Source organism: Ornithodoros turicata, chromosome 3 (assembly GCF_037126465.1).
Source record: "Ornithodoros turicata isolate Travis chromosome 3, ASM3712646v1, whole genome shotgun sequence".
Lineage (NCBI taxonomy): Eukaryota > Metazoa > Arthropoda > Arachnida > Ixodida > Argasidae > Ornithodoros > Ornithodoros turicata.
Genome location: NC_088203.1, coordinates 33,143,043 through 33,215,131, shown reverse-complemented (window position 1 = coordinate 33,215,131; position 72,089 = coordinate 33,143,043). Strand labels below are relative to the sequence as shown.

The 72,089-nt window shown below is 44.8% G+C and overlaps 2 protein-coding genes across 2 annotated transcripts; both read right to left on the bottom strand.

The window, feature by feature from the left end:
- Positions 1–17,400: 17,400 nt before the first annotated feature.
- On the bottom strand, positions 17,401–19,657 carry LOC135389276 (uncharacterized). The gene is made up of 4 exons (XM_064619339.1): positions 19,593–19,657; positions 18,680–18,845; positions 18,360–18,608; positions 17,401–18,249 (listed from the first exon to the last, which is right to left on the bottom strand). The coding sequence occupies exons 1-4, from the start codon at positions 19,655–19,657 to the stop codon at positions 17,401–17,403; spliced, it is 1,329 nt and encodes a 442-aa protein (XP_064475409.1).
- A 13,883-nt stretch (positions 19,658–33,540) lies between these two features.
- Positions 33,541–65,756, bottom strand: LOC135388395 (peroxisomal acyl-coenzyme A oxidase 1-like). The gene is made up of 14 exons (XM_064617955.1): positions 65,616–65,756; positions 56,174–56,318; positions 53,845–54,014; positions 53,616–53,723; positions 52,202–52,321; positions 49,446–49,561; positions 48,165–48,334; positions 47,397–47,559; positions 45,464–45,654; positions 45,215–45,379; positions 43,884–43,989; positions 40,597–40,743; positions 36,970–37,173; positions 33,541–34,966 (listed from the first exon to the last, which is right to left on the bottom strand). The coding sequence occupies exons 1-14, from the start codon at positions 65,737–65,739 to the stop codon at positions 34,913–34,915; spliced, it is 1,983 nt and encodes a 660-aa protein (XP_064474025.1). The 5' UTR covers positions 65,740–65,756; the 3' UTR covers positions 33,541–34,912.
- Positions 65,757–72,089: the final 6,333 nt, after the last annotated feature.

Sequence of the window (72,089 nt, the reverse complement as noted above, 5' to 3'; positions counted from 1 at the left end):
CGGGTGCACGTCGTTCCGCATGCGCCAAGAGAGCATAGCGGCTGGTGTCGCTTTCTACGCCAAGCTATAGGGGAAAGTGCGGTCCCTCCATGGGGCAGGGATGGGCAGTAATACTCATTTTCCGTATTATAATACTAATACATAATACTTCCTAGAAATTGGTATTATAATACAAATACATAATACATTGATTCTGAGGTATTATAATACATACAGGGTGTCCCAGAAAACGTGTCATTGAATTATAATAAAAAACTACACCACCTAGAGTCATGCGGTCAATGGCATTTGTTCTTACTGGGTTTTTGCCACCTCCTGATGTGAATGTAATGTAACGTAAGTTTAATTATGCAAATTTTTGCGAGCTTAAGTCGGACATTTGCCTAGTAAAGGTCACTTTTTTACCCCACCAATGTGAAGAGCGTGTCTAATTTACTCAAATTAATGATAATTGACAGGGATATTCAGGAGCTATCCCATCGGAAAAAATAGCCGAACATCATGCTCTACGGAGCTCAAACAGAATAGCGCACGATGATTTAATTTTTCAGCGCAGTCTTTGTCAGTCCGACGAAAGGAGGTTGGAAACCTAGCCCACCCCGCCGTCGCAGGAAGAGATAACACAGGCACGGCTTATCACGTCCGACTTTCGCCGCTACTTACGACTTTCGACTTTTCTACTATCACTCCGTGGGCTGGCTTTGGAACCTCCTTTCGTCGGACGGAGAGCGATTGCGCTCAAAAAGGCATCGCGCGTTATGGTCCGGTGCTCCGAAAAGCACGATATTCGGCTATTTTTTCCGATGGGATAGCTCGTGAATATCACTGTCAATTATCATGAATTTGAGTTAATTCGGCACGCTCTTCATATTGGTGGGGTAAAAAAGTGACCTTTACTTGGCAAATTTCAGAGTTCAGTTCGCAAATATTTACATAATTAAACTTGGGGTACATGACATTCACATCAGGAGATTGCAAAAACCTAATATGAACAAATGCCGTTGACCGCATGATTCTAGGTAGCGTAGTTTTTTTATTAGAATTCAATGACACGTTTTCTGCGACACCCTGTATAATACTAATACTTGTTTGTATTACACGAGTAATACTAGTAATACATTGATACCCAACTTGGGGGAAAAAAGGAAAAGAGAAGCAGAAATACGAGGGGTGTTCAAGTCAAACCGGGACTTTCTAATAATAATAATGGTACCGTGATGTCACACGTAAGGTTTGTCTACGCAGTGTGGCGACATGTTGCACGTGCCGCAGGGTAGGACTCTCGGGTAATTTGGACCACCCGGAGTTGTTTTGACGCGCGCCTGAAATCTCCGACACACGGTGCTGGTCCGCCACAGGCCTCCGCGTTCACCACGTGGTGGTCCAAAATTTGTCCAAAACAGAAGACACGTGCTGGACAAGATGGCCGACAACGCGGTGAGCGCGCACATCGAACAGCGAATTGTCATGAAGTTTCTCGTGAATGAAGGCGTAAAGTCATCTGAAATTCACAGAAGACTTGGGGCTCAGTATGGTCACGATACACTTAGCTGCAGCAAAGCGTTTGAGTGGTGCAAACGGTTCCGAGACGGCCGTACATCAGTGCAGGACGATCCCGGCCAGGGCGGCTCAGAGCCCAGTGTCAGAGTTCCTGAGAAACATCCAACTTGTGTAGCGCCTGATCCTCAAGGACCGACGGACAACACGTCTCGAACTGGCTCGAAAGATGGACCTTTCTGTGGGAACGTTGAACAATATCATTCATAAACGCCTCCAGTTTCGGTAAGCCGTGCATCATCACCAAAGGAGTCCTCCTCCTACAGGACAACGCACGCCCGCATACCGCACATCTCACAACACGCACCTTACAGGAACTTGGCTGGGAGTTGCTGCCACATCCCCCTTACAGTCCAGACCTCGCCCCCCAGCCATTTCCACCTCTTCGGGCTAGAGCCCTGCACCATCCGCGGATGGAAGCGGATATCCGCAAGATACTTGGGATTCGGATGAAAATTTAGCACTTGCTGCGGTGTGCGGTCGGATGCGGATGGCGCAAGGTCGGATGCGGTCGGATGCGGATAGGAAGGCAGCGGATCGGCAGCGGATCGGATGCGGATATACCGCGTGCTGTCATTTTTCCACCAGCAATTTATTTGTATTGCGCGCCGACAGCCGACAGCGAGCGCATGCTCGGGTTCACCTTTGACCATGCACGGCGGCAAGACGGGAGAGGAGGCATTCTGGCGTCTCGAACCGCGCGAGCATCGACGAGACGAGGTAGCGTTCCACGCGTTCCAGAAGTCTCTCTATATCGCGTTTGTTGAAAGGTTTACCTTTGCTTGTCGTCATGACTGAGTCCTTCCGTGACAGCATGGAGGCATCCGAAATTATACCAACATGCTTCCGGCGGTCTTTACGCGTCCTTCGAAGCGTGCGGATTTTGCGGATCGGATGCGGATGGTGCGTTTTGCTCAGTGGATCGGATGTAAACTGTTGTGTATGATGCGGATGCGGATCGGATAACGTGTGCGCGGATGCGGGTCGGATGCGGATGCCAAAAATCTCATCCGCGCAGGGCTCTACTTCGGGCCACTGAAGGCGTTCTTTGGGTGCCGCCACTTCAGCTGCGACGACGAGGTCAAGAAGGCGGTCTGATCATGGCTGCTACGCGCCGGTAAGGATTTCTACGCTGCTGGCATTCAAGCATTCGTGAAACGCTGGAACAAGTGCATTAGTGTAGCTGGAGATTACGTTGAAAAATAAAACTAATATCTCGCCTGCAAGTTCATTTTACTTTTGCGAAAAATGAAAAGCCCCGGTTTGACTTGAACACCCCTCGTATATAGAATTTGTGCATTACTTATCGAGACAGCCATTTTCTACTCACATTTTGTTTCAGGAGCTTCCATTTTTAGCATGTTGTCAAGGGAGTAGTCCTCTATAGCGCTGATCAACTCGACTACACTGAACAGCTTCCTCTCAGGGTGGCAGAGTCTTGATTTCGTTCAGACTGGACTATAAAATGTGGGCTGTCCAAAAGTGTGACTATCCATAGTGCAACCACGTACAGAGGTGACTGGACTAGACGTACCCTTTCATATATACGACAAAGGCCTTGCAATGGCATGACTCATCCCTACGGATGCAAAACTGGAAGGAATGTGGGGAAGCCTCCAGCAACCTCTTGCCTCGAGATCACTCCCTTTGGGATAATTTGGGCCAGGGGAATAACAGGGGCCTTATTCGTACCCTAATGGTTGTGGGGCACGAAAAAAACAACAAAAAAAAAACGAAGTACTACGGTGGCTACGTGGACTGCATATCCCACTACTCATTATCCACAAACCCGTTATCTGCATCGAAGAGGAATCGTCCGAGTGATCGTGTACGGTGGCCCCTTCAGGTTCATGGCCTTAGGAATGAATACAGAGTTTTAGCTAGAGATCGGACGAATCCAGAATTTTCCAACTCGGAATCCGAATCCAAGGAAGCTTCTGCTAATCCACGAATCTCGAGTCTTTCGAATCCTTTATTAAAAGAGGGTTTGAAAAGCCAGGGGAAAAACACTTCTACCGAAAAGTGTTTTGAAGCTGAATTTGATATCCTTGTTTAATGAAAAATAAATTGATAGTTCACTTTCAGGAGAAAGCATACCCATATTTTTGTTCTTAAATGTAACTTACTATTTAACATGTTGTTCATCAACTATAGGAAACACACCACCAACAACAACAACAACTTTATTTTAAGATGATGAATGGGGAGTTTCGTCGCCAGAGACGATACTCTAGCCCATTGCTGGTGGTGATGCGGGGAATGAAATAATGAGCCCCTTCACGATATGGATCGAAGTCCGATTGTGCCCAGGAAGGTCAAAAGAGCTTTGAGTGCAGAGCACTGCTGGGCTGGATTCGGCCAGGGACCAAGCAATTTTGATAGGGAGAAGGGGGCAAGAGTCCAGCTGACTAAGTGAGGTGGGAAGGTTGGTAGTGCGGGCAATGAAGAAGAATGTGCTCCAGATTACTTAACAATTTTATAGGAAGAAAACAGGGTGTTAAATAATGACTTCTGTGCTACGTTAACGCATCCGTGACTACGGGTGCGGATGAGCCTCGTATGCCAGAATTTTCAATAGCTTGCAGAGCAGAGTTTTGAGTCAGTGAAGACTGCCCATTCCCGCGGGATAAAGTCAACTATGTGCTACAGAAAGAAAATGATGGCAGCAATTTTGGCAGAGTTCCGCAGCTGTTGATGAGGTTGAATACGCGAAAGGCGTCGTCCTTGCACTACGCTTTCGGATGGGATGATGAAGGCAGAGGCGGGCTTGCCGTTTCTGGATGCGCCATCTGTGTATGCTGCTGGTGCTGTTGTAGACGTAGAAAACTTCTCGTCTACCACAGCATAAAAATGGGCTCGAAGGACTTGAGGGCGAACGTGATATCACGTGGTGGGTTCGAATCCTACCACCGGCTGTGCTACCAGGTGCTGTGCTGTATATGTCAGCGACATCCTGAGACAACGACTCGACACGACACGACAGCTTTCGACTTCTTGTGTTCTGTCGCACCAGTGAGACAGGGCCCACATTACTACTTTAAAAGTAAGACGGTTTTGCCTTTGACTGTTTTTTAGCTTTATGGAAACACTCGCGAGTTTTTGTATTCCCCTTTGTATTCAATACACTTTGGACCCTGTTTGCTCGAAGACTTCGTCGCTGCCTCGGAGTTCCAAGAATGACTGAAACACGGAAAGCCCTGGCTGAAGCTGGTGAACTCCCGGTTGAGGTTCTAACGTGAACGTGAAACGGCTCGGCACTTCCTACGTTTGCGTGCGCACGTTCCCCGTCACCCGATCCTCAGGAAAATTCGATACAGACTTCGACTTCTATCGAGTTGCGGTAAAAATATCGGTAAAATATCGGTATCCACGTCGATTTGAATTTCGATCTTACATCGCTATAGATATCGATATTACATCGATGCGGAATTGCGGATATCGATATACATGCTGATAGAAATATTAGGCTGAACTACAGGCGGCTTCGGCGCAGGGACAGGGTCAGGGACGGGGACGGTGAAAAAAGGAGCGGGTCAACGAGTTTATTAACCAAACTTGAAGGCTTTTTTCCCGTCTCTCCTTCTTAATTTGGTTTTGCGACATAATGCTGATATTTCCTGTAAAAATGTGATGTACGTTAGGGGCTTTCTCGGTTTCTAAAAGTCCGTGGGTTGTCTTGGTCTGCATTTCCTGCTGAACGACGCATAGAAATGTGCGGAACGGGTTCACCGAGCGCGCAACGTACACGGCAGTCGAAAGGGATGTCGCGAACCTTTTTCGAATACCGAAGTTCGATGTCGAACCTGGGGGTTCGAATGGTTCGACGAACCTTCGAACTTTTCAACAGGTTCGCGGAGGTTCGCAACGTCCGACTTCTTTTTTATGTTCTTTTTAAAAACAAGGCATTGGCTTTTTTGTGCTTCCTTACATGTATTTAAAATTTTCAATGCGTGTAAGGCTTCGGAAACAGTTGTATCTTCCAGACGGCTCGCCATTCCATAGCTATCACTAGCTCCCCGGAGATGAGCAGTTCGCACAAACTCTGAGGAGGGTATAAGAAAAGGGCACTACACGAAACGGAATAAAAAGTATTCTGTATGCGAGCTACAGGGGCAAAATACAGAGCTGACATGGCACGGGCCACAGAAGAAACACAAACGGCAAGCAACAAGCAGCCGTATGCTATAGGGAGGAGATGGTGCCACAACGATGGCGTTCACGTACATACAGGGTGTCCAAGCAAAGTGTGAACATATTTTTTAAATATACGAGGGGCGTTCACGTCAAACCGGGACTTTTCATTTTTCGCAAAAGTAAAATGAGCTTACAGGCGAGAAATTTGTTTTATTTTTCGACGTAATCTCCAGCTGCACTAATGCACTTGTCCCAGCGTTTCACGAGGGCTTGGATGCCAGCAGCGTAGAAATCCTTACCGGCGCGTAGCAGCCATCGGACCGCATTCTTGACCTCGTCGTCGCAGCTGAAGTGGCGGCCCCCAAGGAACGCCTTCAGTGGACCGAAGAGGTGGAAATGGCTGGGGGGCGATGTCTGGACTGTAAGGGGGATGTGGCAGCAACTCCCAGCCAAGTTCCTGTAAGGTGCGTGTCGTGAGATGTGCAGTATGCGGGCGTGCATTGTCCTGTAGGAGAACTCCTTTGGTGATGAGGCACGGCTTTCTGAAACTGGACATGCCCAAGAATTAGGGACAAAACGTAAAGCAGGCTTCACCTAAAACGGATTCCATAGAGCCTGTGTATTTTGGAACGAAAAGCGCGTGCTACATATTCTGCTGGCAGCGCTTTGCATTCGTTCTCTAATGGGATGTTGCCTCTGCCAAGACGAAACTTTTGAGCAATTTTTTGGCCATGAAGAGTGGCATCTTCAAGGTTCCATTCGGGTTCCAAATTTTGAATCTGTAAAGGGGCCTTCCATCGCCACACGAACGCGCTGCGGCGAAGCCTACGTTCAAGGCCACGCGCAACCACAGGTTTGGGAAATGGCTCGCCGCAGAAGAGACTACAACGGATAAAGAAGACAAACAAGAAATAACAATACGAGGAGCAAAGATTTGTGTGTTACCTCACGTGGTAAGGGTATAGGATATAAAAAACTAAAAACTTGACAGCAGTTTGGAGAACTAACGCCGTTGAGGTTGTAATAAAGAGCAAACGTGTATACATTATGGCTGTTACTAAGTCTGTTGGTATCATCTGCTAAACTGTGAGCAATCAAACAAAACATAAAATAAAGGTGTGGTCGGAGTGAACGGCACAACAAAGACAACAATAATGACGATGATGAAATGGGGTGTTTCACCGCGGAGGTGCGTACCCTGCGCACATGGAACATTATGTGAAGATGATGAAGGAAGGATGAAAACACAAGAAAGAACTAAAATGAACAGCAAAAAATGAACCAACGACAGCTTAAGACGACATGTACTACTTTGCACAGGAAAATGTGATATCTGAGGTTCTACGATGTGCTAGGGTTGTCAAACCAAGTTTATCGAGGATAGGTTCATAATTATAGACACCAATGTGTCGGTCATAGAGAATGTCAATGACTCCAAGGGATTCAATGTTGTCATTCGGTCAATCTCTTATCTTTGAAAATTAGTGAAGCTAATTAAGTATACCATTCTAGTTAGCCATCGAACACTGATGAGACCGGAAATAGGAAAGATATCCGAGAGGCCAGGTATGTTAGCCGCCCAAACGGCACGTCCGGGGCTCTCATAAATTTTTAATAACGACTGTGGCACCTAATAAAGGACAACCTGTATATCCTCATGTGTTTCCATACTGACTCCCGGAAGAATTCGAGGCTCGTTCGAGTAGACCGAATGTACAATCGTATTTATGAAATAGCGCACACAAAAAAAGGAAACTAAAAAAATGACATGGTTGCAAAATTTGAGACATACACAAATAAAAGATTTGACTGAAATTGGCGGGCTAAAGTGTGCCTAACGAACCAACATTCAGTTTGATTGTAGAAACAAGGTATTTTGAGGCACGATAGATCTATAAGTTGAGTGAATGTTGGCTTGGATATGTCACGGTGGCGTAGATGGTGTCGTCTAGACGAAAAAAATGCTGAAGGCTGAAGGCTCGGCAGTGCAGAGAACCTACGGATACGCATGTAAGATGAGGGAAGTAGGACAACCATGCACACACGCGCATGACGCTGAACTATAAAACCGATCTGTATATTCCGAAACTCCGAGTGGATGAACACACCGTTTGTATAGACTGCCGGTTTCGTTTATTCTTTCTCGCTCTCTCCTTTTCCTTTTTCTTTTCTTTTTTTTTTGGAGGGGGAAGAGGGGGCTTATTAATACCTGAAGACAATTTATGATACTGCTATAGGATGTGAGGCTTCCTCGCGAACGCAGGAGCCTCTCTAGCGCGGAAAACGCAAAGGCGGTCACGTGGTCGGTTTGTATTACAACACATTACTCTGCTCTCTTTCGACCACATGCTGCATGCGGACATAATGCTCGTTGCCTTGTCAATGTCATCTGCATTTTTTAGACACTGTAGATATGTCGTTCAGCTTGAAAAAACAAAAAAAGTTACAAAGAAATCACGACTTTCTGCTCTTTTTGTTTGATTTGCGATTATCTGGCGACTTTCTGTTGTCGTCATCTCTCAAAATCTCTCAAAATAAGCACAATTTCAGACAACGAAAAAAATAGAAAAGTAAAGAAAATATATCGTTCTGCTTTCCTGTCTTTTATTTTCCATACTTAATACAGCTAAAGCCGTAGTGGCTCAAATCGATCCCTACTGCAGCCTAATGCCGCGTGCTTGTCGACAGCCGTACTCCTGGCTTTTCTTTTCGTCAGTGGAGAGGGTTCTAGCAGGTGTGCTGTCTTATCAGCGTAGTTCTTCTGAAGATTTACAATCTTGATCCAGACGTACTACATGCTCGCGCTTTCAGCAGACTGCTTGGGACTGTGTTGTTCGCTATCGCGTCTTTTTTCATTCGATCATCTTTGTTTCTGTAGGTGTGAAGAAAAGTTTATTGACCGGTTGATAAGCCACTGCGTGCACCACGTAAAAGTCAGTTGTGTAGCATCGATTGCTAATACGTATGAGTTGAATAAATACGAATGAAGCACGATGAACATTTGATTTACACATAAGAGTTAGTGACGTCTTCATGTTGGGGAAAACTTCGCATGGCTGCATATGCGATCACAATGTCCTCCTTTTAACGTTGAAGCCAAAATAATCGGGGGCACTTCAAACCACGTTACTCAAGCTGTGACGCAACATTTGCCTCAGCTTGCCGTCGTCTGGATCTTTGGACGTCGTTCCCGATTTCCGTTCTTAGCTCACCTCGCGTCATAGAGTCCACATCTAACATGCGTGACACGCGCTGGTTGAGTTCGACACTTATACGTGGCCTCTTTCCTCTTGGATGCCATCTTCTTCCCAGTACATGACGTCACGTTTCTGATATCTCCTAGCCTGTAGCGCAGATGAATTTTCTTCTATCCTTTAACATATTTTAGCCCATCCCATGCTGTGTCGCAGTTGTTTGTTCGCCGATGATGTAGGTTCTCTAAGACACAATTTTTCTTTTTTAGTCCTTGGCTAGAAGGCCATCCTAGTCAGCGCTGCTGCATGTGGCTCATCGCGGCGTAATGCGAAAAAACATGCATCTACGGGGTCACGCTCTACTGTCCGTACCCCTTGCATTTGTTTCCCAGATCTAGAAACATAGTTAGGACGTTTAACGTCTCCTGCTCCTGACGCAGATCTTTCCCTGCAGTATCTTGCTCAAATTCTTTTACCACACGTCTAAAAAGATCCCACAAGTGTACTAGTTCATCTCTGGTGTCTGAGGAAAGGTAGATTATCAAGAAGTAAATCGACATCCTTTCCTGTTAATGATGTGAATTTAGCGACTTCCGTTTTGCTGTCAGTGAGCAGTCTGACGTTCGCGCCAGTTTCCTTTATAATGTCCACCAGTTTTCTCACGGACGTGTCTTTTCCTTTTGGATCGCGCACTCTATTAGCAGTGTCTACCTCCTGCATTTCCAGAGCAGGTTTTCAAGAAGCTGCTCGACTATTCGTATCTTCATGTGCAAAACATCAGGGACAATGAAGCGGGGTTCTATAGAGAACAATGGGGGGTGCCGCACGGAGTTGTTCATGTTGCCGTACATCTGCGTCTGCTTTCCACTGGCCGAATAATAACTTGTGAGTGTTTGTTTCACAAATTTGTCATAATAATACCTAAGAAGATCGTTAATTCAAGAGCTTATATGCATTCCGTTACCGATGCCAAACAATTTAAGAAATGCTTATGCGACCATTGCGGGCGGAGGGGTGACGTGGAAATTGGAGCGATCTGCATGCCTACACTGGCGGCACTTTGCTGGGGGAAGGGATGAAGAGGGGGAGATGAAGGAGGAAGGCTCACGCGTCTGGCCGGTATGACCATTGCGCTGCATTGCCGTTTTTCAATTTCCACTTTGTACGTGTTGTCATTCTTTGCTCCAGTTGACCAAAATGTTTAATGTACTTGTTTATTTACCTCCACGTACCTGCACATTTTTTTCATGTGGTTGTATGCTGCTATGGTAACATTATGCTACGAAATGCTAACCTCCCTTTTGTATTGCCTCCATGGCCAACAGGGGAAATAAATACATGAGTCAGTAGGTCTCACAGCTGAACAACCGTCCACCTTTCGCGTTCATGCTTTGAGAGCGATAAGAGATAAAAGCGATAATCAGCTTCTTTTGCGGGACTCGCCGATGCCACTCGACTACTGAAGTTTCTCTCTCTCTCTTTGTTTTTTTTTTTTTTTCTTACAGCGGTTGCAGACCGGCCACTACTGCACGGCTCATGATGTACTCGTACCGGGGCATCAAGCGCGGAATCATTATTTTATCTGTATCTTGTTGAGTTGCCCGCTTCATCACGACTTCTGCATTAACCACACGACAGACAGAGAGGCGAGGGCGATTACAGCAGCTATCAATGAAACCCGTGCACAAGAGTAACGACCGACTTATTGTTTTCTTCGATTTTAGTTACTTTTTTTCCCTTCCATACTTCACCTAATGAAATCATTCCTTGTTCATCAAGATATCTACTGGACCTGATAGCACTGCGGTCTTGTCTTGAGTAGGAAGTATGCTAGGACGTTGCCAAAGCTTATTCGCTCTGCGCGCGTTCTTGCTATTGTTCCTGTATGCAAGAGCTTTTGTGCCCCTATTTTCTGCGTCTGAGAATTCTGGGAATCTGCGACGGGAGTACGAACAGATGGGCCTTCCAATATGTCTTCAGACTGCCTGTACGCCATAGAACGAATAATTGCTAAAAGGGTATTCGATAATCTGTATGGGAATATACAGGGAATATATTACACGTCCGTGAGAAAGCTGGCAGAGATTATAAAGGGTTCTGGTGCGAACGTCAGACTGCTCACTGACAGCAAAACGGAAGTTGCTAAATTCACATCATTAACAGGGAAGAATGACGATTTACTTCTTGAGAGTCTACCACGCCTTGCGACCCCAGCCCTCTCCTCGGACACCAGAGATGAACTAGCACAGTTATGTGGTCTTTTCAGAGGTGTGGTAAAAGAATTGAGAATTGAGAATACTGCAGGGAAAGATCTGCGTCAGGAGACGTTAAACGTCTTAACTATGTTTCTAGGTCTGGGAAACAAATGCAAGATGTACGGACAGTAGAGCGTGACCCCGTATATACATGTTTTTTCGCATTACGCCGCGATGAGCCACATGCAGCAGCGCTGACTAGGATGGCCTTCTAGCCAAGGACTAAAAAAGAAAAATTGTGTCTTAGAGAACCTACATCACCGGCGAACAAACAAATGGGACGCAGCATGGGATGGGCTAAAATATGTTAAAGTTGGAAGAAAATTCTGCGCTACAGGCTAGGAGATATCAGAAACGTGACGTCACGTACTGGGAAGAAGGTGGCACCCAAGAGGAAAGGGGCCAGTTTTAAGTGTCGAACTCAATCAGCGCGTGTCACGCATGTTAGATGTGGACTGTATGATGCGAGGTGAGCTAAGAACGGAAATCGGGAACGACGTCCAAAGATCCAGACGACGGCAAGCTGAGGCAAATGTTGCGTCACAGCTTGAGTAACGTGGTTTGAAGTGCCCCCGATTATTTTGGCTTCAACGTTAAAAAGAGGACATTGTGATCGCATATGCAACCATGCGAAGTTTTTCCCAACATGAAGACGTCACTAACTCTTATGTGTAAATCAAATGTTCATTGTGCTTCATTCATATTTATTCAACTCATACGTACTAGCAATCGATGCTACACAACTGACTTTTACGTGGTGCACGCAGTTGCTTATCAACTAGTCAATAAATTTTTCTTCACACCTACAGAAACAAAGATGATCGAATGAAAAAAGACGCGACAGCGAACAACACAGTCCCAAGCAGTCTGCTGAAAGCGCGAGCATGTACGACGGCTGGATCAAGATAGTAAATCTTCAGAAGAAATACGCTGATGATACAGCACACCTGCTAGAACCCTCTCCACTGACGAAAAGAAAAGCCAGGAGTATGGCTGTCGAAAAGCACGCGGCATTAGGGATAGATTTGAGCCATTACAGCGTTAGCTGTATTAAGTATGGATAATAAAAGACAGGAACGCAGCACGATACGTTTTTTTTTTTTTTCCGTTGTCTGAAATTGTGCTTATTTTGGTAGACTTTGATAGATAGAACAGAAAGTCACCACAAAATCGCAAATGAAACTCAAACAACAGAAGTCGTGACTTCTTAACTTTTTTTTTGCAGTTTCGAGGTGAACGAGGACATCTACAGTATCTAAAAAATGCAGATGACATTGACAAGACAACGAGCATTATTGTGATCAAAAGAGAACAGAGTAATGTGTTATAATACAAACGGAACACGTGACCGCCTTTTACAATTGCGCTTTCCTCCCTCGAGAGAGAGGCTCCTGCGTTCGCGAGGAAGCCTCACATCCTATAGCTGTATCATAAATTGTCTTCAGGTATTAATAAGCCCCCTCCCCCCACCCCCACCCCCCCCAAAAAAAAGAAAAGAAAAAGGAAAAGGAGAGAGCGAGAAAGAATAAACGAAACCGGCAGTCTATACAAACGGTGTGTTCAGCCACTCGGAGTTTCGGAATATACAGATCGGTTTTATAGTTCAGCGTCATGCGTGTGCGTGCATGGTTGTCCTACTTCCCTCATCTTACATGCGTATCCGTAGGTTCTCTGCACTGCCGAGCCTTCAAGCCCCCAGCATTTTCTTTCGTCTAGACGACACCATCTACGTCACCGCAACATATCCACGCCAACATTCACTCAACTTATAGACCTATCGTGCCTCAGAATACCTTGTTTCTATAAGCTAACTGAATGTTGGTTCGTTAGGCACACTTTAGCCCGCCAATTTCAGTCAAATCTTTTATTTTTGTATGTCTCAAATTTTGCAACCATGTCCAATTTTTTTGCGCTATTTCATAAACACGATTGTACATTCGGTCTACTCGAACGCGCCTCGAATTCTTCCGGGAATCAGTATGGAAACACATGAGGATATACAGGTTGTCCTTTGTTAGGTGCCACAGTTGTTATTAAAAATTTATGAGAGCCCCGGACGTGCTATTTGGGCGCCTAACATACCTGGCCTCTCGGATATCTTTCCTAGCCGGTCGCATCAGTGTTCGATGGCTAACTGAAATGGTATACTTAATTAGCTTCACTAATTTTCAAAGATAAGAGATTGACCGAATGACAGCATCGAATCCCTTGGAGTCATTGTACATTCTCTATGACCGACGCATTGGTGTTTATAATTATGAACCTATCCTCGATAAACTTGGTTTGACAACCCTAGCACATCGTAGGACTTCAGATATCACATTTTTCTGTGCAAAGTAGTACATGTCGTCTTAAGCTGTCGTTGGTCCATTTTCTGCTGTTCATTTTAGTTCTTTCTTGTGTTTTCATCCTTCCTTCATCATCTTCACATAACGTTCCACGTGCAGTGGGGTAGGGTACGCACCTCCGCGGTGAAACACCCCATCTCATCGTCATCATTTATTGTTGTCTTTGTTGTGCCGTTCACTCCGACCACACCTTTATTTTATGTTTTGTTTGATTGCTCACAGTTTAGCAGATACCAACAGACTTCGTAACAGCCATAATGTACACACGTTTGCTCAACGATGTCAGTTCTCCTAACAGCTGTCAAGTTTTTAGCTTTTTATATCCTATACCCTTACCACGTGAAGTAACACACAAATCTTTGCTCCTCGTATTGTTATTTCTTGTTTGTCTTCTTTATCCGTTGTAGTCTCTTCTGCGGCGAGCCATTTCCCAAACCTGTGGTTGCGCGTGGCCTTGAACGTAGGCTTCGCCGCTACGCGTCCGTGCGGCGATTGAAGGCTCCTTTACACGTTCAAAATTTGGAACCCGAATGGAACCTTGAAGATGCCACTATTCATGCCCCAAAAAATGCTCAAAAGTTTCGTCTTGGCAAAGGCAACATCCCATTAGAGAACGAATGCAAAGCGCTGCCAGCAGAATATGTAGCACGCGCTTTTCGTTCCAAAATACACAGGCTCTATGGGATTCATTTTAGGTGAAGCCTGCTTTACGTTTTGTCCCTAATTCTTGGGCATGGGAGGTGTTCATGAATGATAGTGTTCAACGTTCCCACAGAAAGGTCCGTCTTTCGAGCCAGTTCGAGACATGTTATCCGTCGGTCCTTGAGGATCAGGCGCTCCACAAGTTGGATGTTTCTCAGGAACTCTGACACTGGGCTCTGAGCCGCCCCGGCCGGGATCGTCCTGCACTGATGTACGGCCGTCTCGGAACCGTTTGCACCACTCTGTCACGGGTTCGGGTCTGAATGAGTGGAATAAACCCACACCCGTGATCAATGTATAGATTCGGACCCGGCTAGTGGAGGGACTGTGGCCAGTGCGATAATGAATGAACCCAGACTCATTTTCAACAAACAATGAAACTTGCACTTTTACTGAATACTTCACGACAAACACAGAAATGAAGGTATATCACACGCTAAAACATTCCACCTCTGCGATCCTACAACTTTCCCGACGATACTCTCTGCTCAACGATCCTAAAATCACACTCGTAACCCAGGCGCCAACCAAAATGCACAAAATGTATCCCGGCTTCTTACATTCACAATCAAAACGACTACTCAGACTACTTGACAAAATGCACTACGCCAGACTCATAGAAATCACTTAGCTGTATAGGGGTGGGGAAGTCCGAAGAAACTTCGAAGAGCCTGAGACGTCTTCTTGTTGTGGCGGCGTGTCTTCTGCGTTTCCCTCGACGTCACACCGTGCCCCACACTCTTGCACACTTCACATCAATCAACCACTTTCTATGCAGCAACCTGCATTCTATACTACAAACCGATCGTCGACACCGTTACTTGAAACAGAACTTAGTGTCGCCGCCACTCTTCCCAAACTTCCCGGCGGGAAAACCGCTACTACCCCGTTCGCGTTGTCTTGCTTCTCCTTCCCAAATCAACTACCGGACTCCCCTAATTTAAGGGAGCGAGGAGGGTCCAGACGGCGCTGCTGCGCCCCCTGCGTTCAGCGCCCTCAGCGGCGGTTTCGTCACTCCTGTCGGGAGACTTGTGGTGGGAGTATTCGGTTTCGACTCCCTGTATTATATGCAAGTTCCCCCAATGACACAGTGTCAGATACAGGCTGGTTTTGCTACGCTTTACGACGTAGAAAGGTACTTCAGAGGTGGTAATTTGAGGAAAGGCAAGTTATTAGTTGACGCTGGACACGTGTATAACGTGTGAGAGGTCCATGAGGGCGACGAAGCTCACATTGAAGGGTGTTGTGTGCCACAGACATGAATTAATGACCGCAGCCATCACGTGACACTTCATGTAAGTATAACATATTTCTGCACGCATGTAACATTCGCGCGACCTGAAGCCAGAATGTGCACGAACGAGTTTCGAAGTTTTAACCAGGCTTCAGTGTCGCTTGCCTACCGTATGAATAAAATGAAGGATCAATCTCCGCGTAGATCAGTGGACTCAGAAGCCTGCGCGGAGCAACATGTACCTGCAAGGCGGGAGCTGCTGGAAAGTTTTAACACGCTGCTGCTGTTGCACTCTACGTGCAGGAAGAAGACAGCTCAACCAGGACAAGTAGAGCGCGACAATGGGGTATACCTGCCCGCTCGAAGCGAACGAAGTACCCCAAATTTGTTCGAGCATCTGCACGCTTCGCTGAAGGTGAGTGACCACCATGCAGATCCCTTATATAGTTTACTATATAATTTATTATATATAGTTTATTATAGTGCCATTTGTCAATTGTGAATTAATGTTATGCACATTGTGGGACACTGATAGCTGATCCAGACTTTCAGGACATGTTGTGTGTACCATAAGAGCATATGCAAGTATAACCTTTTCCAGGGCTGCCCAGCAATGTTCGTGAGGTCCCCCTAACCCACATTACAGACCATTTCGCCGGCATTGGCTGCCCAATGGTAGCCATGTTAAGTGCCGAACGGACCAGAGCGCCAAATGTTTTGGGAGAAGCAGATGCTGAAGGAAGCATGGCAGAGCGAGATAGTATTCCGGTGTACAGTTGGGAGCTGTCTAGACCAGCTTTTCCAAATTATGCAAGCAGTATAACTGCGAAAGGAGTGCTGCTTAACAGCGATTCTCCTATTGACAAGGCTAGGAAGGTGGACAGAGCCTTCTACGCCGAGAAGGTGTCAGTCACCAAGGATGACATTCCCGCGATCTGTTCCGCGACAGCCGCAGACAGATCTGCATGGCTGAAAGCTCGTGAGTCCCGAATAACGGGAACCAAGGTATCGCAGTGATCTACACTCCCTTCTGTTAGCTTGTTATGTTCACAAGTGTTGTGTGAATTGTGGAACTTCCCATTATCTTTTCCTTTTCTCACGCCTGTTGTAATGTTTCAGATGACTGATGCTTGTGTTTCCTACCTGCAGAGTCACCAGATCCTACGATGGACTCTGTCTCCAGAGGAGCTCGCCAAAAAAATGGTACTTGCAGTGCCCGTCAGGACAACCGCAATGGCCTATGGAATTGCCATGGAGCCCCTGGCAAGGCGGAAGTTTGAAGATGTCTGTGGAGTTACGGTGACACAGCTTGGTCTGGTTGTAGACTCGGATGACCCATGGCTTGCATGCTCACCAGATGGGATCTTCAGGTAGGCTTTTACAGAGTTGATTTTGATCTCTTGTATCGACCCTTTGAACTTGGTTTGCAGGGATGACAGTGGTGAAGTTTGCCTCTTGGAAATAAAATGTCCCTATTCGAAGAGGAAGGGCAGTGTCCTTGACGACCCACAGCTCATATATCTTCAGGGGAAGCCGGACTACCGTTTAAGGGAATCGCACCAGTATTTAACCCAGGTTCAAGTCTCCCTGTATGTTCTCGGTCTCAAAAAGTGCATTTTTTTTTGTCAACTCTGAGACAGACTACCTAATCCTGGATGTCCGTCGCAACGACGAGTTTCTGGAATGCTGCATTCCACACTTGAGAAAATTTTATTTTTCATATTTCTTGCCCACATTAGTGGATAACTGTAAGCAGTAGTCATGGCTTGTACTGCCATTCACTAATGAGCTGAGGATGTCTTCTGAGGAAAATTAAAAATCTTGTTCCTAGAGTTGTCTCGCTGTCACTTGTGTGTACTGTAGCTGTAGTACAAGGCACAGTATACAATATGCTGGAGAACAGTTTCTTTAATAATTCTTGAACTACAGTGTCTTACATTTGGGCTAGTCTTGTTCATGGGCTTGTTGCAAAACATCTACGCTACTGGCACAGAAGCCTGGACCATTGGTGAACCCACAGCTTCACTACTCTTTTGAAATATGCCAGGTCTCAAGTTTGTTAAGACATATATGATGTGCATTATTTTGTCCATGTATTCTGTGAGGTCATGTGGTATCCTCCTGTTTAAAATGTTGAAGACCCGTAGCCTTTGGATTACCCTCTCAACGTGTATGCGTACAGCCGCTGTCGTGTAGGTTGCATCAACCTCAGCCTCGGTAAACTGAGGTTTGGTTGCAAATGGAGGCATTACTAGGGTAGCTTTTTGTTGCCCGACACCTGTCCGGATTCCAGGAAAGCCTTTATCAGCGAGTACAAGGTCCCCTGGCTCTAGCCGCGGCAAAAGCCCTGACTCTACAGTTACACTTGGGTCACTGGCTCTTCCACCAAAGCCTGGTGAAAGAAATGTCACTAGTCCATTTGGTGCTATTCCAATGAGATACTTAATAGCATATGTGCCCTTGTAGTGAGAGTACCACATGTTCTGTGCTCTGACCCCGTCTGGCATTTCTGCTTTCAACTCTGTGCAATCAATAATCAGTCGACAGTCCGGGTATAGATGACGAAAGCTTGGTGGCATAGTTGCTTTGATTGCAGCTCTGCTGGGCCAGAAAAGCCATGACTTTGTAGTGGCACAGAGGTGAAAAAGGACAGCCTTGAAAGCCTTAGCAGCAGTTGTTCGATGGACACCAAATAGAGCGCCCAGACATGAGAAGGGCAAGCCATGCTTCAGCTTCATCAGGAAAAGGAGGAGCTTGTCGTTAATGTGCAGCTCTTGGGCATGGCGACCTTTCTCTGGGAGGAGGCTTTGCAGAAGGGAGAGGACCTGCAGGCAAATAATGTAAATTATGTACTTGTAAGTGTATAATTTAATTGCGGCATACCATCCTCATACTAGTTTACTGCTTTTCTTGCCTCCACAAATCGTTGACTTACCACTAATGTCACTCCAGTTAAATCCAACAGCCGCTGCTCATTATCCACAATGCTTTTATAGCCACCGAAGTAAGTTTCCTTGTAGGCTGGACCAGCACTCCGTGTCTCGTGCACTGCCTTTGGGCATAAGGTGCCACAGTCAACTGTTGGAATGCTGCTGACTTGAACTCCCATGTCATCACCGTTGCGAGTGCAGTAGAAAGTTAAGAGCCTCGAGCTTTCGATTGACTCATCCGTCATTGTAAAGGTCTATGGATGTGACACACTAATAAGCATTCCTGTGAAATGTTAGGAATCACCATTCACAATACTAATCATACCTCCTTTGTTGGTGGTTCGTCTTCATGCATGCCACATCCTGCATAATCTTCCACTACTGCGAGATCTTCAGTGTCAGAAGCGATGGGCTCACAGTTGTCATTGTCGTCAGGTCCCGGTGCAGCAGATAGAACGTTACAGGCAACCCAGTCTCTGCGCCGTTTTGACCTGCATCAGGTGAGGGGGATATGTTGAATACCATAAAACATTCCCACTTTACCTGTACGGCTACGACGACATTCTAAAACACCAAGTAAGGCTGGCTGTTGTAATGTCGTTGCATTACTCAGTTGTTACAGATAATATGCCCAGTAAATATTAACTTTTCCGGTGGACCTCACATGTGCACACGCGTACATACTAGAATTTAACACACGCTATTCCACAGGCAATTTAAGCCTGCAGGCAAGTCGCGTAAATAGTGGTTTTGACACGCCATGTTTCTGAACCGCAGCCTGCTAATATTGATCAAGATTGCCACAAAAGCGACCAAGAAAACTCTCCAACAGAGAGTAGGGCTTTTTACCTTGTGGAACTTTCGCGATAAAGATTGTTTCCGAGCTTCTGATTTCGCGTAGATCTGTGCGTTGATATCTGCGCTCCTTATCTGTGTCCCTTACCTGTTTTCTTGACGGTTTCCCTTCTAGAGAGAGCTGTGGGCGGGGTTTGTTGGTTTAAAAGGAGCACTCGGTTGCCGAGCGGGTTTGAGATTGTTCCGTTCAAGGCTGGGGCTGCCTTTTGGTGTTCAACGGGCGGTTGGGTGCGGATACCTGGCTTCCGTTGAAAGGTATGAGAATAAACTGAGTCTGGCCGACTTGGTCTGTGCGGTGCATTTGGTACTCCGGTAGCGAGCGGGCGGTGCGGCCCTGGGAGTGGAAATTGCCGGCCCTGGGCGGGCCGTGAGGCGATTCCCACAATTGGCGCCCAACGTGGGGCCCGTAGCCACCAACCTCGCTGGAGTATGCACCAGCATGAGCCATGTCGGTTTGAGGCAAGACAGTTTTATAGTGCCACTATCCCACCCTCACGTCTAGGCCGAGCAGAAGGCGTTTTGTAATGGCCGTTTTTACCGCCCTATCCCGCCGTCACGCATGACTGGCTTGCTTTTTAGGTTGCCTAAACTGCCGCAACCACGTTTGCTCCTAGGTCTCCGTCTCAGCACAGCAGGCTGCGTAGGATTACCTAGGGAGACTGCAGACCGACTCACGTCGTCTTTGTCTGGGAACCCGTTCCGGGACTCCCATTTATATAGTCCGGATCCTAGTGGTCTTTGACCGTACAGGTCAGTCCCGTTTCCGCCGGATCAGGCGTAAGAGCTGCATGACGCATGTTCGACCGGGAGAAGCCTAAATAGTTATTTGTCGAGTGTCCTTTCCGACACTCTAAACGCCTCAGCCCCGTCGGTTACTAGCAGTAACCCAGAACGTTTCAAAACATGCTTAATCAGCTGTTTTCGGAGCAGGCGACTTTTTCGCACACTTCGTTTTATCTGACCTGAGTTTTCTGTAAATGTAACGCCACCGTCCAAATTATCGGCAGAGTGCCTCTGCCCCGGTTGGTGTTCAGGAGACTTGCATTCTCGGCTTATCGCTTACAATCATTCATCGCGCCAGATCGCCTTCCGGCCGGTCTCGGTGCTGTTGCGTGCTACATTTTTCCCGTACCTTACGCACCGTACTCTGCAAGTGACGCACGTAAGTTATTACAGCGGCCACTATTCCATAGTGCTCACGCGTGTAACAGTAAAGCCACAGTCGCTAGTTCCTAGTGCACTCGAACCGGCTTGCCTATGTACCCCTGTCGTATGCTTCCCGTTTCCACGGCTGCTTATGACGATTGCTGGAGGGCTGGACAGACCCTCCCGGCCAGAAGATATATACCTTCTGACTACTATCTGGCTTTTGTTTCTTTTTAGAAATGTCCCGTTCAGGTCTTTCCAGGCCTCAAGGGCGTCGTGCAAGCGGCCGTCCCGAGTCCTCTCTTCGACCCAGCACCTCCCGACCAACAGATGTCTTTCGACAGCGGGCATATTGTCGCTCTATCGCGACTTGGACGGTCGTGCATCTTGGCCAGCCACTTTCTTGGGCATCACGTTCTAGGTGGACCTCTCAACCCAGACCTCTCCGTGGCGCACAACCATCTTCGGTACCGGCACCGTTCCGCGGTGTAACTTTAGAAGACCGACACCCCTCGGATCCTCTGCAGCCGTACACGGAGGAAGAGCGTCAAGCCCTCTGCCCACGATGTAGTGTCCCCATGATTCATCGTAGTGCTCACCTGCGAGGCCCTCTGCACCGGGCCAGAGTGGAGGTAGCGCGGACGGCGAGGGTAACAGAGTCCGATCTGGCAGCAGCTCTTCTAGTCATTCAGCGCCAACGGCCGGGGCTCCTTCGTGGTGGGGAATCACGATCTTTGCCGCCCGCATCGTCTCGCGACGACTTCTTCCGAAGAGCGGAGTCTCCTCACGCACCGCCGTCAACATCGCAGGACAGCCTCATCGACCTCAATGACGACGAAATGCTTTAAGTTTGTGAATCTACAAGCCTAGGACGGCCACCCGAACTGTGTCCCGAGCGTTTAGTTTTGTGCCCGACGTTTTGGGCGTTTCTTTCTCTCGCCTTGCAGACATGTAACGCTACGGTTTTTGTGCCCTTTTTTTTGTGAGGGGGGAAGATGTGGAACTTTCGCGATAAAGATTGTTTCCGAGCTTCTGATTTCGCGTAGATCTGTGCGTTGATATCTGCGCTCCTTATCTGTGTCCCTTACCTGTTTTCTTGACGGTTTCCCTTCTAGAGAGAGCTGTGGGCGGGGTTTGTTGGTTTAAAAGGAGCACTCGGTTTCCGAGCGGGTTTGAGATTGTTCCGTTCAAGGCTGGGGCTGCCTTTTGGTGTTCACCGGGCGGTTGGGTGCGGATACCTGGCTTCCGTTGAAAGGTATGAGAATAAACTGAGTCTGGCCGACTTGGTCTGTGCGGTGCATTTGGTACTCCGGTAGCGAGCGGGTGGTGCGGCCCTGGGAGTGGAAATTGCCGGCCCTGGGCGAGCCGTGAGGCGATTCCCACCACCTTTCGTAGCGATCAGTGGTACGTATCGGTCGCTTCCTGTACGCTTCGGGGAAGATTGGCGGGTTGTAGGCAGGGTGTGTAGCATTGTCGGACTTTGCATTGCCAACGAAGTGCTTGCTGCATATTCGAGAGTGCTTGGTAGGCACCCACGGCTTGCCGGATGCACTATAAAGTAGACAGGTTAAAAATAGACATATTTCGTGCGAAAATAAACTGTTACTTACGTCAGCCGGCGAACAAGTTGCACCCATATGGCGCGTCGCTCCTTTTCGTAACTTTTCCAGGGAAAACTGTAAAATTTCACACCTGGAGAGTTCGCATAAGTCGCGTTGCATCCAACTATGCAGCAATTATTGTGGCTGGACATCCGAACAGCGGTGTAACGACCGAAACACGTCGAAACTGCTGCCAAACGTGCTGTGATCCAGTCGGCTCTCCCGACGCCACTTTCAGAGGCTCCGCAGTGCGGCGCTACATTCGCGGCAAACTGTACTGCCTCGCTCCCTTAAACGAGGCTTCCAAAACTTATTTCACGGGGTATCCCTCATTTCTTGGGCGGGAAAAAGGGTCACCACGCCCCTGCCACCCAACACGACTGGCTACTTAACATAAAAAACGATAATGTATTGTTTCACTTTCCAAAAGACAAAGTCTGGAGACAATTCCCAGAATTTGGGAGCCAAAAGATCCTGGACGAAAAACATGTGGCATCGGGTTACCGTAAACGGTGCGACCGACCCAAAAATGCCATGCCTGGCCTCGCCGCAGGGGGTCGAGAACAACCCGGAGTACACACCCATAGTTGCGTCGAAGTGTCCGGTTTCTTTACTCGGACTGTCCCTCCAACGCGTCTTACAAAACATCTGGAGGTAGTAAATTCTGGAATCCCCGAGCTGTCATGACCAGCCGAACAAGTGCCCGTTCTAACTCTTGTCTAAATTAACTCGCAAAAACGGAGAACCGAAACATGTTTAAACGCAAACTCGCACGACAACTGATTGCCCTGTGACACACTCAAACGCTTTGCTGCGGCTAAGTGTATCGTGGCCATACTGAGCCTGAAGTCTTCTGTGAATTTCAGATGACTTTACGCCTTCATTCACGAGAAACTTCATGACAATTCGCTGTTCGATGTGCGCGCTCACCTCGTTGTGGGCCATCTTGCCCAGCACATGTCTTCTGTTTTGCACAAACTTTAGACCACCACGTGGTGAACGCGGAGGCCTGTCGCGTGTGAAAATGACGAAAACGAAGTTGCGCGAGTCATTTGTACACTCAGGAGACAGAAAGTCCCGGTTTGACCACTGATCTCGATTGTAAAAGGCTGGATCGCGGATAGGGAGCGCGAGCGTGAAGAAACCGGCCGCCATCTTCCTGTACCCACAACAGTCGCCGCAGCGATCATGGCAACTTCTTGTAATTACGGTCGTACCAACCGTACTGGCAAGGATACAGGGCCTAAATTTATACAGGTGAGTCATTCTTTATCAAGGAATAAATAGGCGTCCATTCTGTATATTTAGTTGACAATTATGAAGTGTTTTTTTGCCCAAAACGAGCACTGGATGCAGGTTGTTTGATCGCTCTTCCGAGGTTCAATCGAACACACTTGCATTTTACCCGGCGGCAAATACATGTTGAGTGCATAATATGCTTGAGAGAACGTGTTACACTACACTGGTAGTGTTGTCATCAATATATGTGCGAACTCTGGAGCGCTTTTCTGCATGCATTGCTAGCATGGCACACGGTGCTCTCTACGGAAGCAAGTGCACATTCATTTCTTTGAATTACCTTCGCGCACACGTTCGGTATTACGTCGTAATGAGACCAAGATTGTCACCCTTTTTCATGTATTGGTATTGTTTTGTGCCTTGGTTTGATTTGTGACAAAGAATCCTACGTAACGGTGGTGTGGCGCGACTTGAATACCGCCTTTGTGTTTGAACTATGTCGTCAGCTTGTTGCGATAATAATAATTTGTAGCGTGTCGTGCTATTTGTAGCAGTTTTTAAGGCAAAAGTGGTCTCTCAAAACAGATTTCCTCATAGGGCAATCCAGAGGATCGTCTATGAAGTGTGATGCGACTGAGTGTACAGGTAAGTATTATGTTTCTATCCACGGGTTTCTTTACAGGAAGGAACCACTTCAGTGTACGCACTGTGGTTAGTCTCTCTCAATTTTGCACATTTTCTTACATGTTCATGTCAGAAACACACCTTATACACCTTAGGCTCCTTCACTCAGCAATATAATAATTATATTCCTGTTTAGAAGAGTTACCCATATTCTTTTTAGAATAGTTTTTAACCTTTTCAATTTTTAGAAGATACAGGGATTGTAAACCCTGTTTTAAACTGATGCTTTAACATTTGTCCAATGCATTTGTTAAACAACATATTATTAAACAACATAAACCAACACATTTTAACAAGCTGCATCCAAACCAATATTCTGATGTATTATGACCTTTGTTGTCGATGCACCATAAAAATTGGAATAACCATAATCAATACAGGTTACTTCACAGCTGCCTCGACATACTCAAGAAATGGGTGCAGAACCTGCATAGTGCCCACAAACTTTGATTACCACAGCACCTGCAGAAAGTAAAAGCATATGTGTCACATGGGATTTTCAAATGTATTCACGGTATATAATACCTTGTATTAACTGTTGTAGATCTAAGCCGCCTCTACAGTACACTCTGAGAAATTAAAACTTGTCAGGGAACTGTGATAATTGTTTCAGTTAATAGGCATGCACATATATGCTATAAGAAGAAAAATATTTCTTGAGAATGCACTTCTCTGGCTACTGGTGTTGTTTACATCTACTGTTGATCACATTCATTTATCACATATTATATTCTTATATATTATTATTCCTATATATATTATTATATTATCACATATTTGATCACATTAAATTTAAAATTCAGCATATATGACAAAATATCAGAAGGGAAGTTGCTATTCATTGCTCATTCCAACCTAAAATTGAGTGCTACAAATTTAGAGAGTGTACCTGTCCATTGTCATTCCTAAAATATATATTGTCGTTGTAGCAAGGTCACAAAACAATAAATGTAGTCTTTTGCGACCTCCCTTCACGTTCATTGTATCCTGAAACGCATAAGTGCAAGAAATAAATGTTGAACTTGAATAAACTTGAACTTTTATATTCTCTTTACTCATCATCAGTGATCTTCTTTACAAAAGCATATCGTGTTAGACTTTTTTTTGTTTACGTTTCACAGACTGGGTACACGAGGGCCAAAATGACAAAATCACAACTGTTTCAAGCTCCAAATCGTCCTGTTGCAATTTTCAGACCACTGCAAGAGGGCCCTTGCACATCAAAATCTAAGATGGGAGTCACAGTTGATGCAAAGTGGTTCCTATGAGAGACTTCGATGCTTGACAAAATTGTGCAAACTGCGGAAGGTGCCATAGAAGATCTTCAGAAAGTGTGTCTGGTCTCACAACGGTGCTACGACACTCCCTTTTAGATGACGATGGATGATTGGAGTTTCAGATGTGCAGCTGCATTTTTTTGGAACGTGCTCCACATATGAAGCATGACAAAGTCAGCACTGGATAGCAGGCCCCCGTCCCTAAGCAGATTTGCTCACGCTGCAGTTGTATTCAGCAAAAGCCTGTGAGTACTCGAGAAGGACATTCAGTTTGGCACAACCGCGCCTGCAAATAATCAGAACAAATGAAGGAAGAAACAAACAAACATAGAAGGGCTGTGCTTGAAAAGAGATAAGTCCTGTGTCTCAAGGAAGTGTTACCACTTTCTAAGTAACTTAATTGAATAAGCTTACATCACTACCTGATTAACTGTCCTAACGAGCGTGATCTAATTGCGTGAAGTAATTATTTCGGCTGCCTCAGTATGTCCATATTTGCGAGGCAAAGCACCGCTGTCGTTCACTAAAAGACTCTTTCTGCGGCGATGCTTGATATAAATCATACCAAACCCATACACGGCTAAAACAACGTCTGTGATTCTACAGAACGATCTCTTTCTGCCATGCGAGTATATATCTTTTCTCGGACCGTTCTTCATGGAACAATTTTTATCCAGAACGCAGCACGGGATATTACATACATGGTCGTTGTTAACCTCACATAGTTTCTTATTGAAATATTGGCTGGGAAACGTGCTGTAATACAATCCCCAGCGCTCCACTGCAGTGACTGTCTAGTTTCGGAATGCAAAACATAACGTAATTAAGAATCGAACGGCAGGACACCTGTGAAACACTGTTAGGATATATCAGTATACTGGCACCTTACAAAATTGTGTGATGACAAACAACGATCAACGCCTGCAGCGCAATAAATACTCACAATCTCCGTTGCCTCCCATTGTTTTCTATGGGCACACACTGCGCTTTAGGGCCTCCCAACATGGCGGCCCGAAAGCACGCCTCTCCCCCACGAGCCCCTCTCCCATGCGCGATCCAGCCTTTATACATAGAGATCAGTGGGTTTGACTTGAACACCTCTCGTATATATATATATATATATATATATATATATATATATATATATATACATAGCTGAAATGAAAATTGAAACACAGACTACGAAGGTACGGGAAGTAAGAAAAAAGGGGATAATTTATTTACATTTAAGATACTTGGAATGCTAAAAGGGTTGTCGACGTTTCGACAGTGGCACTGTCTTCGTCAGGACTAAAGATGCGTAGCTGATTACACATTTCTTAAATAGGTTTGTTACATAACGTCATAATCGGTACGGGCACGCCACAGGCGTTTGTCAGCGAGTCAGATTCGGGAATATTCCAATATATACCAAGTATATATATACCAAGTATACCAAGTATATATATATATGTCTGTAACTCAAACATCGCCATGCCAGTACTGGACAGCTGTTTCGGCCTTCTTGGACCTCATCAGCAGTACGCAGGCAGGCAACGTTTGAGTGGATGGCGTCAGAAGGTCACGTAACACGTGATTCCTCCCGTCAGGGTGAGATAACTCACTCACTCATCTGACTCATACTGACTGACTGACTGACTCATAACTCACTCAGATATCTCACCCTGACGGGAGGAATCACGTGTTACGTGACCTTCTGACGCCATCCACTCAAACGTTGCCTGCCTGCGTACTGCTGATGAGGTCCAAGAAGGCCGAAACAGCTGTCCAGTACTGGCATGGCGATGTTTGAGTTACAGACATATGCTATACGTGCGGCCAAAGAGCTCCGGCTATTTTTTTTCCTATTATATATATATATACTGGAAGAAAGGGGTTCGGGCGACCGCGAAATTAAATAGGTACTAACAAAATATGAGGCAGACAACGAAGATGTAGGAAGTAGAAAAAGGGGGGAGTTATTTATTTACTAGTGGAAAGTTAAGGGGGAAGTCAACGTTGCGGCGGAAGCTCCGCCTTCGTCAGGACTGAAGAATGACAAATGACACTTGGAGTTTTATACAGTGCTACAATGACGTCACAATCGGGGGGTCCCGCCACCTGGCGGCCTTCAGCAGGTCAAGTACAAGGAAGTGGTTGAGTCATGTCCGGTGAAGAGGTCATAGTCCGGGAGGTGGGATGGAATCCAAGGGCTGTGGACTGTTGTTCTGCAAAGAAAAGGGGAACAAGCAGCAGTACACTATCTAAGCAGATAAGTTTCTTATTGTTGACAGTACACCGGGGTCCTCGTTTATGATAGATTGGAATTTGTAGATAAGGTAAGATTCGCGCTGTTCTCGGCACCGGTCGGAACTGAAGTTTGTTTGAAGAAGGAAAATTGAAACATCGTTAATTGAATGCCCTGGCTGGCTAAGATGGCGTGAAACTGGAAGATTCGGTTTTTTCGTCACGTCCGATCGGTGATTGTTAAATCTGATTCTGAATGCGTTTTTTGTCTGGCCCACGTACTGTGCTTGGCATGCGTTACATTGAATGAGATAGATAACGTTGGACGAATTACAGTCTAGGTTTGCTCTAATTGTCACTCTAAAGTGAGAACTAGTACTTCCGGCTATGGTGGTGTTTTGCATTGATTTGCATATTTGACATCTGCGGCCTTCACATGGGTGACAACCCATTGGTGAATCATTTGGTTCGTTGATTTTAGAATGAACTAAGCTATCTAGCAGATTGCGTGCGCGCCTGTAGGTGACACGAGGTGCCTGCGGAAAAATTTCCTTTGTGCGCTCGGATTGCTGAAGTATGCTATAGTGTCGATTCAGTATACCCTTAATGTTTGGGAAATATCCAAAACATTAAGGGTATACTGAATCGACACTATAGCATACTTCAGCAATCCGAGCGCACAAAGGAAATTTTTCCGCAGGCACCTCGTGTCACCTACAGGCGCGCACGCAATCTGCTAGATAGCTTAGTTCATTCTAAAATCAACGAACCAAATGATTCACCAATGGGTTGTCACCCATGTGAAGGCCGCAGATGTCAAATATGCAAATCAATGCAAAACACCACCATAGCCGAAAGTACTAGTTCTCACTTTAGAGTGACAATTAGAGCAAACCTAGACTGTAATTCGTCCAACGTTATCTATCTCATTCAATGTAACGCATGCCAAGCACAGTACGTGGGCCAGACAAAAAACGCATTCAGAATCAGATTTAACAATCACCGATCGGACGTGACGAAAAAACAGAATCTTCCAGTTTCACGCCATTTTAGCCAGCCAGGGCATTCAATTAACGATGTTTCAATTTTCCTTCTTCAAACAAACTTCAGTTCCGACCGGTGCCGAGAACAGCGCGAATCTTACCTTATCTACAAATTCCAATCTATCATAAACGAGGACCCCGGTGTACTGTCAACAATAAGAAACTTATCTGCTTAGATAGTGTACTGCTGCTTGTTCCCCTTTTCTTTGCAGAACAACAGTCCACAGCCCTTGGATTCCATCCCACCTCCCGGACTATGACCTCTTCACCGGACATGACTCAACCACTTCCTTGTACTTGACCTGCTGACGGCCGCCAGGTGGCGGGACCCCCCGATTGTGACGTCATTGTAGCACTGTATAAAACTCCAAGTGTCATTTGTCATTCTCCAGTCCTGACGAAGGCGGAGCTTCCGCCGCAACGTTGACTTCCCCATTAACTTTCCACTAGTAAATAAATAACTCCCCCTTTTTCTACTTCCTACATCTTCGTTGTCTGCCTCATATTTTGTTAGTACCTATATATATATATATATATATAGACTACAAGTAATGAAGAGACTTGGGAGGCCGTATAAGGGTTAAAAACACTTGCTACTTTTATTACATTAATAATTAAGGGGGCGCTAGGAATAGATTTACAGTTAGGGGTCGACGTTTCGGCAGTCAGCGCTGCCTTCAACAGAACTAAACTTGGAAATAGGTGACAAGGGCTTATATACAAGGGAAAGGGGGAAAATGAGAGGGGAACAGTGCACGTGGAGCGGAGTTGGTGATGTTGCAGGAGCGTTGTTGCTAATGGTCCATTGAGCACTTGCAGGAGCGTTGGCTGTCTTCCAGGAGAGTTCTCCTTGGTCGTCTGATAAACCTGAAAAGATAAGAGAGATACGGCAGAAAGAACGAAAGAGGGTCGGGGTATAGTGACTGTAGGTCGGGGGACTTGGTCTAGGAGCTAAGGCTGCGAACTGTAGACAATACGCCGGGGTCTTCGTTTATCGTGGACTGGAATTTGTGGATTAGGAATGATTCACGCTGTTGCCTGCTACGGTCTGAGGGGAAACCAGATTGTAAGATGTACACGTGGATGTCCACTCATTCAAGGACATCCACGTGTACATCTTACAATCTGGTTTCCCCTCAGACCGTAGCAGGCAACAGCGTGAATCATTCCTAATCCACAAATTCCAGTCCACGATAAACGAAGACCCCGGCGTATTGTCTACAGTTCGCAGCCTTAGCTCCTAGACCAAGTCCCCCGACCTACAGTCACTATACCCCGACCCTCTTTCGTTCTTTCTGCCGTATCTCTCTTATCTTTTCAGGTTTATCAGACGACCAAGGAGAACTCTCCTGGAAGACAGCCAACGCTCCTGCAAGTGCTCAATGGACCATTAGCAACAACGCTCCTGCAACATCACCAACTCCGCTCCACGTGCACTGTTCCCCTCTCATTTTCCCCCTTTCCCTTGTATATAAGCCCTTGTCACCTATTTCCAAGTTTAGTTCTGTTGAAGGCAGCGCTGACTGCCGAAACGTCGACCCCTAACTGTAAATCTATTCCTAGCGCCCCCTTAATTATTAATGTAATAAAAGTAGCAAGTGTTTTTAACCCTTATACGGCCTCCCAAGTCTCTTCATTACTTGTAGTCTATTTGTTTTCGCGTCCATCTGTACTCAGTTATACATTCATATATATATATATATATATATACGGGGTGTTTCATTTAACATAAAAAAATAACGGCTCACTGCATCACAACGAAACCAACTGCACAGTATTACTAGTAGCCTAAAGTGTTTCAGAGTATTTTTGTACCGCAATTAATTAATTAATTAGTGGAAATTAATTTTATAACTTTCTAGTTACGAAGATTATAACGAAGATGTCGGCTGTGAAGTTGTAGGCGCTGCCATGAGAAAACGAATCCAGTGGGTTGCAACACTCTAGCTCTAACGACTCGTTTTTTTCCCGGGTCTGCAGAAATGTGCCCGAACTTCCGGAACTGGGGAAGGAGCATCTTTCCGTCGCGTCAAAAGAGCGCTCCATCGCAGAGCCCTCTCATGTCCACTTGACGAACAAGGAGATATGCGATCCATTCCACCTACACTCTTATCTATCACCCTTGCATGGTGCCGTATCTGCTAGACTATCAGTAGGCACGCAGACCATGACAACGCGACGCTTTGTCATTTTATTGTTTGTTTGATTTCCTCCTCTTTTTTCATTCTTTCGCTGTGAAGTAACTCAAAGTATCCCAGGCAGCACAACGTACTGAAAGTCGAGTGCAATAGGGGTGGACGGGTAGGTGGTAGGCCTTGAACACACTCGTGAAACTAAAGAACATCGATAAGACACATACCGTCCACCCCAATCGCACTCGACTTTCAGTACATTGTGCTGCTTGGGATGCCACAGGGAAGGTTATCTTTCCACGGAAGCACCTTGAACCTGTAGCATGTGTTTACAAAAAGAAAAAAAAAGCAAGCAAACCAGAAAATACAAAGAAGAGCTGTTGCGGGTGGCATTTCTTCAGCCGCTCTTTTAACGTTTACGCATTTACTCATTTACAGCCACTCCCTGTAAAATGGTATGTGGCACAAGCAATGCTTTATTCCAGCGAAGAGCCAGCGGGTATGATGCTTCCCCTAAGTTCTGCACAGGGAAAACAGAAAAGAGCAAGATAAAAGTAATAGACGAACGTGAGTCTGCATTTCGCACATGTATTCCAACATAACAGAAACAATATTATGGACATTCAGAGCAGGTGCTCGAAGAGGTCACCGTGCGTCATCACACAAAATCGGCATCTCCTGATTGTGTTCTTGGTCGCCCTCCGCAACATGTCCTCGGGGATTTCACGGCAAACTTGAGTGATCTTCGCCTTGAGGGCATCAGGTGTTGTCGTGTCCTCGACGTACACGCGGTCCTTCATATATCCCCATAAGAAATCCAGAGGCGTAAGGTCCGGGGACCTGGCAGGCCATGGCACTGGTCCGAACCTTCCCACCCACTGGTTAGGAAATGCGAGGTCGAGATAGGCGCGAGCTGTGATAGGGCTGGAGCTGTGTGCGGGAGCGCCATCGCGCTGAAACCACAACTGGCCATATCGCGCGAGTGGGAGGTTGGCGTAGAACTCTTCCACGGGCCCTGAAGAACCTCGTTTAGGTATCTGTCCGCGCTCAGTATCCCATCAAGGAAGACGGGTCCAATAATCCTTAATTAACTTTCAATAATCAACCTTTTTAATTATAAAAGCTACGAAGTTGTCCCAATGAGAACATCTGTTCCTTTCGGTCACCTGATATCGTAGCCGTTTTCAGAACAAAAATCCGTTCGCGAGATCGTCCGCAAAAAAATCGTGAAGGAACACCGTTTTTTTCTTTATTTTGTTCATTGCGCATCTTCGGAGACGCGTATTTCCTTCATCCCCAATGTGAGAGGGTGAAGGAGCACAGTGAAGGAGGTGTTCAAGGAGCACAGTGCCGCCTCATGCGTCGAAGAAAACAAAAACAAATGTATCGGGTGACTCTATCGGAGGTGACTGTCGCGCTTTCCACGACACTGCAAGCAGTGAAATCGATCAGTTGAATTGTGCCCAGTGCTGTGTGAATTATTTCACACCATGGGTTCTATGGCGAGCTGCTACTGTTGGGCCCTGCCACGCCTCCCAACATTTCTTGCCCGGTCTTCGATTGAGTAGGGTTGCCATCTTTCGTACTGAAAAATACCGGCTGAGGGAGAGCTGTAATAGAGGAAAAGGAGGAAATGTTTGCCGGAAAGCGAAAGCGGGTGAGGGATGGAGAGCACAGAGAGAAAGAGAGAGAAAGAACGAGCCTACTCGCTCAAGATAAGACCAGGAAACATAGGCGGAGAGTTTTCAATCTGCCGGAGGGAGCCGAGGCACAACGCCCCCCCCCCCCCCCCCCCCTCCTCCCTTTCATGCACAGAGGTCGGGCACTCTGTTGTGAATTCCGTGTTGCGGCGTTGTGAGGCAAATTTTTACAGGATTGTCATGTTCACTCGCATGAAACACGCGATTCTTAGGATATCCCTCGAAACTTTCATCTCGAGTGTCAGCTGGGTAGACTTCCCGGAGGGGGGGCTCAGGCCTCCAAGCTCCACCACAGTCGGCGCCTATGCCAGGAAACATACGTTCCTGTGTGTGGCGTTCATTGTTCATTGACGTTAGAAATTGCTCTAAACAGGCACGCCACACTGGATCGTACTGAAGCAACTGGATTGACTGTCACTTCCTTTAAAAAACACATCAACGCAGACAAGCCCTTCTTTGCAGGTGAATATCTCATAAAGGTTGCATACAACCTAAGTTCTAAGTGGCTCGACACAACCACCAACAGCTTTGCACAACCACTGATCTTGTCACCTCCGAACACAAGACTTAATGAATAACAATAATGATAATAATAATAATGAACTAAGAAGACCACTGGTGACGGTGGAGTTGGGTCTGTGCTCCAGATTTATTCAAGCTGTAGTGGAATGTTGAAGGGAAAACCCTGCAAAAGCCTCTATGAAAGATCTTGAGCCACAAACACTGGCAGAAGGCTGCTGGCATCACCTTCCTACTGGCAACCAGCCGTGCTGGCATAATACCGGCCCGCTGGCAACCCTAATTGTGAGGGACCGTATCAAATTCTCGTGCCTCGAAGGCTGAGAGCTCGGTGCAGAGTGTTTTTATAATAGTGAGGAGGTAGTCTACAATATTTTCACGTGGCTCAATATATAGTTTTGATTGCTCATTTTAGCTATAGCTGAATCTTTGGGTGAATGATGCAACGAAAGGAAATGTAGTGACAGCAACACCCAAAGAGACTAACAGGGATGAGCCTAGTTTTCCTTGCGTACTGAAAAGTCACGAAAGGTTAGAAAAGTGCACCGGATTAGTCTGTATGCAATCTTGGTAGAATGTTGCACTTTTCTTGCTTGTTTTCTCTTACCTGCAAAATTGTAAATATTTTTGTTTGAGCAGTCTTGTGTTGCCTGCAGCATTCAGTCAGTGCTCAGGCTTATGTACCATGGAGTTGTAAATCCTACTTCATAGGAAAGTAAATTTTCCACCTCTAGGGGCCCATATACACATTGATAGCACACATCTATTTCTAAAATACTTTATTTCTGTATAAATTTCCCATTTAGCCAAAACCTTGTATATTGCATTGCATACGGAACACACATTTGTCATACCCCACTTCATATATATATATATATATAAAAAGAAAAAAATTGTAACGGCTTTTGGCATCAGCACAGATTGAAAACAGTGTATTTGCTACTACATGTGAAGTGTATGTGAGAATACACAGGTGTAGTTGCAGTTTTACAACAAAGGAAACAAAACATTCCTAAAGTCATGCAATTACCTAGTAGGTTTTAGTAACATGATATTACACATACTCAGAGAGCTGCCTAGCTGACGAAAAGTTGATAAAAATTCAAGAAATTAGTAATCGTAATCGTAATACAATCTTACTCTGTTCACAATGACGTTTTCCAAATCCTTCGATGAAGTCATTGCAGTAGGCCTGAACAGTGTGCCGCAAGTCTCAAACGTACCAATAAAAATTGTAAATCACTTAATATACACATATATTCTATACAGGTATATATAAAAATGCTAAAATATGAATCAAATGGAATGCATATTTGTGAGTTCATGGGCACGGGATGTAAAAAAAAAACGGTTACAACCTACTGGGGTTCTACGACTGCAGAATACCTTCAGCCCCGAGATTTAGTTTCACACCAACGTGGCATGTGATACATTCACAATGGGTATGTCTCAAACAGGAGAAGTAATGCGCTCATCACGGTTCATTGTTTCAACCTTCTTCAGCAATGCTTAAACGTGACTTCCTGATACCCATTTCATGCCCATCCAGAGGGACATTGATTGATTTGATGTTTTCTGGCGCAACAACAGCAAAGGTCTCCAGAGGGACAGGGATAAGCCTCGGTGCAATAAGTTCATGGGGGAACAGTATTTTGTTATGCCTACTAATTTGTAGCTAAACCAAAGTTTCTACAAGACAAAGTGTTGGTTCAGTGCTGCTACCTCATACCAATATAATACTTATGACCAAGGAAAATGTCTACTTGCGTACTAGTAGCGTACATTGTGCGCTGTTGGCTGTACTTACAGGTCCTTCGCATATGACAAGTCAAGAAACCTAAGGTAAGTCATCATATTGAAGCCTACAAACTGAAGACTGCCGTATTGATGCCCTTCTGTCTGTACTTTCATTGCTACTATTCCTTTTTGTTCCTCCGGGAATTGTGACGCAGTGTGAGATTCTCAGTCTGGTTGCGCAAAATAAAATCTGCAACAGGTTAAAAATTAACAAAAACAATACTAACAATCACAGGGGCTGCCATGAGTCTTTCATGCACCTCTCACATTGCACGGCATTGCCTGGTTAAACTATAAAACAAGTGAGCAGCTGCGATGATATTTCCGACGGTAAGGATCTCAGAGTTTAGACTTGATCAGGGGCTCGAGGAACTTGTGGTACGATTCATGCACCTGGAAGAGACAAAAAGGCAGTGCCTTAAAACCCCAAGGAATGCACATCAGATAAGAACATCTTTTAAGACATTGTGCAGATTTTGAGACCTTGTCTACTGCTTAAACCCTGCACATAAACCAACAAAGACAAGAGAGAAACTGAGGTAGAGCCCTGGACCAGTAATCCAGAAGATGTGGGTTCGATCCCTACAGCTGGCTAACCTTTTCAGTGACTTTCATATTTCATCGTTAACAAAGACAGTTGCACCAGGGCTTTAGAGCTCTGCTGGACAAGGTGGTGTTGCTCATCCGAAGGTACAGGGTGTCACTTTTGCGTTCATGAAATCAGCCTTTCCACAAAATTCTGATTATATATGTTATCCTTCAGATGTCATTGGGCTCCAGTCTCAAACATGTCGCAGTGTTTCGGTGACACGCTTATTTTCACTGCTTTTGGAATAGTTGAAGACAGTTAACTGTTTTATAAAATATGTTTACTTGAGTAAGAAGTGTAATCAAATACAAAATTTAATCAAGGCCCATTTGATGAAATGGAAAAAGGAAGCAGAGTGAACAAGGAACACAAATAGGCCCCTTGTGTTTTTGAGTTTTCAGTCAAAATTTGTGTGTGTGCTTGCGTGTGTGTGTGTGTGTGTGTGTGGGGGGGGGGGGGGTGTGTTGAATATGCAGTACTTAGTGTTCTCCAGTGCCCATACTGGTGGCTGATTTTCCACTTGACACGTTAGTTTTCGGGGTTTTACATTAAGTGACAATGCAAACTAGGGTAATAGCAGGTTTCTTTTTTTACAAAGTTTCACACTGAAATGTGAGGCCCTAACCATGTATAATAAAGATGGCTGAAGTCAAGGAGACACGTACACTGCCCTGCGTTGTTACACCACCTGAATCAGGCAGAGGAACCTAACTTGCCAGGCTTCAGCAGAACTGAACTGGGCTTTCTAAACCCTTTTCTGGCTGTTGTGCTTTTTTGCATAAATTGTTGTTTTACGATCCACTAAAAAAAATCTAAACCAGGTTTCAGAAAGGCACTGATAACATTGTAGTATGTTTGTGTTCTTACACATCATTGAGTAATACAGTCCAACCTCGATATAACGAAATTCACGGGGACCGCAATTTCTTTCGTTGTATCAAATTCAAGGTCATGAATCACGACCTTCGCGAGGGTGCGCGCTATGCATAAGCGTAGATAACTCCTGCTACGATGCCGAAAAGCTTTTCATGAAAAATGACAACAACTACAAATACAGCATCAAAGGGAAACTACAACATTTTACTCTTGCGTGAAATAGACGGCTATTCGCGTCCGCGCCGTGCTTAGGAGATGCGGTGTCACACATTGTTTGTATGCCGCCAAAGCCTCCGAGCTCTCTCTATATCTTGTTGCGAACCCGCAAACCTTCCAAGTACGCCTATGGTAGTGAGTCTTCCGTAAGGCTCTCTGTTACTAAGACATGTCCGTCCTCGTCAAGAAAATCACCTAGGCTGATTTCCCACACACGCGTGATGGCGCCTGGTGTCTTGCACTCTTTGCTGTTACTTTCGTCCTGTACTTGGCTCCAACGGGACAGTTCAAAACCAGCACGAAAAGGAGAAACCTCAGAGGGAAAATCCCGAACCTTCCAATGACTGGCTTCCTTTTGTAGGCACCAGATTCCTCCCGACCCTAATCGCGCATGCCACCCTTCGCTGTGGGAACAGGACGCTGCTCGCGCCCTTTGTTTTCGTGGCGCTGCAGTCAGCTTTGGGGTCATATACCTTATCTCGTTCTTTCGCTGTATCGAGGATCCGGCTAAAAACTATTTCGTTGTAGCGGGGGTTAAAATACATTGATCTCTATGGCCCTCTGCCTGAGAATCCAAATTATTTTGCTCTATCGCGAATTTCGTTGTGTCGTGTTTCATTGTAACAAGGTTTTACTGTACATCTCTGCACTGTCTAGGACTATTTGGTGTGGTTCTGAACACCTAACCTTGCAGGAAGCAGCTGAAGAGACGTACCTGCGTTTTATTCAAAGGTGCCTTGAGGGCACTTTCAAACATGCGCTCGTACACTCGTCCGTCGTAGGAGCCCAGGGCACTGCTGAGGACCATATCGTGGAGGTCAAAGGCATCAACCAGCGGGACTGCATCAGGACGGATGCTCTTCAGCAGGTCTGTGATCAGATCCGAAATTTCTACCAAGTTCTGTTCCTTCAGGCCAACCTGTGATATGGACATGTACACCATGCACAACAATGTTATTAGTTCTATTTATAGTAGCAGCCTCAAGTTTGCGACATTTGCGACAGCATTTTTTTTTTTCTATGTGGGTTCACAATGCTAATAATGCAAAAGATACGGGTTCCTGGTGCATCCTATGGGACGCACGAGGCTTAGATACCAATTATAATTTCACCTCCGCTAAAGCCAACAGAAATCAGGCAACCCGTCATAATGTTTAGTTGTACGCATAAATAGAAAGCATAACAATATGTACATCAAGTACGTACAATTCACTTCAAAAAGAAAAGTATTCGCTTGTTGCAGCAATACCAGTGCTTACTATAGTAAAAAACAAAACAAGAACAGTCTTTCAACAGTCAGAGGGCTGTGGACTTGTAAATGTAAATTGTAGTAAAAGTCTGGACTGCTCGATGATTTGGACTGATTTTGTGACATTCTTCATTTCCGAAAAATCGGTCGGCGACTGCATAGGACAAGGGGATGTTTGACGAGCCACCAGCAAAAAGGAGAAGAGTCATATGGAAGTACTTTGACTACTACAGAACCATCGGAACGTGTAATACGTGTGGCGCAACACTACGCACGCCAAAGGGTCCTGGTCTCTTTCACCATTTGAAGCGGCATAAATCGGCTTTCAACGTTTATAAGAAGTAAAAGGACGAGCGCAAAGACACAAACCAGCGAAAGGCAACGGACACGATGCAGCCCAAAGATTGACTGCCCGTGTGAAGGACAGGGCCGGTACTAGGGGTGTGCGGGGCCTGAGGCAAAGGCATATTGCGGGGCCTGTTTCACAGCAGCAGCAATGAAAAGATAAGAAATGATAAGATTTTTGCAGTAGGAGATTTTATCAGTACGGGAAATAGCAGCAGGAGAGAAGGGTGCGAAATCCTCGGTATAGCTTGCAGGGTTGGCAGATTTTTCTTAAAAGTGGGACTTTTTCTCATCACAATGGCTGAATGGCACATAACACATTCTTCTCTCATTTCTGTTTTAGTCGAAGATCGCATGTGCCATTAAGTGCATACTTGATAGTTAAAAAAAAGTAGTCCCTGGTTGAGGGCTTCGTGCGCGGGGCCTAAGGCCTTACTCCCCCCCATTGCCGGCCCTGGTGAAGGAACGAGGCACTGGACGCTAAGGTTGCGTGAATGGTTGCAATTGACTTGCAGCCATTCAGTGTTGTGGAAGATCGTGGATCCCCTGATCTAATGGCTGAAGCTGTCCCAGGATACGCACTGCCATCAAGAGGAACCCTTTCCCAGGTTGCGATACCAAGGCTTCACAGCGATGTGACAACTTGTAGTGCTCGTAATGCGTTCCTATCTAAGTCTACAAGCACAGTTCTGCTACATATATGTGACTGTGTATCTCCAATACATATTATTGAAGTCCCTAATGTATCATTACTCTACAGCTCCCAATAAACATATTCGCAGCTTCTGCAACTGTATTTAGTAATAGAGGGAAATATCTGTACCAGTATACTTTGTAAGCTGGTGTTGTTTCGAAACTAGAGGATACACATTTCTGCAGAATGCATCGCATCTTCAGTCTCCCACAGCTAACATAATTCATCTCGGCAAAATAATGCACTGTCATAGCCTGAGTAGAGGAGCCTACTTTTTACATTTTTGTTTATATTCTGGCAGAAAAGGCCACGGATGAGCAGTAGCTGTTTGCTGCTGAACATACTGTGAGAAAAATTAGCTATTCGAAATATTCAAACTGCCATCAACAACTATTCGATTCGATTCGCAACTGCAAAAAAACATATTCGAAATGTATTCGCAGTGTGTCTGAAATATTCGTATTCAATTTGAATTGAAAATTCTGCTATTCACCCAGGTCTAGTAAATTTTATTCCAGGAACCACTTCAGGAACCTACAGCTCAATATCAAAATTGCGAATATGTAGGAAAAACAATATTTGAAGGTTAAAGGAACTGTAAAGTGAATGACAAACCTGTAGAAACTGTATGCTTTTCTGAAAGCTTGTAACTTGGACGTTTCAGATAGTTAGAGCATGAAGTTTTTGGAAAATATTTTTGTTCTAAATCCAGGGAGTAAAAATCGGATAAATAAACAAGCTCTAAATTCATGCGAATTCAGGTGAAAAAACTTCCAGTAGGCTAAATTCAGAGAGAAATCAGGCTCTATTACTCAAATTAACTGTACTGGTTTGGCGCAAACAGTGCTATAACTGCATTTGCTGCCAAACAAGTTAGTATGAATTCCTACAGACATCTCAGTGAGGGCAATTTGCAGGGCAAGAATTGGGGGACTTTCATGTGCAAGAATCAGGTTTCACCCTAAAGAGGCAGCTCTGAACTCGGGGTGCAAATTCGGGGAAGAATCGGGTTAAAGCCTAAAACTTCAGGCTCTAGTAATAGTTCAGCGGTATATTAAGAATTTCTTCACCAATCGAATTTCAATGATTGCGCTGCAAAGCAAAGCATGCAGACTCCAGTAGCGTGCTGATCCTGAGGCAATTCGCGCTCCATCTATTGAGAACGCAAGCAATTAGACGATCCACCAGGCAAGATCATGCTTTTCTCGTGGGAGCGTACACATTTCACTGTTGAAGGTGCATGGTTTGTGTATCCCGAAACACAAGAACGCAAACTGCAGTGATACAGCGAGCAGACGACACAGAGATACGGAGACAGAGAAAGCCCAACAGATGGTGCAGATCACCCAGATATTTCTCCGCAGGCACGGAGTGCACACATTTCAACCTCTAACAGATTAAACCGAACTTCTCAGGAGTCCTTCAAATAAAGTGTAATGGTAATTAGTAAGCTATCTCAAATGTGTTACGTTCTATTTCAATATCACGTAATGTCTGTCCGCCAATGCAAGGCTGACTCCAACGTCGTCCTTTGCGAACGTTGAGTGTCGCAGGCTTTCAGTTTCTAAAACTGTTCAAAATTTATTAACGCAAAAAGCATCAAGAACTGAGAGGTGATGACTTGTGTGTGTGATCATACAGCCAAGTTATACATTGTGGTTATATTTCACTTTACAGTTCCTCAAACTGAAGAGGGGGCTGAGTTTCGAAAGTAGATCTCACACGCCCTCACAAAAAAAGAACAACTCCATCCTCCACTGAACCACTAACACCCTCTGTACAGAACTCTAATAGCCAAACGTGTTTGACCGTAATCACCATGCTCCAAGTCTACTCTCTACTTGAAGAATCATGCTGTCCACAATTGAAACAGCAGATGTGCATGGGATGAAGAAGTAAGAACTAGGATATCCAAATGTTTTGGATAAGAGATATTCCTAAAGGATAATCCTGTAGGTGTGAAAAGCTTGACAGAGATCACAAACAGGAAAGTGTGTTGGAAGCAGCTTTAAATGAATACTACAATACCCTCAACCGTAAAAAATGATACATACCAGCATAAACAATCCAGGCTGTTCATAGATGCCATGCAACAAGAAGAGATGGCACAGCTTGAAGAGCACAGAACGGAGTTGTGGTGATGCATCACTCTTCTCAGCCCAAGTCAGGTAGCTCTGGGCCAGGTAGTATTGTATCGTTGCCTACAGTGAAAATTGTCAATTAGTTCCTATGAATGTCCAACTAAGGCCTCCAAGCCCGTAAACAGGTCTGTCTGTCCTTGATACAGTAGAACCTCCTTAATTCGAAGTCGTCTGGCCGGAAAAAAAAAAATCCAATTAAGCGAACCTGAGCACATGGTGAAATATTTATTTGCCGAAGAACTCCCTTATCTTCGTCCGTCGTTTTCCGAAATTGACATCGCACCTCACCGTTCGTTCAAGATGGGCTACGAAGTCCACCATGTGGCTGCACACAAAGTTAGCTTATACAAAGTTGCGTACAACATTCAGATCATGCAACATTCTGATCCTGAACTTGCACCCAGTTGGTGCATTAAGAACTTCCAAAAACGAGTGTGCGCAGGCAGGCTCATCACAGCCGGCATAGTCACTGTTCAATTGCCTGAGCCATGTTCAGTAGGATGTCCCCTGTGAGAGTTGCGGCACAGGTCTGTTCTCTGTCTTCTATCCTGGCATACTCTTCGAAAGATGTGAAGCCCCCTTCGACGTCCCTTGCATCACCAGAAGGAACTTACAGCACGTTCTCACGGAGGCGATGATCGCCACTTTTTCTTTCGACGTCAGTGTCTTGTATCCCACCATGTCCTCCGCGGGCTGTCACCACAACTGGATCCCAACGAAAGCCCGAAACGAAAGCAAGCCGAAACGCGGTCCTCATAATGCGAAATGGCGACGCTGGGTCACGACGCTGGGTCAGGAAGCGCAAGGACGTGATTGGCGGCTGGGAAAGAGAAGTCAGCAAGGGAGAATGTAAGTGGTTTCTATGGCAGGTTGTTGCGTGGGTTGGAAGCCGATGGTAGATAATGGAGTTCAGTAGGAAGCTTACGAATTAAGCGGGATACGGGTCAGTTTTCTTCAAATTATGCGGTCAGATTGAAACGCACCAAGACGGGAGTGCAGCAATCCTTCGAATTAACCGGAATTTCGAATTAAGCGAAGTTCTACTGTATTCGAAAGAGTGGGGGCACCTGCTACCTTTGAAATTAACTAACAGGGTCTGTACCAAATTGCTGCCTTCAAATTCCCTGACTGTTGCAAGCAAATTCCCTGACCAAAAGAAAAGGGAACTTGGTACCTGCGGCTACATTTTCATACAGATCCCTCATAAAACAGGTCACTTATTAAGTATTAGTAAAGTTTTCAAACAACTCAGGGAAAAGAGGTGCTGACACCAGGAATCGAGCCTCGGTCTTCTGATTCCTGGTTCAATTCCTGGCGTCAGCACCTCTTTTCCCTGAGGGTTAATTTCTCGGTGTTTGAGGCTTACGTGTCTGTGTCGTCCCTAATTGTGGTCTGCTTCGGCCAATTCTGGTTGATTAGTAAGGTTGCCCTACTTTTCTGCCTGTGAGCTTGTCGTACTGGCGAACTGCTAGTTGCGGCAACATTGCTGTGCAGTGGGCAGTCGCAATTCACTGTGCAACGTCACGACACTTGAGTGCGATTTTCCCTGACTTCAGCTGCCTTTTGGAAAATTCCCTGACAATACCCGGTTTTCCAGTCGCATCAATATTCCCTGACAATTTGTGGTTTTCCAGGTTGGTAGATACCCTGACTAATAACTAGGGCTGTGTGAACAGTGAAATTTGCAAGCTCGTGTAACGATGTTGATATATGTACCACTATCATTTCCTTAAGCTTGAGGTTGTGGTAGCATTTACATAATCGATCAGCATAGCCATTGTCACAGTTGCGATATATTCCAATAGCTGCTGCATATGCTTTGGGTGCTGCAAACTTACGTCATAACTCTGTTGCTTCTATTACTGAGTCTCCGGATGGCTAGGTTTGACCAATCATTGTTACTTTGAACTTGCATGACACCATACTAGATTTTTGTGCCGCATTATGTTATTACTGCCAGTAAGTGCTTTCAGGTTTCCTCTAGCTCTGAACCAAAATGCAAAAGAAACACAAAAGGAAAGCGGTACTTCCAAGTACACGCTTGAAATCACGCACGTCATCACGACAGATTAGTTGCGTTTTGAGTTAGAAAAATATGCTCCACTCTTTAGCACTGGATATGCCATTTAATCGTACAATATTAGGGCATAGCCTTATGTTGTTTAATAATGCACCACAAAATAAGGCACACACATGGTGTAGTCTCCATCTGCATACAGAACTATGCTCCAACTCCCCATTAAAGTTCTGGATTTTTTATCGGATTGGATTCACCCCAGTGTTTCATTATTATTATTTTTTGTAATACTCCTGGCAATTGACTCGTCGTGGAAGGTGGACATACAAATGCAAGAATAAGAACTGTGTGCATATTCCAGCACCAATACAAACATAACAGAGAACAACAACAAAACAATAGCAAGAGGGAAAATCTGTTGCACACACTGTAACCGAAAATCTGCCAAATTTTAGCCTGTAGAAACCGAAACTGCCAGATGTGCACGCCATTACAGTGGGTGATCGATGACTCAAACATATTGGACGTATTCGACAAAATACTATTCAAATCGAGTGTCTAATACATGATTGCTGTATTCGGCCCTAATATCAAATACTTCGAATATTCGTGCAGCCCTGCTAATAACGTTGGGCTGTACTGCTGGCTCGATGCCATAATGGCGAGCAACTGCACAAGCTTATTTCTTGCCACGCAGTATACCTAATAATTAAATGTTCTCTCATATTGTCTTCAATGTCCTTTGTCCGTTGGAAGTATACTTTCAGAAGCACCACACTTTGGACCCATAACTACAAGTCTCGTTGGTCCTGAGAAACAAGAGATACTACTGAAAACAGCACTACACATGCCTCTTTGGAGGCCCCCCTTGACATGCTACTATCACATATATTCGAAATTATGCAACGCAGCAACTGTAAAACACACTGCCAAAATTGCAAATAATAAAATTTGTTATAGCCAAAACTGCAAAAGTTGAGGATCAACTGTATATTTTTCTGAACCTAAATTTGCGCAGGTTTACCCACGCAGCCGTAACTCCAGATCTATGCACTCCAAATTTGGGTTTGAAGAAAAGTATTTTCCAAAAGTTACGCGAGTTCAAGGATTCTTAACAACGGGGTAAAATGCAATGCCTTGCTGTCTCAACCAGGACAATGTCAAAAGCATGAATAATATGTACCTTGGATGCAATAATAAGGTCCACTTGGCTGTTGTTCCAGGCTATTTCAGGTGTCATTCCCCCCTGTGTCAGCTTCTTCACTTTTTCGTTTGCTCTGTGAACTTGGCTATGAGAAAAGGTGATGGCATGTTGGCACATGTGTAGTGTTCAAAACTTTAGTGTGCAAAAGGTTAAAGAGGTTGTGACACAACACCCTGGTTATTTCAGATACACGGTTTAGAAGACAGTTCTTTGCGCCAATGAGAGCCTGCATTTCAAGATTTACAGCAAATAGGGTAAACTGTAGTGTAGAAAATTGGAACCCTGAGTACCGAAACTCACCCGACTCTGACAACACAGCACGCATCGCCACCAGTGCACCAGCGCGAGGGAGGTCACGTGCTCACAGCTGCCAATGGGCGCGTTAAGTGGCGACTCTTGCACTCCAAAGGGGAGTGACTCTGTTTAACCCCACAAGGAGTCTCTGCTTAACGCTCCCAATCTTCACTGGCTTGGTGAGGAACCAGGATCCATGGTTCCGTTCACACCTATTTCCGCTTCAGAGTTTTTTTACAGACACTGCAGCCACGTGATTTTTAAAAGCATAGCATCGAATAAATTGATTTTGCAGAAGGCTGCGTCGTTGCATCCTCACACCAGCACTAACGCAGGTGATCACGCAGCGATGGTTAGTTTCCGCGACGTGGATTGATCACTCATACTTGTAGTGCAGTCCAAAAGACTGGAACGAAGATAAAGATACAAGACAACTGCATACTCACAACTGAACAGCTTTAATGAATATTTACCAATTCTCCCGCTTTACCCTTTAGTGGATTGATCAAGCGATAGATTAATTGATTCTTGATTGATTCAACTGAGCATCATTTGTCGTTACAAATTTGTGTAGGTCAAACGAGGTATTGCTTTGCAGCGCAGGGCAGGCATCCATGAACCAAAACACGTCTGCTAGCTGGCGGAACGACGTCACTTGGCTTCCATCCCTGTCTCTGGCTTAGTGACTCCGCTTTGGAGAAGGTGTCAGAAATTTTGACTGGAGTTATGAGCACCGGAAGTGCGCTTGGCTGTTTAGTGGACGGAGTCATGACTCTTTTGGCTCTGGGGTTGCTACTTAACGCGCCCAATGGGAGCTCAGAGGTCTCTGATGTCTGTGCTTTAGATGTGAGTGCTCTTGGGGGTTTGTATCTCGCCAAGTACGACACGTAGATGAATACACATAATCTTTTTCCTCCGTACTCTGGAGTGAAGTTCAATGCGTTCATGATGTAACAAACCACATCTATCAAGGTGTCACAACCCCTTTAAATGAAGTGAATAGAAGTGACTCTCACCAGTAGGCTGCCGCCCTGTAGAATGGAATCAGTTGCCTAGCAGCATCAGGACCCATCAAATTCTTCTGGAAGGGCTTCACCTGTAGCGTGGTAGGTTCAAGCAGAAACCGAAACGTAGAGTTACGTGAGACTTGGTGCTGCTGGCTCAGGCTTTTGAGTAAGTACCTAGATAAAATTAACACATCCTTCCTCTACAAACTGGCAGAAAGCTGTTGTTTTCATGTATTCCCTAGTTAAAACAATTCTTACCTTGCCGTTTGTAAGTAGAGGACGGTGTTCTCCCCCTCATAAGTGCAAGCTGCGACAGTCGTAGCGTAGAGCCGTGGAAGGCCACTGATGAGAAGAAAACCGTGGCCTCCGCAAGCCAGACGACACGTCTCAATGCCTTTGGCTGCCATCTCGGAGCAGTAAGCCTTCAAGCCTGAAGAGATGGCATGGAGCTAGAATGACAAAGCAGAAATGAACTGTCATTAGCAGATTTTATTTAGTACTGTATTTACTCGAATATTGGATGCACCCCAACTCGACCACCAAAATGCTGGCACTTTTTTGTTCCTCACACATTAAACGAACTCTGACTTTAGTAGTATGGCTGGACTGCCTTGCGCATCCGCTCGTGTCGCACAATCTGCAAGATGGAGCACGTGCAGCGAGCAACAAGCCGGACCCCCTCCCTCAGAAAAATCCTGGATCCACCGTTGCGTGTGACATACAATGCAAGGAGGTAGGAAAGTGCGCACTGAGATTGAATGCCTGCTGTGCAAGTGCTGAATCCGCTAAGCTAGCATATCACATAGAGCAGAATCTAAAGGCACAATCTTGAAGTTAAATTGGAGCTGGCGGGAATGCTAGAAAAGTGCGTACTCAGCTCAAAATTGTAGCTAGTAACAAAACATTTGCTAGAACTGCATATCAGAAGGAGATCGCAGCTAGCTGACACGATACTACACTCAAAAATACAATCCATAGCAACACAAACAAACGTAGGTGTATTCTGGCTCAAAAACAGGGTCAGACGTTTTCCAGAAATATTTTTTGCAAATTTTGGGGGTAAAAGTAGAGAGGAAAACAGCAGCACCCAATTCTCACGTGTCAGATCTAATCCATTACCCTTCAGGCTTCGGCACATAGCGTAGCTTGCTCAAAGACCTTCCTACGTCACAGCTACTACCAACGTCTGGTAGATCTTCTCAAGACCCTTCATCTATTTCTAGCACGGATTAACGTAAGTCTCTTCGACTGGATTTTGCTTTCATTTCCGCATCAGAGTAGGAGAGGAGAGCGCTGAAGTTCTGTTATGTTAGGTGATTCTGCGACAATTATGCTTATTTTAGCTCCCAATACCTTTCCTTGCAGAATTATCGTTTGCTGCTCGAACCCCTCGTTGAGGTGCTCATCACAAAGTTGCTTCATGCTGGGTGTTGTTTCAGCCGCTGGGCACCTCCAGCAGTTTTCTTGCTGAGACGCATCATTACACCACAGTACGAGCTACCAGAAGCCGGAAGCCATGTGCGCATTCATGTGACGCCTTACCTTCTCGGCTCGGGATCTCCTCTTTCAGTCAGTAGTCCCTGTGTCTCTCCCACTATCGCAGACGTGCGTTGTGGTTCCCGGTCTCTTGACAAAAAGCCCCCACCCCATTCAGAGAGAAATCTGGTCTTACCAGAATTGCAAAAAGTGTGATTTGGGGGTAAATTTGGGGAAGAATCGGATAAAATCCAAAAACCTCAGACCCTACTTATAAATACCAATTTTGGTAGCCGTGACTTTGGAGAAAAAAATTTATTCTATGACGATGATGATGACTTTGGAGAAGTCATTTTGGAAAGCTTATTAACCACCTGGGTGAGACTGATATATGCGTCATATCAAGCCATTCTGCACAATCTCTCTCTCTCTCGATTTTCTATGAGTTACATTGCCCCTGTCTCTGCCATCAAGATTAAAGACACCACATCAAATCATCTTGTGGCTTTCCTTGAGAGCTTGGCTGAAACAACCAATTAATGTTTTCATCACCACAGATTCAGCACCTGGAGGTCCACAAAGAACTGATAATTACAACTCCTCTAATGGTGGACAACTCACCTCATGTAAAATTTCAAAACCTATTATTGCTAGAAGTAGAAGTTTCCTGAATAGCCAAAATAATGAGGGTCACGTCTACTAGAAAGTAGCTCACCTCAGGAAGTGCCTCTAGACTTCCCCGTTCAAGATCTTGGTTGGCAACTTTGTACAGCTCCATAAGGTTGGCAAACATTGCCCTCAGTGCATGGCACAGGCCAAGCAATGGGAACAGTTTATACTGCTGGGCTTGGTACTCCATGATTTGGCATTCACCTTGGCTGCAAATACACATGCAGGCTACAATGAGCAAGGGACTTGTGGATGGCAGAGTTGTACATGTCTTGGGACATGTTTACTCTACTGCAACTGAACAATCATAGGAGACACACACTGAAGAATCACAATTTCGACAAACGCTTGCTGCTCTGAATAACACACAATAACCCTGATAGATTCTAACACCCGCATCTCTGGTGATAGAAGGTACAAATAGCCTGCCAGTGCTCTTTGCATACATTTGGCCTGGTACTTTTTAAGACTGATAGCAAGATGTACCTCATGTAATGAAGGTCACAGGCATGCGACCCCTATTAAAGACTGTTTGCTATTGGGGGGGGACCATGGGTGTTCCCAGGATTTTTATAGCGGAGGGCAAGGAGCTTCCACGGTGGGGGACGACATGCAACCAATAGGTACTAGAATGACGACAATCTAATCTCCTGATGTGCAGTGGGTCCGGTGGATAAGATTCAGAGTATCATGGCGACATCCACATATAAACCCTGACGACGAAAAGGTGCGCAACTGCCACAGGTGAACTCACCAGGGAGCTCTCTAATAGCACCTGGACATTATCACCATAGACATACAGAATTGTACTCACCCTGGAGTAATTTCGGACTGCCGACGCACCGCGCTGTAGCGCACAGCAATAGTGCAGGCACGTGCCATGTTGAACGCAAACATGTCCAGCAGGAGTACCCGTACAAACACCATGGTTCCGTAGTTGAGCTTGTCGCTAGCTGGCTTGATGTAGTCGCCTTCTTTAGTCACCTGCATAATTTCATTTTACCTCGTTCAACCTATTCTATTACTCCAGTTCAAGACTCTTGCGCTATTTTTTCTAAGCTGACTATATCACCCTAACGAAGCACTTAATTGACCTTCACAGTGAGCCTAATGATAGCGAGCCTGCTATATGGACCTGATTGATCCATTACACATTGTGTTCATTACACACCTGTAATGCTATGCCAAACCCATGGGGATGCAGTGTTCAACTCTTAAACAGGATAAGCCAACCCCCCCACTTTTCCAGACTAAGCGTCGCACGACAAAGTGATGTCAATAATACATAAGCGTGACATGGATATGTGCATGTCTACTGTACAGTTCTCACTGGTATTTTTTTAGGCATGTTTGCTGCTATTCACACACACAAGATGCTCCTCTAAAGGTTTTCTAGAATCAACAGTTTTTTTTTTCTTTTTTACTTATTTCGCTTGGAGGGTAAACTTTGGTTTGAAGTAAACCCATTCATAAAATCAGGAAATTCTACGTAATGGAATGAACCACATTCTTGTGCTACTGATCAGCAGGATTTTGTTTGTCATGAAAGAATGCGGAAAATGCAGATTCTGTAGTCGGTCACGGAAAAACACAGATTTGGCATTTTGAAACTGGAACTCACAAACCATATTTTTTGGGTGCACAAAGACGTAAATTTCCCCTTGCAAACAAAGACAGTGCTACTCACTTTGCTATGATCACTTAGACCATTCCATAGCTACAGTTTTTCATGTATCACAGCAGCTGGTTGTAATTATCAAAAGAAAACAATAGCATACTTTCTGAAAATGCCAAATAGCTCTCCACAAAATTGCAACAACCCACAACTTTGGCAGTTCCTCATTCAACAATCGTGCATACTCTCTCAAATCGCAGTAAGCATGCTTCTTTTCGGATGATGCAGTGACTCACGCCTTAACAATGTTACATCGTAGAGAAGTTGAAGAATAAAACGATATCAATTTTATTTATATATTTTCTAAATCTCCACACTATGCATTCCAGATATAAGCAACGAAAGTGACACATATCGCTCACTGTGAGAATTCCTCAAAGATTACATAGGATCCTTTATTGTGGGTGACTCGACACACACCTGAGCATTTTTCATGAGCATGTTGGTACGAGGTATCCTGACGTGGTCCAACTTCAAGAAGCCATTGTCAGCTGCCCTCATGCCCATCTTGGGGCCAATCTCTCCTACTGTTATACCTGCATGTAGAAAAACATGCAGCCGACTACCTCAGGAGGCCATACCTAATGCAGCATTCAGGTAAAGATGGATCATGCACCAGTGATTGCCACTAACTACTTCTACAGTAGTTTAACTATAACTACTAACTACTTCGTGATGGAGTAGTTTAACTAGTAGTTCAACTACTTTTCAGGGGATGTAGTTAAAACTACTTCTTTAACTACTGCAATGTATTTTAACTACATTTATAACTACTTAACGTTGTCCATCAACACCAATCCCATTTTATAGTGTTCTTGGACACCTAAATATGAATCACAAGCAGTGATAAAAGTGAAGATTTAGTACACATGCACGGCACAATTGCTCTGCACCTCCGTTCTCATCAAACAAGCAGCTCTCAAGGTAAAAGTCGGAAGCACATTCGTGCCGTAAAGCTTGTGGCAAAATCGGCAGTAGGGCGCCTGCAGTAACCTAACTACTGTAGTTACTACTCGAAATAGTAGTTTAACTAGTAGTTGCCACTATATTTCTGCAAGTAGTTGATAACTACTTTTTAACTACAATCGGGTAGCTTAACTAGTAGTTTAACTACACGTAGTTAACTACTGGCCATCACTGTCATGCACCACCAAAAGAGCACTTCTTTACAGCCATATTTTTTTGTTACATTTGTTCAATGAAAGTATCTGCCATTCTGCAAATTTAAAAAGGGAAGAAGCTGCAACTATCAGGGTGTCGAACCGAAACGTTTTTCGTTCCGGTTACATCATAAATGATCCGGTACCGGTTCTGCTCTGGAGCAAAAAAAATAACGGTTCATACCGGTTTTTAACCGGTTTCGCTTCTGCTGGGAATATTCATCCCCACAAAAAAAAAAGTTACAAAATGTAAACCCGTTTATTCCGCATACATGGTATTTAATATTAATAGACAGCTGTGAAATTGGTAGCTCCTGGTTCCTGTAGGTTACTGTCTGAATGAGCTTTCTTCTTTCTTGAAGCGCATGCTACAAACGGACTTGTTTGTCGTGATGTCATACGTAAAGTACTTTCTTGCTGGGTTGGAGCGATCGCGTCCCATCCGAATGTCTGTTGCTACTGTCTAGCCAGCAAGCACCACCGCTCGAGTACGACGCAAATCGAGGAACACCTTCACTCACAAACGCGCTCGATGGCTCCATTATATTTGCTTCGTGTCCTGTCCACAAAAGAGTTGCCACATCGCACGGGCTTGCCCTCGCGTATACGCAAATGTATTCAACTTAGCTGCTCTCAAACAAGGGACGCGTTGCGCGACATTACCGATAAAGAAGCCGTTATGCAGCCCCTTTGGGTCGCTGTTTAGTTGAGGAGAGTTTGGGGGGATCAAATTAAAACGAACACTACGGCACATTGCTAGAGAGTCACATGTACCTCTAAGTCTGTGTGCGTGCGCGAATGATAAACCATTACAAAGGGAGCCTAAGGGTCATAGTATACAACCAACATACATTCCACCGTAACCGTAACCCTCGTATAGTACCCATGACATGACTTCAGAGCACACAACGTCTGTTTCATTTTGCCTTTCCGTAGTCCAAACCGGCGAAGTTTTTTCTTGGACCGAAAACCGTTAAATATATTTTTCGGTTTCCCTCCTGAGCAAAAAAAACGTATACGGTTTCGATTCCGTTCCGTTCCTCACCAAAATATCGTTTTTTTTCGGTTTTTCGGTTCGCTCCGACACCCTGGCAACTATTCATTGTTTTGCTGTTACTAATAAAAAAAAAAAAAAAAGTGCAACAAAAGCATGGTTGTTCTGGCAGATGTCTTTGAGAGTGCCTTGAAAGGATTACTAGAGCTGTTCGAATATTTGAAATTTCCAATATGAATCGAATATCTGCAGCTATTCGAATGCTATTCGCAACCTATTTTCAGTATTCAAAATTTTCGACTGTGTTTCGAATAGTACCGATTTGAGGTAGCGGTATGGCCATTCTGCAACTGGGCTTCGCCTCATTGCATCCAAGGGTTAGGCGAAGCCCACTTCATGTTACCGCCGTTGTTTTTTGGCTCCGTTCTGCAAATCGGCTTCACATCATTGCACTGGAGTGTTAGCTTCACAGCCTCTTGTTAGGCTTCACATCATTACACTCGAGTGAGGTGAAGCCCGCTTTACACTGCTTACAATATTCTGTCACTAAAGTCTACAACTTCTGTGACTTCAAGGTCAACACTGTACTCTCGGCACTGCATGTTCCAGTAAATGTACTCCCAACTTTCAGAGTTATGTTCAGTGACAGATGGAAATATGTGCAGTTTCTAAAAAAAAAGTGCAGGAAATTCACGATGTAAACATAGAAAAAAGGAGATGCACACAAAGCAGGCTGCTTGGATTATGTTGACTCACTCTCAATGCAGTTCATCCCACTAATACAGTCTACCATACACAACACAGAGGGACCCTTCTCCCACGATATGTTATGCTGCATGAAAAGGCTCACAAGTTTGGAGCAGAACATAATCTAATGAGCACAACACCACAAAATATTTCACCATGAGGTATTCGAAATTATTCGAATTGGGCCTTTTCCGATTATTCGGATTCGATTCACAATGGAAATTTTGCTATTCACACAGCTCTGACGATTACTAATTATCATCATGATACCTTACCTGGCAATGGAGTGTGATTGTCCATGCTGCGTATCTGAACCATAAATGGGTGGATTCCATAGCACTGTCCCTTTGTGTAAAGTTGGGCTAACACTATGGCGTGATTAGCAGTTTTTCCCACTGAAACCCAAATGCATATACACACTCCTCAGAGCTGATAAAAACCTTCTTTGATGCGTTTTTTCTTTAAGTACAGAGAAAGATGTCTTATAGGGGTGCCACAGGAGTAAGGTACACTATTAAACAAACCTAACTGGCACTCAAAGTGAGAACATGCAATAACAGAGCATCACTTGTTGCAGCACAATGCAGGGTTTACCCAAGATGAAGAACAATGTTGCTACTGTTCCATAAAAAATACTGTTGGCATTGAAGATTCTGAAGCTTTCCTCAAGTATGTAGCAATTGCGTCAAGATTATTCAGCTTCCAGGGTGGCAAAACGTAATCTGAATGTTTTAATAATGCCCTATCTATCATCAATGTCCTATTCAGTAATTTGCTTGAGTTGTTGGAGAATCAGTGGGCCGTATTTACTAAACGTGGCATTTAAAACGTTTAGGCTGCCATGACTTGCCAAGGCTTTGCTACAACTGAGAAATGTATAAAGTTGCCATGTGGGGATGCGAAATTCCAGGTAATTTGGGCTCACTGAAATACAAGGATGGCTTTCTCAGATTTTCTTTTCAACCCTTAAAGGCCCAATTAGTACCTACATCTTGTTTTCAGGAAGAACTAACAAAAAAAGAAAAGGAGGAGATATTTAGAGATTAAAAAACTTTAATATTGTTTAGCAACAGAGATCTATGAGAGCACGTCTGTAGCCTTTGACAGACGTTTACATGCTCTCTTTTTGGGATTAGAAAAAGTCAATTTTTTGAATGTCACCGAGAAAAGAAAAAGAAGATCCGGAGATTTTTCCCCCCCCCAGGGCCTTGTGTCTCGAATGCGCTCACAACACATGAATAGACCCTGAAGTATTAGGGTTAAACCCGATTTTTCCCCGAATTTGCACCCCGAATAGAGGTTCACCGGTTAAGGGTTGAACCCGATTTCTACCCACAAAACTGCGCCTAAGCTAGGCAAGTCACGGCAATGACATACTAATTTGTCACAAAATACACGGTCGATCTCAACGTCTGATACTCTGGATAGGCTGTACAACAAACGTTTGTTCGACAATAGAGCCCGATTTATCCCCAAATTCAGTCTGATGGTAATTTTTCCGCCCAAATTTGCATGAATTTTCGACATCAAGTGATTGACCTGGATTTTACCCCCCGAATTTGGAAAAAAAATAAAACCCGAAAACTTCAGGGTCTACACATGAAACAACACTGACATCCGACTAGCTTGCTGCTTCAGTGAGTGAATAGGCAATAAAAGAAACGCTCTCACAATGTAGCAATAACTTACAGCTGCCAGGCCACCACTTGATAGAAGAGAGATTGGGTGTGTGAAGAACAAATTCCTCGGTGTCTGGGTCGTAAGTGGCTCTGGTTTCCAGTCCTCGGATGAATGTGCCTAGTGAGAAAAGAACAAAGTCATTTTGAAAAGAGGCAACATCTTTGCGACAACACTCGAAGCACACAAAGATTACTCATCATCCTCTCTAAAAAGAAGAGATTCGAAATGCACTGCTCACCATGTCCTAACTCTGTTTGAGCATAAGATCCCACAATCTTCATCATGAGTGCATCAGACAGCCACATGGCTTGCTGTTCTTCATTTGCATGGCCCATAAGGGCTGGCACAAACATAACGAAGTGCACATGCACCGGAGTGGAATCGTGTAGTATTGCATCAGCCACAGTCCTGAGCAGCGGAGAAAAGTAATGAAGCAATAGTTACACAGTCTCAGTACAAGTCAACGAATTTGCGAGCAATCATGAGTACTGCAAAAATGCCTGTATGTCACTCCTCTAGCACAAACAATTTCTGAGCAAGATCCTGAAGTGTCCATTGACAGGGAAGAATGAAACTTTATAATTCTTTTAGAACATCTTCTATTTCAGTATATCTTGCCTTAGACTTTCACCATACTGTAGTTGGCAATTATGCTCTGGGCAGTTCCCAGACTCCCAGGCATGGGTGGAGACTATATGGATAATCCAGCAAGTCGCTTTTGTGCAGTGCAGCGCTGTATGCCACCAGGGTTCACTGTAGAAAAGTTGTGTCAGCAACTCTTACATAGGGTTCTTCGTTTTCGGGTTAAACCCGATTTCTCACGATAGTTCCGCCCCCGAACAAGTTTTCCAGAATTCGGGTAAAACCCAATATCTGCCAGAAATCCTTGCGGTCCTTCAACTTGTCGTTCTAGGTAAATCGTCGGAAAAGTGGATCATAATATCACCAAAGAGAGCTATTTGTGACAACCTATTTGCCCTCGTGTGATAATCCCCTCCTGCAGGGGTCAAAGACGAGAGACATTTGAATACCGCTGTCATTAACTGCCCGAGTTCCAAGCGGAAATATAATGATTCTTGTTTCTCGTTCCAGTGTTACTGCAGTGGCTTGTTTCATATGCCTTTCGTTTCACCCGAAAATTCCCCGATGACATATCAAACGGAGATCGTAGCGCCCGATTTCTCCCCGGATTCTCGTGTGTAAATAGCACCCGATCCCCCCCCCCAACTTAAAAAAATCATAAAACCCGAAAACGGAGAACCCTACTCTTACATAGCGCCTTCTGTTTTCGGGTTTTATGTTTCTTGAAAACTGCGGGTGAAGAGGATCTGGTTTCCATTTTAGGAGCTGTACAACAGGGTGAACAAGGGTGAAAAAGTAGATTTTTGTTTCGCAAATAAAAAAAGAGCGCTTCGCACATTTTACATTGAGGGAAGGAGCGGAACTGCGCTGAGTGACCAATACTTAGCGTGCTCCTGTGCCCTGCTGGTGGCTGAATTAGCACTTTGCCAAGTTCATTTGCCAAGAGATTTGTGGGTTTTCCCCTATGTGATGATGATGAAAACTGAGGCGTAAGAACGGGTTTTACCCTAAAACACAAGGCCCCACTCTTATACATGTTTGTCTATCCTAACACACCTTGCAGTGAGTGTGTAGAAAAATCAGACACTGCAAATTCAAATGCCTTCCCTTCACAACACAAAGTTCCTCAGGAAATAGAAAGATGAATATCGAATGCGCTTCACACTAGCCAGTGTACGTAAATGATTATCCCGATGCAAGCCCACATGTATACATCATTGTCATAAAAGTGATCAACAGAGTCCACGATGCAGCTGCTCAGTTTTATTAGTGCCGTCCACAGAAAAGAGAGAACATTAAAAGTTTATCCGTTAAATTTATTTTATTAAAATCACTGCTGCTGCTGCATGAGCTACTGGTACTACATGAAGTCATTGTGACTGTCAAGCGCTTCAGGAGGATCAAACAATTCACTGAGGTGTAATCTCTTCCTTGAAAGTTTGGAATGCCAGTGAAACAGAGGTTAGAGAATGCCAATAACCGGAAATAAGTGCTGATACTTTTGGTGTTGCAAGAGCTACACTGGCGTGACACTCACCAGCATACATCGTTCAGGAACAACCAGCAAAACGCAATACATGTTGCGCAGGAACAGCCAGTGTAACATGCACATAGCATAACATGCAGTGTAACGTCACAGTAGTGGAAGTTTAGGAAAAAACTAGTACAGCATGTGGGATTCGTTAACAGTAGAGAGCATTTGGGAAACTCCTTAACATTTAGCACCTCAGCTATATATGGCTAGCATACCAGCTGGACTGTGACAGGTATAAATGGGTATCATCACTACTGACTAAGAATTTGCTCAGATTGGTCGAGGAAACTGGGAACAGTTTCGAACTCACTGAGCTAGGAGACAGAATATGTCAATCACAGTTGCAGATTAAAAGGTGTTAGATACCAGCTGAGAAGCTAGGTCAGGAGCCTGTTTGAGTAGAATATACAAAAACTGGCAAAAATTTTCTACGCAACAATATCAAACTTACAGGATTTCCCTGGGGTCAGAAAGGTCCATTGCCTTCTGGTATATCTTGAGGCACTTGTGTAAAGCATTTGAGTAGGCTTCTGAGTATGTGAGGTAGCAGGCAGGAATTTCGCTCTTGAACTCTGGGTCATCATGAAAAAGCTTTTCTGCAAGAACAAATACGCTGAAGTCAGTTACGTGTCCAAAATACATTGAATCATGTCGAAATGGAGGACATCATTCATGCGTCATTAACTTGCACCTGTCTGAAAGCGACAGCTCTGTGAGAAGTTGTAGTAATAGGTAGACTCAAGTGATGCTGTTACTCGATAAATGTACGCAAGCCACAAATACCTCATGGATAAAATACTTTAATGCTGTTCCAAGTGCATTCAAAGGAGCTCGTTCTTACAAAGATGCAATACAATACACAAAATAAATACAAAATATATAAATAATAACAATAAAAAGAAGCCTCTACATGTCAAATGACATCCTCATCATTGAAAATGACAGGTAGGTGCCTCAGGAACCAGCACGTTTCCTTGGCATGATTTTTTACAGGTATGAGTCTCTGATACACCAACATATTAGCGATATCATACCTCTAAGGCACAATAATACGGATATACATAGGGTGGGGTTGTGAACCTGTTGATATCAGCAAGGCATGTATGCAAGCCAAGTACTGACATTTCTCATTCACTGACTAGCGGTTCTCACTCAGCTCAGACCGAAAATGGCCTTTACCATACTGCTTCTGCTGTACATTAAATTCAACTATGGCCCATATTGCGTCTTCTGGACAAGACGAAGTGGGAGAGACACAGGAGGCAGCCTGTGTTGTTAGTTGGGAGGTGTGTCTCCTTGCCTCGAGCTAGAACAGTCAAACCCATTACCCTATACAGGAAAGTAGGTGTTACATTAAAAAAAAAGAAAAAGAAGAAAAAGATCAGGATCAGCTTTCCTGCTATATATAGCTCCACGTAGAGCGAAACAGCTGTCCTTTGCTGGGAGTGCACGATCAAATTACAAACATATGCTCAACGTGCAGAGCTTCCGCTATCTTTTATTTGTATATATATATATATATATATAAAGAGGGGAGAAAAGCCATTAAAGGAACAAGTAAATGATGCTATATATATATACTGCAAACAGCAGTTGCTTCGTCAAATTTAAGTCAGTGATTGTAACACTTCTTATGAAAGACAGAATTGATATACTACCAAACACACTACTAGCCTTTTTCCGCTGTGTATGACAAAGTGATAAGCTAGCGTACCCAGTAGCATAAGTGAGATTAGAGAAATTACAATCGAAGCTGGTGTACTAGAAGCTAAGGTGAAAGATCAAATCTTAGTAATCCAGAAATCGTAAATCTCGCTAAGCAGTGCAGTCAAATTCCCAACCTCAAAATTCATAAAGTTCCTATCCCAGCAAAATGAAAATTTTGGTGAAACCATTTCAGGCAAACTAAACGTTTCTCAGTTCAAAGTGGAACATATGCAAGCAGTCCATCATCTTCCAGTGAAGAAGGATAAACTTCTTCCAATATTAATCTGGCTCCTCTCTTTGGAAGAAAGAAACGAGTGGGCACTGACAGGGAAGCTGTAGCATATGTTATTTGGGAATCAACATCTGTTTGATAAGCTGTTTGTGGAGGATAATCTGACCAGCATCAGCAGAGAGCTGCTGTGGAAGGCCATTTGATGGGCAAATGAATGTGCTTTTAAGTTTCTATGCACTAAAAATAGAAATACCTTTCTTAAGAAGGATGCAGTATTATGTAGTGCTCTTGGGGATGATATTGGTAATGTTGTACGGTAATGAATCGGTACGGGGGTAACCTTGGTAATGAATACCACGGTTATGACCTGACAAATTTTTGGGTAACACAACAAAACGTTATTTCTTCCCTCAAAATGAGAGATGCTGTTACCTTAATGCAAAGACAAAAGGAACAAGTTTCGTCAGTTGCGTCGTTTGTGATCTCCGAGCTAAACAGTCTGCCATTTACACTTTATCTCTTCCTCTCATTCTCAAGAAAGCAGACAATGGACAGCGGTCTCTCATTGGTCTCCTCAAATGGTTTGTGCAATCACTGAGGAATCATTTTGGTTTGAGGAGACCAATCAGAAGCCTATCCACATTGTCGAGCTTCTTGAGAAAGAGAGGGAGCGCTTAAAATGCGGCTCCCTTTGTCTCAAAGGGATTGGGGCACTTTCATAGATGTGGTTAATTACCTCATGGACGCATTGTGCAGCACGCCAGAGTACTAAGGAAAAAAACAAAAACAAGAATTACTCTTCTATGTATTGTACTTAGTGAAATACAACCCTGAAACACACTCCTGAGCAAAGCGCTGACGCCACAGAGCTCAGAGTTGCATCCATCCTCATTGGCAGCCGTAAGCACGTAAGTTCTCATGTGCTGCCTCACTGGCGGCGGCGAGGGCTCTGACGTCAGAGCCGCATGTCTTTCGGTATTTGAGGTGCCCATTTCCCCCGCTTCTATTACCCTCTTCGCTGTGAAATTTTCAATGCTGGTTCACATCAGTGCAAAGTACAGTCTTTTACATTTATCTGGGATAACCTGGGATGACCAGTCGCAACCCCTTTAAAGGGGCTCTAAAATGCAAAACAACTTGCTCTCAAATGAAAGTCTGTCTTTCCATTAGTACAGTTTAAACAAAATTAGTTCACACAATGATACCGTCTAGAGGAAAAACGGAATGAAAATACAACAGTCTTTGACACCAACGAATGGGACCCCCAAGAGACAAAGACGGGCGGCATCCTATGGGACAACAGGAGAAGCGAGAGCATACCTATCATGCGGGTGCGGACTCGAATGGGTCCGATCGTAGTGTTTCGTATATGCGTGGCATGATGTGCACTGCTGCATTGTTCAATAGCGATTCATTGAAGTCTAGCCCACAACAGTTTTCGCGAATGTTCCACTGACAACAATTATCCTCACGTCCTTCGCACAGTGACACCAGTCCACTTCGAAATGTGCACTATGTTTTTCACGGGACTGCTCCATGGCGTAGCACGCACGTGCATGCGCATCTTGGACTAAGGGCACCGATGAAACTGAAGCATCGTTCACTGCTTTAGTGCCGAAGCACAAAAGTGTCCACTATGATTTTTATTGTAGCTTCATAAAGGAATCCAAGTTTTGAGTTATGATAAGTACAAAATTAACGTAGCATGTGAAGTAATTTGAAGTGAACTTGTTTTAGCATTTTAGTGCCCCTTAAGTCATGCCCCTTAAAGGTGCAGCCGATCAATCCCCTCCCTTTTGGGTTCATGCCAAAGGTAACAACATTTAATTTGATAAGGATAAATTTTCGCACTCTGGAGCCCCTTTAACATATTCAATGATTTTGAGAATTTCTGTGTGTGGTTTACACATAAACAGTAGAAGCGTTTGTAGACAACAGGGTCGATAGAGGTTACTATATTTGCAAGCTGCGTGACAAACATTTCGGCATCGACATCAAACATCGACAAACATTTTTTCTGCGTCGACATTTTTGTTACGGAAATCAATATATCTACGTCTGAGGCACGTTTTTGTAAATTGGGGCTAGTGCCCACATACAGTACTTTGCTTTATGGCAATGGAAAACACCGCTGCTTTTTCCTCCCCCTACTGCAAATAAGTGATGGAAGACAGCGCATGCCCATGTTGAGCTCCCACTAACTTTTTCAGTGCTGGTGGTGGTGGTGAAAGGTCTCGCCGTTCTCGGAATGAAAAGGTATGGTCAATTTCCCGCTCCTGGAATGGCTTGGCAACCCCATTCCATTCCTTTAATTCCACCAATAAAAGAATTAGGACCGGTAACCATAGTAGCTAGCCCAGCAGTTCTATGGTGGAGATTGACATTACCCAGCATGGAAAAAGCACAAAGACAAGGTTATTTCGCCCTCCTCCTCTTCATTGGCATCATTATTACGGGAGTTTTCCACTAAAGTAACTGGTGCAAGTGATGTGGGGTTGCGGGCCTCACACTAGTGAAACCAAAATCTCCATTTGATTTTTTCTTAAAACCAAACCAAACCATCGCCCTTGACCGTGTGGCACACAGACCATTACATTCCAATTTAATTCTGCCTGCGAAAAAAATGCCTAATTCCATTCCCAGGACAATTTCTGCCATTCCATTCCAATTCCATTCTGGGCTGCGATAAATCTGTGATAATCTGGAATGATTCCGGAATCATTCCAACCCTGGAGTGGCAACTCCGCAACCCTGGTTTATAGCAGCAAACTGTCATATTATGTCATAGGTGCTGCAACTAGAAGAGAATCTCAGAAAATGAAACATCAAAATTCACTTGTTACCCAATCCATCAAAAAGGAAGACCCAATACCCTAACTGCTGAATGCAGAAACTCCTATTGATATGTTGTACGACTGGGTAAACACTATTTATTTCTTGGTCCACTCAGAATGAGCCTAAAGCAAGAGGCTTTAGGTTCACGGCTGCGATTTGAATACACAGGCAGGAAGAGCTATTGACAATTTTATTTCGACGCCGTCAGTGCCAACTGCACCGATGCGTGCACTAGGAATCAGGCCACCTAACATGCACTGCTGAGTCTACCACACAGCGTATCTGAGAGACGCCTTCATACGCAGCAATGACCAGCTGTGAGCAGCACAGAACAGAAACAGTCTTACTGCCCTTCCATATCATCTCAGTGACAACATGTACACTGGCTCAAATTTTTTAGGGTTACAAGAACCAGAGATTGCAAAATTGAAGCGTATTAGAAGAACACTGATTTTTTTCCCCATACACCATTATGATTAGTTATTCTCAAAATTTCATGGGCCAAACAAGGAAGATAAACTAAACATGTCAGTAAGCCACGATTCCTACTTGAGGATACACAGTGCAGTTTGATAAGTAATAAAGCTATATATATCCCACAACATAGCATAAGAATGTACTGAAAGCTTATTTATAGCAATTTTGGGGGGACTTTGTGCAGTTATCCTCTTTGACATCATATTACGTCATAGATGTCATTAATTTTCCTGGGAATAGCAAGCCGCCATACCGGTGGCTAACCTTTCCCTCTTATTTTTTTTATATATAATAAACATATTCCCCCCCCCCCCCCTCTTTGACCAACGAGGGTTTTCATGAGGAATTGCAGAATTTTCTGCTCAATTATTTTGTAGCCTTGCAGATTAGCATCAGGCATGTTGTTAACAGCATTGTTGGGGAAACTTGCTGACTGCCAGCAACAAGATTTGGGATTACAATGCGTATTTTCTTTCATTCTTGTGCCTGCAGGCAGCAACATCAGGAAGAAACAAAACGGTCTAGCTGGTTGCATCACATGCGTATGGTAAATGACGCTGGTTGTTGTGGTGCAGAAAAACTTACATTGGACCTACCGTGCATGTTACACGACCACTTCAATCCAACATTTGTCGCATTTGATTGGTCCTTCCATTCGCACTTCCTTCATTGTTCGACTGAACACACAACAGCAAACTACACTACTCTGCATGGAAACTACAAGCGGAAATTGCCAATAGGTTCTTATTCTGGTGATATTTCTAATAGTGGCAGGGATCAAGTGCTGCAAAGATTGTAAGTGACAAAGAGTTGCCAGACGTAACTTAACAAAAATTCACAAAAAGTACAAATGCCCACAACAAGTGCAAATGAGTGAGGTCTACTTTGTGCCACAATGAGGCAGGTTCACGAAAACACTGCATGCGTAGCTTGTTTCCATATCTTTATGGGGTTCGGCAGAGGCGGAGAGTTTTCATTTTCCCGGGGCAGGGGGGATATGTTTAAAGGAAAAAAAGAAAGGAAAGGTAAGCCAGATGGATGTCAACTTGTTATTCAAAAAAAAAAAAAAAAAAGAAGTGAAAGGGGGAAGACAAAAAAGGCAAAGAAAAGAAGAACGCAAAAGAAAACAAAACAAAGGAAAGAAAAATGAAGAACACAAAACTAAAGCTGAAGAATCACACACTCCGGCGGGATCCTATGATGTATGCAGAACTGGTATAGAAATAAGAGGAAGAAAGAACAGAAAAAACAAAAACAAAACAGAGAACGTAAACAGTGAACATGTGCACAACTGAAGACATTTCGTCTTTGAAAACTGAGTGCAAAAGGAACAAAATGCATTGATGTCTCGGTGTTTGACCCGAAATGCGCGCAATATATGAATATGGTCAATGAAATGGAGCAGCGGGAGTTGAACCCTCAACGGATATGCGTTCTGAAGACACTGCCGTTACACCTCACTGGCAGCTGCTGTTACCTTTTCGACTGTTTTGTTTCATTGATTTCAGCCCCAAAGGTTGGTGTCAGCCTCTTAGCTGGACTTCCCGGAGGCAGCGGCGCCCCCCTAGTTCATGTTCCGGGGGGGGGCAAGGGCCCCAGCGCCCCCCGCAGTCGGCGCCTATGGGGTTCGGCATCTAATGGCAGTGATCCATGTTCCATGATCCAACTTATTGGAGAACTTGGTAGACGCCTGGGAACTATGCTTTGAAGCCAATGTTTAGCTTGCTTGCATGTTGTATCTATGTTCAAACAATGTGCAGTTGAGGAGACATGTTTCCTTATTAGGTGTATACATCATTTAGTTTACTTTTTTTATCCTGTCAGGGACCATGATGTTGTGATATTTCCCTGTAAAAATCTATAACAACCTTCCAGTTTATAGCTGTACGATTTCTTCTTGCACATAATTACAGAGCTTATGGATCCTCAGTTTGGTGCTCTGGGTTACACGTTGCACTTCAAATACTTGGTACAAATTAGAGGATACAAAAGATATAGTATTCGTAAACTAACATATCCCTGAATACATTTACTCATTTAAGATTTTAGAAATACAAGTCATTTCTGCTTTCTGAGTCTCAAAACTGAAATGCTCTAGGTATTTCTAAATTCCTACACTTTCCTAAAATGGCCTTGACACTGAACAAAGTCTTCAACGAGAGACTGGAGAAGAGTTGTGTGACTTTGGACGGGAATGACAAGGAAAACTAACAGGGAAAGCACGCTTAAATATTTCTTTTAATACCTCTACAGTGTTAAACAATGGAAATACACAGAGTCAGTTGTGCTAAATGTTTAGCAACATTTGACTGAAATTTTTTACATACTCTTAAGTTGCCTTGCAGTTGTTACAACATGTCCATCTGACGATAGAATTTTGCCAAAGCCATCACTGCACAGGTCAGCTTCTAGCACTCAATACCTGGTACAGAAATTTGTATTGATTTGAGCATTCTGTTGAGCATTGATTTGAGCACCTTCTCATGTGTCACAAGATACTTGGTATACTGGAGCAGGAAGGAAGGCATGTTACTCAAATACACAAGTCAGGCTTTGAGGATTTCATTTTTGAGAAATGTAGCACACATATTTGTTTTTATCTGGAGCAAGAAATTTTCTACCCCTTCGAGTTAATATATGTTCATAAAAAAATTATCCATTCTTTTCAGCCACACCCCTGGGTGTAAATTCAGCGCAAGATATTGCGGCCCTTGTGTTGCTCTTTCCGAGACCACCGGGTGATTATTATACTTAGTTGTCACCAATGCATATTCAGTGGTGTTCAGGAGTGTGTCGTCACAGTGAATGTCATATTCCCTATTACAGCGCGGCACTAAATACCACCACTTCCGCCTTCCCACATGAGAGGAGCATGTTCTGAATAAGCTACCGCCATACGAATTGGATGACAACCAGGAAACTATGTGATCGAGTCTATGATGTGATGGCAATGTAATTCCAAGAGAGGGCTTTGCCCATCAACGCTGACAGGCACTGCACGCAAGGAAATGAAGGAACAAGAACACAGAATAGTTCAGCCAAGGAAGATACTGGAAAGCTTGCTTCATCTCAGCAAACAGATATCTGAATTTACTACGGCCGTTTATGTGTATTGGATCGGAGGCGCTCAGATGCGAGTATTCGCTAGGAGTCTGAGTCCCTACGAGCGAATAAACATAAATGTCCTAAGTGGTTACTAAGTCATCCATTAGTTTATGTGTTTGCAATATGCATGTGTGTTTGGCAAAATTTCCCTTAATAAGGGTACACCCGTTCTTTTTGTTGAGAATTCTCAGTTCCCAATATGCCCTTGGATGCTCGCAAATTAAGGTTCTGGAGAAACCAAATTAAGCAAACGTAAGGCCCCCCCACATGAAAAAGCTTTGCCAGGGCCAGTTCGAAATGGCAAACAGGCAACAATTTGCCTTTCCTGTGCTTAGAGATTTTTCCACAGTACGTTTTACATGCATCTTGATTTTGCTTTGTTAGTTCTTGACTATCTAGGGTCAGTGGCGGATCCAAGGGGGGCCGATTGGGCGATCGCCCCCCCCCCCCCCCCAAAAAAAAGTCAGATTATACATTGGATTTCCTTCTCTCCCCTCCCCCCGCCAAGCCGAGTGTCTGGATCAGTCCCTGTCTAGGGTACAAAAATATGTGCCATTAAAGCCAACTGTGGTGAAAGTTGCGCAGCCAAGTCAATCTACATGTAGAGCAAACAAAATTACGAAGGAGTTTGAACAGTAATTTCAAAAGTCGTAGACATGAACTGCACAGTCTTACAAGTTACAACCCCATCACTGCATCACTTGCAGACCTTGGAATACCTAAAGAATGAAGCTCGTTTCATTCGATTTTGCAAGCCATATCGCTTCGTCTAACCTCGAGTAGGCAGTTTTCACAATTAAAAGAAAGCATGCGATTGCTGTATACAAGAAGCAATGGACCAGCATAATGTTCGCAGATATCCATCGCGAACTGAAAGTGGCTTCGCACTGGAACTGCCTTAGCACAATATACCAAAGACCTTCCAAAGAAACGTTCACGCACCGATGACTGCCGTATCTGCCACAAGGTATTTAAAAAAAAGAGAGAGAGAACAGCAGGACGGCTTGCAGACGACTCGTGTCATAAAGGGTGTGTACACATTTTCAAGTTTTTCGCACTCCGTGAACTCAAATCCCAAATATCATGCAGCGTGACGTCAGTAGTGCTGGCACACATATACACACAAATTCGTACGATAATACGAGTAATCGGCACGTTTTTCGGGGTTTTCCAGGCATCAAACGCTTTTCGGCTATTGTTTAGCTAATTTACTGGAGTGTCTCGTCATACGAGCAATTTGTTTCACGTTCAGAAATGAGCACGAAAGTGCAGCTGATGTGAGACAGTTGAGGAAAGTGGAGCAAGCTTCCGTGCAGTAAGACGGTGCATGCATCGCAGAGTTTGAGCATTGGACATCAAAGAACGCATCACAGTCCACGATGACAGTAAATAGCGAAACAACGCATTACCTGCCGTTGTTGCCCTGCCCGAGGCTGAGCCGACGAGCAATTTTCCTCCAGGCAAAAAGAAATTGCCACGTGTGCGTTTAGAAAGAAACGTACCTTCACCGGATTTGAAGTACTCGAATTTTACTCACCGAGTTCCTTTCGTCTCTCAGTTTTGTCCTTTCCTCCGTCAAGAAGGTTTGTAAGTTCTGTCACATTGAAAGTAGCGCCTGCTCGCTCCCGCAACAACTCCTCGCACACATCATCAGCAGCCATGTTCGTGGGACTAAAGTTTGGATCCGCTGACCACGATTGTCAAAGAAAGGTGGCGCCAGCTATGCGGAAACCGGGAAGTGCACGTACAAGTGAAAGAGAGGGCGAGAAAGCGGGATTTTGAAATGTTTTAAAACGATTGAGAGCATGGGTGTTTCCAGGATTTTTGCCAATGGCGTGAGGGGTGCTTCCAGGGGGGGGGGGGGTGCAACTCCCTCAGCAGTTTTAAGACCATCCAGAGTCGTCCGAAAACAAGCGCGAGGCCCGGTGCTGTGAGCCGATGCGGGCCTGATGAATTTGATGGGAGCTAAAAAAAGAAGAAGGAGCAAAAAAAGTCATCATGGCCAGAGCTACGGCATATCCGAATTTCGTACATTTATCCCGCATTTCTTCGATCTTCGTTGACCAATGCGGCCAAAGCCCAAAGACTCGAAGTAATCGTAAACCGCCGGTTTAGGGATAACAAACACTGATCGACAACACAACAGAAATAGCCATTCTTGAACGTGTCTGCCGGAGACAAAACCACTTCATCACCCCTGTGGAGTCAAAAATTGTAGTGTTTTGTTCCGTTCCCTTGGACTCAAATTCTGCGGTGACCGTTAGCTCCTGAGCAGGTTCCTTTCTACAGAAATGGTCATACTGAACCCCGTGTCGCGCTCGTCATTGACGAATTTAACGCGTTCATCGAGCTGAACGACAGCGGAATCTGGGTCAGCCTTCTGCATTGCAATTTTTTGCTCACTATATTCACAGGGGCAAGCGGATCGTACCGAGTCCCCAAACTGAGCAGGAATAACTCAAACTTCTCGAGATGACATTAGATTAAGGAATACACTTCACTTCACTTCTAGTTTTTGGGTAGTTCGCAGTTTACGTACGCCAGATAATTGCTGGGAACCTGAGAGCTTCGATACCTTTCATCCCATTTTCCCAACGCGTACGTCACACACCATAGTAGCACAAAACGTCGCAAATACGTCTTTATTTGGTCAAATTAGGATAGAAGACGATCAGGACGTCAACGCGACGTCTAGTAGCTGTAATTTATAGTATGTTTATAAGACGCGCCGATTTCCCGTTTATAATACGTCTTTGCCATCTCTGTTGAAGAGATATCCTAAAGGAAGACGTCCTGTAAATCTCTTTCGTTCACGTTTGCAAGACGTACTGACTTTCCGTTTATAATACGTCTTCGCCATCTCTGTTGAAGAGGTATCCTAAAGGAAGACATCCTGTACACATTTTCAGTTCACGTTTGCAAGACGTACCAACTTTCCATTTATAATACGTCTTCGCCATCTCTGTTCAAGAGGTATCTTAAACGAGGACGATTTGTGTGCATTGAGTAAGTTTACTTGCGGTGGACCTATACTGACTGTCTCAAACCAAAAGCAGTAGGAAACACAGACGTTGAGTTGATGGTGAGTTAATACTCCCAGCAATTTCCCACTTCAGTGTTGTTTGTGTGCGTATTTGAATTAAACTTAGACACCTCACCCTCCATTTTGACTCAGAGGAGAACACGACTATCGAGTTTGCGGGAGTTCCTAAGACGAACAATGTATAGTATCTGTTTTTCCTTTGCAAGGGAATAGACCACCTCTACGCTCTGGTCCCCTTATGTGTACGCCGTGGAGGGCGGCGAACAGGGAGCCTGCTGTTCTTACGGTGGGAGCACCTCTGCTAACGCGGTCTGCCTTGGACCGCGTCTTCGATTTTGACCGAAAGGTCACGTGGCAGTGTTGCTGCAGTTCTGCTTGGAGAAACAGAAAATGGAACGTGTAGTGACGGTGACTAAAACTGAAAAACGAAAAAAAAAAAAGTCAGATCTCGGCAAAACTGTACCCGGTAGATATCCACAGGGATGAATTTTCTGACATTCAAATATGTGTTTTAAACAGTTTTTACACGTATTCACGACTCGGGAAAGCGTCAACCTATCCCGGGTTAGAAAACGTCATGTAGATCAGATTGAAGACGTCTCCTAGAGGAAAATGTGGTTGTGACGAGACATTTCCTCGACGTTTACAAAACGTTTTGTGCTACTCGCGCGCGGTTTCACGGTAGGGAAGAAACCAATTATCGCAAAATAACCTATCTTTTTGTTCAAGATTCTAACAACTTGTCGATCCTCTGAACTATATTGTAGAACTACATAGTATAGGAGAAGTTGATGTCATGTCGCTTAGGATAAGGTTGAATGCGTGACTGCTATAAGGCGTGAAGAACGCACGAGGGCTTTCACCCTGCGCTTTCCTCGAGTATTTCCTCCTCAAGCCTTCATATTTGACTCGTATGAAAGCCCTGCCCTTGGCAGTTATTTACGTCGTGGCGAAGCTCCGCCACTGGCTTTGAGTGCCTGAGTTAGTATCTCTCGAGTGCTATCACAAACGGCGACGAAACCAGCAAAATGCTATCTAAATTCAGGATTAGAATAAACCTGTACACGAGAAACGTGATCATGACGTCGGAAGACAGAGTGAAACCGAAATAAATCGGAGGGGGAGGGTTGGGTTCCACGAATGGGCACTTGTTCGCTGCCTCCTATTGAGAAAAGACCGAAGGTCGCGTCCCTTTCAGGGACCATCGTAGTCCCCTCAAGGCCATGGCTTTCAGGCGCGGCCTTGTTCGAACAAGCTAGGGGCTAGGGGCGATCGCCCCAGCTTCGAGCATAGTTCAACTCTACCAAACTGGTGGCGCTGTCGAACACTATGACGTCATTTGTTTACAAACACGGAGAGGTCTATCCTCCCGAGGCGCGGGGCCCGGTGCGGCGGCAACCGCCTCACATGCTTGGGACCGGCCCTGGAAACATCATGACGACCCGTGAATAAAGAGTGCATAATTTTCGCAAGTGACCTTGAAGATCCAGGGGAGGGGGCACGACCCCCACTTGCCCCGTTCTCGGTATGCCCATGATTGAAACGCATGTAGAAAGTTCGACCTGGGCCAAGATTCCCAGCCAGTGGTGTATCCCGGGTGAAGGGGGGCCGCAGGTTTAGTCCCCCATAGTCGTTCCTTTAAAAATGATCTTGGGTCTGTGGGTGAGACAATGGGAGTGTTATCCAGGGACGGCGAGAGGGGGAAGCCGGGGACGGTGCCCGGGTCCACTTCAGAGGCCCGCGCGACCGGGTGAAGGTATTTAAAAAAGATTACAGATATTTATATGATGTAGATCAGAGAACACGCTTCCTGTGATGTACATCACATAAATACGAGGGTGGTTCCATAAGTTTACGGCCCGACCAACTTTTAATAGTCATAGAGACGAAACAAGTGTATCACTTTTCGACATAGTCACCCTCAACTTCGATGCACTTTTGACACCTTTCAACCAGCATTCTTATACACTTGAAAAAATAGTCCAAAGTTTTGTCCGCAAAATGCTGGAAAACTGCCTCTTGCACCTCACTATCGTTTTGAAATCTCCGTCCTCTGAGATCCCTCTTCAAGTTTCAGAACAGGAAGTAGTCACTCGGTGCCAAGTCTGGACTGTAGGGTGGGTGGTGGATTTCTTCGAAGCCGTACTCCTTCAGTGCAGCCTCTGCAACAGAAGCCGTGTGGACAGGGGCATTGTTCTGGAGCAACCGGACACCTCGACTCAACCTGCCGCGCCTCTTTTCCTTGATGGCGTCTCGCAATCGGTGCAGGAGTGAAGCGTAATAAGTCGCATTCACTGTGGTGTTCATCTCTTTGAAGTCGATGAGGAGGATCCCGTGACAATCCCAAAATATTGTTGCCATGATCTTCTTTGTGGATTGTGTGACCTTGGCTTTTCTTGGGGGTGCTTCTCCTGGTTTGCGCCATTCCATCGACTCCTTTTTCGAAAGTGGGTCATAGTAGACTTGCCTGCCGCGTCATGTGAGCTTAACCTGCAAGAAATGTAATTTCAAAAACACTGCTACAGCAAAATGTCACTGTGAAGTACGCATCGACGTATACGCATACCTTTACACACAGCGCCTATGGTTGCAGTCTGGCAGTAGCCTAGCATTCTCCCTATCAACAGCCCTATGGCCTGCGAAGACGGGAAAAGCATGGATAACCACGCAGTAGGAACGTGAATGCCTCGCACATTGACTATGTACCTTCAAAACGGGTAAAATCTTGAAAATGACGCCGGGTGACGCCACTTGTTGGAGATCCATAATTCACATTCATCCGCTACGACGTTTCACATAATCTGTAATAACACACATCTGTAAAAGAGTCAACAAGGTGCGAAACATTGTACTTCAAGTACAATGTATTGTATGTATTGCCCTGCAAATTCTTTATTAAAATCAGTCAGCATTTTTTACATTCTGTGGCACAGCCGTAAAGGCTTGTGCTGCCGTGGAGCACACGACGAAGTTGCACGGGTGAAGCGTATGCCCCATCTGTTTCGCAGTAAACACAAGTCAGTGAAGAGCTCTGAAACGCACTTTAGCGTAACTTACCTGATATCTTTCAACATTTCTGTGACCTTCCCACGTCGTGAGTGTGCCGTCCCAACCGCGTTGTTCACCGCAATGAATACGTCGAAAGTATCTGAAATTCATAGATTAGACATTAGTAACGGGGCCACTGACGATGTTGCATCTTCACCTTGAAAAGTGCTGGTAGGGTCACGAGTACACTTAGCTGAAAGATAAAGCATAAAGTAATAGGAATCAAAAGGGTAATAATCACACTGCTAGCATAAGGTAATAGAACCCACACGCTAGGAATGATACCAAACAAAAGTTGCACGAATCGAACAAACACAGAACTAACATTTAATTGAAAGTAGCACAGAAGTCATTTTTAACACCCAGTTTCCTTCCTATAAAACTGTTAAGTTTGCCAGTAAGATGCACCATACGAAGTAATTTACATCACAGAGTCATAATTATCGCAGAAACTGAATTTAAAATACGCCGCAAAAAGCGACCGTGCGCAACGGTGGTGAAGAGCAGTACCAGCCTGTGATCTGCCTGGAACCTAGGTACAATGCCCTAGTAACCTAGGCCTGTACGGCTGGCCAGAGGGCGCGAGTGCGCATTGCTTTCAGAGACGCCTGTGGCAGTTTTGTGCAACTCTGCTAAGTACACGGTGTGCTGTTTGGCATAGCCACACAGTACTTCGTACGGCTGGGATATGCTTCGGCTCTCTTACTCGTTCTCTGAAGTGCGCGGGATTGACGTTTTTTTCTTTTTTTTTTTCTCTAGTGAACATGTGGATAGTGAATGGCGAACTTGCGAGTAGAGCACCTGAGAAGTAGTTTTTGGGGGTGGGGTGGGGTGAGAATTTCGTTAGGAGTAGCAGAACAAATCGGGAGAAGAGTTCAATTTCTCCTTGTTTTTTTTTTCTTACAGACAAACAAACAAACAAAACGTTTTTTTTTCTCTCCAGCAAATGTCAAGAAAGGGACGCTACTCGTCAAGCAATACGCAACATAGGAAGAGTTTTGTAATGTGAATGTGCAGGATGCAGCGAGATTAGCGGCATGATAGCAGTCTTGCCCCGCGGGTGGTTTCATAGGCTTAGCGCCGTATAGGCAATAGGAAGAGCCGCGGTTTTTCTTTTTTTCGAATTATCCACGGCGAATTAAACAAAAGCAAGGCTATGAGATGAAATTCTAGAGCATTATTCATCCTCTGATATGCGATTTGGCTCTGAGGGTCCCGCATAATTCATTTTATCAGCACTACAAACCCGGGAGTTTATCTTGGCGGACCCTGGATATGTCACAAGTCAGTATGTTCTCAATGTTTTATTTCACGCCTCTCAGCACCCCACTCCCATGGAAGTTTAGCAGGCCTTAGTAACATTTGCAGAGCAGTAGGACATTTAACATAGCTACGATTTTATGATCGGTGCCTGGAGGTTGACAAGGGCCCCACACACTTTCATTACTTTACCCATGTGGGGAATTAGGGCAAGCGGTACGCCGTTGTTCAAGACATTATACAGTTTCAACCTCTGAATTACACGCTCTACATGGATTCTTACTTGTGCGATGACAAGTATAGAGTTCATGTCCTCTACAGAAAGCTGACCTCCCCCAGTGTTGAATGGTGGCATCAGGAGAACAGCTCCCTGTTCCTCCATTATAGTTTTTATCGCTGGGAAACCCTTGTCGCTCATTACCAGGCAGAACATGTGTGAGAAAACCAGACTGCCTTGTTATGAGGGAATCTGAGTGCCGTCCCCCATAGGGCTCAGAAACAAACGCAATCATGCCATTGGGAATGATACCCACAAGCCACTTAAGAGTGTATCCCCCCTTATAGTGAGAATAAAGGTACTAATGTTGTTCCTACGAACGCTTGTGGCACGAACGGTAGTGATTAAGCGAAAAACTTGAACCAACACGTGCGACTGTAGCC

What these genes read in the sequence shown, in the direction of transcription:
- LOC135388395 (XM_064617955.1), bottom strand. Translation starts at nt 65,739, where the DNA reads ATGGCTGCTGATGATGTGTGCGAGGAGTTGTTGCGGGAGCGAGCAGGC. An exon ending in CAATCACACTCCATTGCCAG is followed by an intron (nt 49,562 to 52,201) that starts GTAAGGTATCAT and finishes TTCTACATGCAG; the next exon opens with GTATAACAGTAGGAGAGATT. An exon ending in GTCTAGAGGCACTTCCTGAG is followed by an intron (nt 45,655 to 47,396) that starts GTGAGCTACTTT and finishes TTGTCATTCTAG; the next exon opens with CTCCATGCCATCTCTTCAGG.
- LOC135389276 (XM_064619339.1), bottom strand. Translation starts at nt 19,657, where the DNA reads ATGGCTCATGCTGGTGCATACTCCAGCGAGGTTGGTGGCTACGGGCCC. An exon ending in CCCCACGTTGGGCGCCAATT is followed by an intron (nt 18,846 to 19,592) that starts GTGGGAATCGCC and finishes CACCTGATGCAG; the next exon opens with GTCAAAACGGCGCAGAGACT. An exon ending in ACGAACCACCAACAAAGGAG is followed by an intron (nt 18,609 to 18,679) that starts GTATGATTAGTA and finishes TCACATCCATAG; the next exon opens with ACCTTTACAATGACGGATGA.